General features: G+C 37.4%; 1 protein-coding gene across 1 annotated transcript; it reads right to left on the bottom strand.

The window, feature by feature from the left end:
- Nucleotides 1-25,120: 25,120 nt before the first annotated feature.
- LOC149815662 (loganic acid O-methyltransferase-like) lies at nt 25,121-31,582 on the bottom strand. The gene is made up of 3 exons (XM_089990598.1): nt 31,496-31,582; nt 26,641-27,273; nt 25,121-25,522 (listed from the first exon to the last, which is right to left on the bottom strand). The coding sequence occupies exons 1-3, from the start codon at nt 31,580-31,582 to the stop codon at nt 25,121-25,123; spliced, it is 1,122 nt and encodes a 373-aa protein (XP_089846724.1).
- Between the last annotated feature and the right edge of the window lie 40,507 nt (nt 31,583-72,089).

Raw genomic sequence — 72,089 nt, 5'->3', positions numbered from 1 at the left:
ACCAACCGGTGCTGTGGTTGTCTGGTTGGAGCCGGTAGTGCAGGTCATCATGGGACGTTGCAGGTTCAAAACCCAATGGTATAGTTGTATAACCCCAGCTTGCCTTTCAAAAAACAAACAAAAAAAAGTTACCAAGATCGACAATATTTTTGCAAATATGTCAAGTTTATTATTCCGATGTTTTCAAAGGTCGATAAAGTACCCAAAAATCTAATAATTAAAATAAGAAAATATTCTTGTCAGGTTCCATTTTTGTTAGGCCACACGTTAGGTCCTAGCAAAAAAACGTGGCTGAGGAGATTTTTGCTTCATCTAGACAAATAGATATAATATACTTAGTAGTTGACATGCATTCAATTCAATTTGGTATTTTTCGTACACGTCTTTTTTTATAGGGTTGAAAAATCAACGGCTCATATTATGCTAAAATTTGATGACAGAAGATTATAATTTTTTTTTTTGGTAAATTGAATCACTCCAAAAAACATGTTCCGTGGTAAATAAACAATTGTGAACAAATTTACAGGTGAACACCTACACGTTTTTTGTGAGGACCAAAGTTGGGACCTAACAAAAATTGAAAGCTGACTAGAACATCTCTTTAAAATATTACCTTTATTTAGACTATCACAATTTTCATGGTATTTAATAACCATCGGCTCCCAACTCTTCTTTTTGTTGCATGATAGACTAGTCAGACTGTCGCTAGATGGGGAGAAGCTGGAACGCATCCGATGGAGTATTTTATTTATTTGCTTTTTGACATACAAATTGTTTTTTGTTCAAATAAATAAATAATGTCAACAAATCCTGGGCTCTGAGTGGACTGGTCCAACCGATATGTGGCTCAGAATGGATGGTGACTTGACCTTGTTTTGTGAGACTCAGTTCTACAAATCCCCATTGTCATACCCGTTCTAGGATCTCATTGATGCAAGTTGTTTTGATAAATGTTGCGTATGGGCTTGTATTACGTATTGATTGGCAGAAAATCGATATACCCTTCATCCTTGAATCTGAATAGGTTATTTTTTAATCTTATTTTAATATAATAGTTTTAACAAGTGTCACATTATGATTGATATGTAATATTTTTTAATTATTTTTTGGCCGATTCAAAACGATTCACTTGAGTATCGGTCTCGGTCAAATGATACAGGGCCGATACAGATACTGACAACATTGGTTTTGATGAAATCTAGCTGAGCACAAAGATGGCTTCAACTAGGGGTGTCAACATGCCTAGTTTACCCAGACTGGACCTGAACCAAACCTTATAGGGTTTCAAGTATAGTGATAAATAAGAAGACCCGATTACGACCCGAGTCAGGACCTGAAGGTCCGATTAATACATGGACCTGGTATAGTTTGTGAAATTCTATACCAGACCCAGACCTGACCCGAGTTCTGATTAAGGTCCACAAATTTTCAACAGAAAAATGATAAAAAATATGGTTTTACCAGGTATGGTCCCGGTTTTGTTCATGTATTTCTTATTAGGTTTGGGTATGGTTTTTTCTTATAGTGGGCCCAATTAGACCCGGTCCGGATCTGATACCATACTCGAAAATTTGGTCCAAGTCTGGTTCCACTGGGTCCGAACCAAACCCAAGCCCTTGACACCTTAGCTTCAACATGAGTGCTTTAACTGGAATCAAACTTCGGATTACACTTCTTTTGACAAAAAAATTATATTTTAAATAAAAAAAATATTTTTATAGCTACTAATTTTGGATTGCTAGAAAATCCTAGAATCATGTCAGATTCTGGCTATTCAAATGCTGATATTCCCTAAATAGACCATATCTATTATGATGTCAGATTTGATCGAAACAACATGCATTGATGAGATCTCAAGATGGGCTATCTTGATAGGGATGATGGATGAGTGGAATCAAAATGTGTTTTGTGTTGTATTATGCTTTTATATTTCTATTGTTCATAATGATAACATCGTTTTTTTTCCTTTAATGTGTAAAACGATATGTCACTGGAAGATAAAAATGTCAAATATTAGCCAAAGTTAGTTTTCCCTATTGGTTTTATTTTCTTTTTAAAAACTTTATAAATTAATATTTACCGATATTTTGCCAATGACAAATGAAAATAAATAAGTTGACCCCAATCTAGACAAGGAGGAGAGCTTATTAGGAGGTACTGAGATGAACAACCACTATGTTAGTTGTCAACAATCTATGGCCCTATTTGATTTCATTTGTATTTTTTGTATAAATAAATAAACATAAATAAATTTTATAAATAAGTTTTTTTTTGTTCCAGCTTCACCGAAGTAGGTAGCGTTGAGCAGATCCCCCTGTTGTATGTAGGACATCCCTCTGGGGTCTTACTATCTCTCTGAGAGAGGGGAGAACCACCTAACTAAATAAAAAACGAAAAGTGCTCTTTCAGTGAGTACGCGTGGAGAGATTTTGTGAGAAACTTGTAAGTCGAAGGCTGGCATCGGCCCAACCTTATGAGTATTTGGACTATAACAATTCTTATAGACCACAGACCGTGATCAGAACCATATCAAATCTCAGCTCCAGATCCAAATATGATTCAACTACCAAAAGTGATAAGGTTGATAAGTCTGATCCCCTATCAGTGGCGCCAACTGAAGATAAACGTGAAAGGAAATTTTTCTTACCTCTTAAGGATCCTATCTCTAACCACTCTCTTGATTAGAATCCTGTAACAAATAACAGCAAGAGTATAAATACTAAATATGGAAAATGGGTTTGTCAAAGATCTTTGGGACCTGCTCAATATATATATATATATATATATATATATATAAACTCCTTTATATAGTAATTATCTCATACAACAAATATCGAGAGTGAATTCCTAAAATCGTGGACGTAGGTGTGATTCACCGAACCACGTTAAAACTGTTTGTGTTTTCTTCTGGTTCATTTCTCTTTCTTCCTGTGTGTGCAACATTAATACCATACTTTCATGGTATCAGAGCAACTGCAAGAGCTTCATCTCCAAGCTCAGCAGATCCATGGAAGCGTCAGCATCATCCTCTTTTTTCTCATATAAGTTCTTTTATCCTTCCCTATGTTGCCTGCACCAGAGAGTTTACTACATTTTTTAAATATGAAGTTAACTTCAGATAATTTTTTGCTATGTGAGGCACAATTCACTCCTCTATTGCTGTCTTATAACTTATATGGTTTTATTGATGGGACAAAAAGAAGTCTGGACAAATATATTTTGTCAAGTGATGGGAAATCACAAGTTGTTAACCCTGATTATTTGTCATGGTTCACATAGAATATCTTGCCCTCGTACCCATGAACAAAATGGCACTGCGAAAACATCGATATATTATCGATACAGGGCAAGCAGTCGTTCCCACCAAATACTGGACATATTCTTTCAATACTATTGTATACCTAATTTATGGTCTTTCCTCTACTGTCATCCGAAATAAGTCACCATTAGAGATTCTTTTTCTACAACTGCCTGATTATAATTTTTTTTTTTTTTAATTTTTTGGTAGTACGTGTTACCCATGTCTATGACCATATTAGACAAACAAACTGGACTTCAAATTAGATCTCCATGTCTTTGTTGGGTATAACAACTCTCACCATGGCTATTACTGCCTTGATCCCATCACCGATAAAATTGTTATATCTCGTAATGTCATCTTTGATGAAAATTAGTTTCTTTTTAATCTACTTGTGAAGTCCATCACACCCATTCCACCTAAGGATTCAGTCCCAATCTCTTATCCCTTTTTTCGTTACCAGTCTTCCCGACTACGTACATACCCATCCATTAATCCAACTCTGCTCTAGGAACCGCTTTTTGATTCCTAAACTGATGGATCTCCTCTTTCTTCGATATCCTCTCCTGCCAGTCCCGCACAAACTAGTCCCACACCAACTAACTCTTCCCTTGAAAATACCCCAGTGCCAGCACCTGCTGTTGCACCTCTACATTCTTATTCTACGATCACTCGATCTCAGGAAGGGAAACATATTCCTAAAGTTTATCTTACCACTTCTCACCCTCTACTCATTGCTTTGTTCACCCAATTCACTCAAGATATAAAACCTAAAAATGTTTAGTTAGGCTAATAAAAACCCCCAGTGGCATGCTGCTATGGCTAAGGAGTATGCTGCTTTGTTATTAAATAATACTTTGTCTCTCGTACCTCCTGCCTCATCCCAACATGTTATTGGATGCAAATAGGTATTTAAAATTAAACGTTGGGCTTATTGATCTCTTGAGTTCTACAAAGCTCATCTAGTTGCAAAGGGCTATGATAAGGAATATAACATCGATTATATTGAAACCTTCAGTCCAATTGTAAAACCCACAACTATTCGTACTGTTTTAACTCTTGCTGTGAGTTTTTAATGGCAAATCAAACAACTTGATGTTCAGAATGCATTTCTTCATGGGCAACTACATGAAACTTTGTATATGGAGCATCCACCTGGGTTTCAAGATCCCAGGTTACCTCATCATGTTTGCCACCTTCAACAAGCTCTCCGTGGGCTTAAACAAGCTCCTAGAGCATGGTACCGATGTCTCAGTAATACTTTGATTGATGTGGAATTTGTCAATTCTCATACAGACACTTCGTTATTTATACTATGACAACATACACAAATCATTTTTCTTTTAGTGTATGTTGATGATATTTTAATAACTTCAATTCAGGTTCTTTTATTTAAGATCTTATATAACCAGATTGAGCTCGTCTTTTGCAATAAAGGGCCTTGGAATTCTTTATTTTTTCCTTGGAATAGAAGCTATTCCCACATCACAAGGGATTCTCTTATGTCAATGGAAATACATCGTGGATCTTCTCACAAAAGCGATATAGCTGGAGCCAAACCTAGTCCCACTCCTCTCTGCCTTAGGCACACTCACCATCAGATCCAGGCCTGCCTTCCACAATCCAACTTGTTAGGGCTCTCCAATATCTGACAATGTCCCTACTAGACTTGGCCTTTGCTGTTAATAAAGTTTGTAAGTTAATGGTTCGCCCCACTATAGATCACTGGGCTATGGTGAAATGGATCTTACGATATGTCAAGAACACTGTTCACTTTGGTCTTCTCATTCGGCCTACTTGAGACCTGTCTCTCTCAGCCTTTTCTAATGGAGATTGGGCTGGATAACCAGATGACCAAAAATCTATGAGGGGATATGTTGTCTTCTACTCTTATGAAACTCAAAAAAGCAATCCACAATTGCCAGATCTAGTACCAAAGCTGAATATCGGTGAACTTGGTACTCCATCACCAACCATGATCACCATTTGGTGTGATAATGTCAGTGCAACTTATGTGTCGGCTCATCCTGTTTTTCATCACGAGAGCAAACATGTGGAGATTGATGTTCACTTTGTTCAGGACCGGATCCATAAACAACTTGTAGTTTGACACATCTCTTCTCAAAATCAAGTTGCTTATATCCTCACAAAACCCCTTCCAATTCAACCGTTTAATATGCTCAGATCCAAACCCAATGTTCTCTATGGCCCATTGAGTTTGTGGGAGGAATATATCCAAGAAACGATCTAGGTGCAATTGGATCCACAGACCATGACCAAAACCATATCAGATCTTAGCTCCAAATCCAAATGTGATAAGGTTGACAAGTCTGATCGCCTAGCAATGGCACCAACTGAAGATAAACGTGAAAGAAAAATTTTCTTACCTCATAAGGATCCTATTTGTAACCGCTCTTGATAATAATCCTATAACAAATACCAGCAAGACTAGAGATAGTAAATATGAAAAATGGATTTGTCAAAGCTCTTTGGGATCTGTTGAATATATGTAAAAAGTCCTTTATATTCAACAACAAAGATTGAGAGTGTGAGATCCTAAAATCATGGACGTAGGTGTGATTCACCGAACCACATTAAAATTGTTTGTGTTCTCTTCTGGTTCCTTTCTCGCTTGTTCATGTGTGTGTGCGATGTTAACACCATCTCTTGCTGACGTACATCATAGTCGGGCTGTACTTTCCTCAGGTGTCAAATGTGGAACTAATCACCTCTATGCTTGCGCTTGGATATATAGGCTGACTATTGAGCCCACTCTGGCTTAGCAGCAAGGGATGCAAGTCATTTTAAAAGTACATACAGATAATCTGCTTAGTTTTAAGTAAACTTTATAACAAAAAACCAAAATACTCAAATGCTACTTATGTTATTAAAATTAAATATGAACAAAATGTTTCATGAATGCGAGTAAGATAGATTGCATTGATTTTTAACCAGCAGTTGCATGATTCACTGAGCAATGACAAGAAATAAATGATGATGGTCTTTTTGTCTACAGAAATAAATTTTACTGGGACATGCAGTTGCAAGCCATAACATTGTCTTTTCCTCACTGAGAATCGGGTCACTTAATGCCCCCCCCCCCGCCTGTGTGGGGTAAATCCTGGGTGCGGTCACTGACACCCAAGCACTTATCGAGCCCACCAGTTAAAGGCACCCACACATTCAGTGGTTGTCGAACATGTGATAAAAGGGGTCAGCACCTTCTTCCTAGGCTCACTGCAACTCGGGCGACCAGGGTGTGTGATATCTCTAATTTATCATGTTAGACATCAATATCATTGTAATCAAAGCACGTATTTTGAATTGAGTTTTATGTTAATAAGCATGCTAAACTAGTTTCATATCATATCATATTTAATGTGATACCAATTATTATAAGTTACTCTTTCCAAGTGCAAGTTGCTGATCTCTGATAATATATCACAAAACCAAGACAGGGAGCATAATGGCCTTTTTAGCCTAGGCATTTATTGCTCGTTGGGGGCAGGTAGAACTGACCCTTTGACAAAGGAAATAAATAGTTGGTGTAAAAGGCCCCAGTTTTGTCAACTTTAATTTTTTTTATAATTTTGATCACAAGGGCTTTGCACATCTGACTATATATATAGGAAAACAGAAATATGTAAATTAGAAAAATATGTAAATTGGTATGAACTAAGATTTTCAGATGTTTTTTTGCAAATCTAACCCTACAGATGCATTCAGCGTGATCCATTTGCTTGGAATCGATTATTGGATCATCGTAATCAGATAAAAAATATGATTTTTTATGCTTGCATATTTATGAAAAGTTTGAGCCGTTGATTTTCAAACCTGATAAGATCTTTCTTATGCATCGTAATAAAATGATCCAAGAGTTTGTTTGTAATGCCCGCAATTTTTTGAGAAATTTTCTTGAATAATCCTATTTGTGATAATTTGATAATAATAATATGAATAGGTTAGGTTTTGGAATAAGACTTAGAAAAAAAATAAAATACTTCGAAAATGCCAAGGGTCCTATCGACCCTAGTGAAAATTATCTTCGAAATACATTTTTAAAAAATTAGAATTTTAGAAAATAATATAATTAAGCTAGACAAATTTTGGTTTAGAAGAAGTTCTCATGCATTTGAAAATAATTTGAGTTGCATTTAGATCATTCCATATAAAACGTAAATTGTAGTTTTGAAAGAATCAAAATCAAAATTAGTAAATATAGTTAATTAAGAAAAATAATTAAATAGAATAGAAAATATAATTAAATTAAATTAAATAAGAGGGTAGGAGTCCATAGGTGGTCCATCACATCCTATGTGGCCCCTCTTTGTTGCCTTAAAAAAAGTTAAAGCTTTAAATTAACAAGGGCTTTTAAAAGTTACCAAAAACCAAAACTTGAATTTAATAGTCAAAACATACTTAATTCAATAGGGAAGCCTCCCAAGAAGAGCGGAATCCCATCCTAGAATTTTCTAGGATGGGAAGGCTGGAAAATTGGAAGATAAGAAGATGAATTGAGAAAAGGAAAGAAAGAAAAAATTCAATTAACTTGAAATAGTCACAACCTTCGCAATATGGAAAGGTTGAAACCAATAGAGGTGTTGACCAACCCATATACATCAAAATTATATAGTATAGAATATAGTATATGCTATATATATATATATATATATAAATATATATATATATATAAATATATATATATATAATATACACATATCAATCTAAGTCCATTTGATATATAAAAAAAAAGAAAGAAGAAAGAAAAAAATATGAATTTAGAAGATAAGAAGGACATGATTGAGATTAGATCAAGGTCTGAGATTAGCCCAACCCCATAGGATTATAAATAGATAGGAGCGGCTCATGCCCCCGCTATTTGCTCTTTTCTCTTTGGCCACATGTTTCCTCTTTCTCTTCTCCTTCTTCTCCGTTTTGCTTCCTCTTTCTTCTTCTTCCTTTTCCTCTATTTTTTTATGGTTTTCATCTTGTACAACCAAGAGGCGAACCTACATATATGGGTGGAGTGATTAAATTATCTAGAAGCAGTTAACATACGAAGCTGATGGTCGATTCACTTGTGAAGTTGCTTTTTCTTATCAAAAGAGGTGTTTTCGTGCTAAAGGTGGGGGTTCTATTCTCTACACGTAAATCAAAACTCGTAGGTATGATTTACGTGTTGTGCAACTATGGTAAAAGCATGCTTTACTAACGTGATTCTTCCAGCTAGAGATAACACCTTTGGTTTCCACAACCTTGTTGTGCATTTTATCTTTAACAGAGGACCATAAATTAGCCCTTGTTATCCCCTTGTGAAGAGGAGTTCCCAAGTACTTCATTAGTAAGCTTGCTTGTTCACACTTGAAAATGTTTTTTGTAATTGTGGCAAGACTATTGTCATCATCATTAAATATAACAAATCTACTCTTGTCCATATTTATTTGCAGGCCCGATATTACTGAAAATTTTTAAGAATGGTCCAAAGGCCTTTCATATTTTCTGTGGAAGCCTATCCAAATATCAAAACATCGTCGGTGAAAAAAATGTGTAAAGTTTGCCATACTTGTCACATCAACTCCCTTGAAGATCCCTCTCTTTCCAGCTTGACGTAATATGCAGCTCAACTCTTTCGTAGCTATAATGAATAATAATGGAGATATTAGATCTCCATGACAGAGCCCGTGGTTTGGCTTGAAAAAAGATCCTTTACGTCTACTAATACCCAAAAAAAATTGAAGAGGAATCTAAAATGGATTTTTTCCACCCTATCCATCTCTATCCTGTTCTCATTCTTTAAAAGACATGAAGAAAGATCGAACTCATAGAATCAAAAGCTTTTTGAAGGTCTATTTTGAGCAAACATGTCTTCTACTTTAAACTGTGCATCATGTGTTTGCTGTTTTGGAACAAAAGCACATTGCAAGGGGTTAACGAATCACTTGTGGCCAACACTCTTGTGATCACTTTGAGTAGGGCACATATATATATATATATATATATATATATATATATATATATATGTGCATTTTATTTGGAGAAGTCATTGTTAGAGATGGTAATGTAAATGTGAGTGGGCCCACTTGTTTACAAGAAGGGGCTTGCATAAGGGTGAAAAAAAAATTCTTTCCTTTCATTTTTTTTAAATCATGGAAAATTCATGCATAAATAAAAATAGCATTGCAACTGAAGGAGTAATCCACAAGGGCTCTACGCACCTGGCCAGGTGGTTTGGTTTAAAATGTTCAATCTAAAAATAGCATTGCAACTGAAGGGTTCATTTTTTTTATATGGCCCCGTTAAAATTTGCTAGACAGTATATGGAGAGACCCACTGTCAATTAAACCCCTTAATTTGTTATCACCATCACAATCGCTTGTAGTAAACATGCTCAGATGGGTATAGTCATCATGGTCTCAAGTTACGTATGAATCTGGGTATCTACCACGGGAAGGGTAAGCAGAATGGAGATTGGCTATATAACAGGGAGTGAAAATGGCAAGATGGAGCCACTACCACTGCAACTTCACGATAATGAGGCCACAAAGGAAATGGCTGAAGAGATAAAGGATTTGTCCTTGGGACCCAAACTGGTCAGACTATAGCCATATCTAAATTATGGATAGAAAGAGCAAAATTGTCCATACTTTGAGGTTGACATGACATTAACAGAGGTTCTCTCCAAGTTAAAAAGCAAAATTGTCCACCCAGGGCTGCTCTAAGATTGGTTAAAAGATTGGATTATGTGAGGGGTCGTCTCATTGAATGGTCAAAAAGTGAAGGGACAACACGTTTTCAACAAGTGGCAACTTGGGAAGATGAATTGCAAGCATTACAAATGAACATAGCAATTCATATAGAAGGATTAGAAGAGGTAGAGGAAATACAAAATAGGCAAAACTATCTAAATGTGGATAACAGGTCTAGATCTGCTAGGTCTGATAATAACCTCCTTCAAATTGAGCGATGGTGTGGTCCACAAGTCGAGTTTGGGTATGAGAGAATGGAAGGTGGCATTCGTCAATGGCTTGGTAAATATATAAGCAACTTGGAGATGGGAAAGGATGAAAGTTGTAATGAGCGGACTCTGAGCGACCTTCTCACATACAAAGTGGTAGTCGATCTTGATATGCTTAGAGTGATTGCGAAACATGGAAGACAGAGAGATTATCGCAGAATATTGTAGGAGCTTATGGAATATAAAGGCCAAGATCATGAAGGATAAATATAATCCAAGTGAGCTCAGCAGTGGCAGAGGCTAAAGAGCAATATTCAGCTTCAGTGCTCGAGCAGGCGACCGTTGGTTGCTTCTTTGCGCTCCATAAAATACAATTGTCGTCAAGGTAGGCACAATAGCCAAAAGTAGACCGACAGGTGGTGGGATAGTCGGTCCAGTCAGCATCCAAAAACCCATAGAGAATGAGAGGATTATGAGCAAGAAGGCGGATGCCAAAATGTAAGGTGCCTTTGATATACCGAAGAATATGCTTGACAAGCTAAAAATGGAACTCAGAAGAATTGTGCATATACTGACAAACATAACTAACATTGTAAGAGATGTCCAGTCGGGTGAAAGTGAGGTACTGGAGGCTCCCAACTAAACTCTGTTGGTAGCAAATATCGGCATAGGAAGGCAAAGGAGACGGTGACGAGCGACTGACCATAGGGGTGGAGATGAGGCGACAGTCCTTCATTTAAGCCTTATCGAGAATCTCATAAGCATAACAAGTGTGATCAAGGAAAAGACCTACATCAAACCAATGGACCTGAACTCCCCAAAAATGGTGATGATCTCCAAGATCGATCATGGCAAATTTTGTGCTCAACTGCTTAATAACATTTGTCAGAAAAGTAGAATTATTCACAGTGATAATGATGTCATCGACATACAATAATAAAAAAATATACCCTCGTACATGTTGGCAAATGAAAAGAGATGAATTAGAAGAAACCCATACCCAGCAAAAAAATGCTGAAGCAATCAAACCATGTGCAAGAGGATGGTGCTTCGATTTCGGTTGTCAATATGTACAGCTAGACACTAGTTTACTTGCTCCCAATGATAAAGATCATGACCATGATACAAACTACCTTAGAAAGAGAAGCAACTTTCATAAAAAATCACTTGCTGACTGATGTAAACTCAACCAGTATCAACATGTAGGCAGTGATATCCCTTATAGTTATCGCTATAGCCCAAAAATACACATGGTAGAGACCGCAGAGAAAATTTGTTCTTGGCATAATCACGCAAATGCGGAAAACACCTTGTCCCAAAAATACGGAGGTATCCATATTCAATCCATTTACAAAATAACTTCTTGTATGGGAATGTCATCTCTAATACTAAGATGGGTAAGTGGTTAATTAACTAAACAACTGTGAGAAAAACTTCTACCCAAAATTTTGTAGGCAACATAGCAAAAAACATCATGGCAAGGCTTAGTTCAACAATACTACGATGTTTTCTTTCTACACGTCCATTTTGTTTGGGCGTGTGAGGACAAAAAACATTATGATGAATTCCATTGTCTCTTAAGTATTGCTAAAATTTATGTCCCATGAATTCTCTGCCACCATTAGATTAAAAGATTTTAACGGAGTCATAGAATCTGTTCAAAATCAACTTATGAAACTTATAAAATCGATTATGAAAATCAGATTTCAGTTTTAACAGGTATATCCAAACATATCTAGAGAAGTCATAGACCATAATAACATAATACTTGAAACCTTAATGAGAAACCTCGGGTGCTGGCCCCCAAATGTCTTAATGTATCTTATCAAACGATTTACTAGAAGATACTTCAGAATTAGTAAATGGGAGTCGACTTGACATGGCCATGATGCAAGTTTCATAAATGGTTTTATTGTTATTTTTGTTTGCTGAAAAAGAAATCAATCTTTTATTTTGCAAAAATCAACTATCTTCATACTCGGGTGTTCCACATGGCGATGACATTCTTCCTTGCTCACATTGCGCTGTCTATTCGAAAAGAAAGCCTCTTTCTTTGTAGGTTCCAAGATGTAGAGGTCATTGCTTCTAAGCCTCGAAGCTATCTGTCTCTTGGTCACTTTGTCCTTTATAAGAAACTAATCATTATAGAATTCAAAAAATAAAGGTTGATCATAAGTTAACTGGCTAACACAAATCAATTTTTTTTCACGTCAGGAACAACTAGAACATCATCAAGTCTAAGTTTTTCCTGACCTATTTGAAGGTCAATTGGGCCAACATGGGTTATCGGGAGTTTTTCTCCATTTTCCACCATTATTTTTTCATGACCGAAGTAGAGATTATGATTATGAAGCATACCTTGTTAGTTTTGGCAAGAGAGTTGGCCCCCGTGTCAGAGAACCAAGCATGATCTTGATTATCTGAGACTGTCATAGCCACCAATGCTTGGAGAATGTCGCCAACTTAGTGCATTTGATTAAACTTGTGGTAACACTTTAATGCAGTATGATTTGGTTTTGAATAGATTTGGCACACTATATATTATCTTTTTGTTGATTTCCTTGCGTATTTTGGTAGTTTTGATTATTCTGAAATTGTTGATTCATTTGATGCAATGATTGGTTTTCCATTTGAGAGAAACAATGACCTCGAGATGAAAAACAAATTTGAAAACCTCCTCTCTTGTTGTTTTGATTTTTATCTTGATGTTGGCTTATGAATGCCACATTTTGATTAGAACAAGGATCGTGGTCAAGCGTTTGGAGAGTTTTAAAAGTCTCATGAGACTGGAGCAAAGAAATTAGATTTTTATATGTAGAAACTGACGGCTTCATCATGGATATGATGAATGCTTTATATTCATGTCTAAGACCGTTCAACAACGAGAATACTTTGTTCCTGTCATTGACAGGTTTGCCAATTGCAGCAAGCTCATCACAGGTATTCTTGAAGGAGGCTATGTATTCGAAGAGAGAAAGACTACCTTTCAAAATGGCAGAAGCTTCTGCAGCAAATAACATTCACACTCTTGAGAGTCAAGTGAAAATGCCTCTTCAAGAGTCGACCACACTTATGCAATAGTGTCTAGCCCAACAATAAATCCGAGAACATCCTTGCATAAGGTGTTGGTTATCTACCCATGTAGTAGTCGATCTGATTTCCTCGATGCGATGAAATCTGGATTTTTGGCATGAGCTCTATTATCATCAACCAGAAACTGCTTTGGGACATGGGATTCATGGCTTATGAATCTGTGGAGGTCTTGAATTTTTGTCAACTCAAATAATTGCGTCATCTAGAGTAGATAGTTAGTGTGTGTCAATTTTAATGATACGAAATTAGCAACATTCAAAGTTGCGGGATATGAGAATTTTATTAAGGAAGAAGAAGCAGCCATGAAAATAAACTATATAAATTCAAGATTTTAGCTATGATACCATAAACGAATTCGAAAGCTAACAATAAAAGAAAAAATGATAAGATATATATATAGAGAGAGCGAGGGAGAATAAGAGAGAAACAATATACGTAGTTCAACAATGGCGCCTACGTCCATGTGTTGACAATGTAATCTTCCTTAAGTTTTTTCAATGTTTTTGTATGTTGTTATATACATAACATTTGTATCTTGATGAGCCTTTCTATCAGATAAGATAAACTTCTTATCTTTTCTAACTTCCTCTTTGTTATCAGAAAATTTTCTCTTTTCCAGTTTATCTCTTTGGCAAATGGGATTATCCATATCATTGAGAGATTGATTGGCCTCTAGTTGTTCATGACAAATGTGGTTAGCATTATCTCTATCTTGATCAAACTATTCACGCCAAATGTGGATAATGGGTCTGGATCTGCTAGGTCCGATAATACTATTTGCTTGACAATATCTTTGAATAGAGGATAAGGCAAGAATTAAGATGGAAGCAAAGATCCAAGACACATTGAATGCAACAAGAGGATAAGAACACCAAATTCTTTCATCTATTTGATTCATCAAGAAGGCATGAAATTTTTTATCCCTCTCTACATATAGGGATGCATATCTATGATGGTGAGGATATTATCTCAAATGCCACAATGTACTTCCAAGAAAATTTTTGAACCACATTTGCTCATGATTCATTTGACTTTCAAGATACATGTATGATATCCTTTGATGAGAGATCACGAGCATCTTTAAATCGGCTATTAATGGTAGATGAAATAAAAGAAGCAATTTGTGAGCTATCGAATAATAAAGCACTAGAGATAGATGGGTTCCCAATTGAATTTTTCAAAGTTGGATGGCCAGCTTGTCGAGAGGAGTTTGTAGATGTATTTGCTGAATTTTTCAAAAACTCTTGTATGCCGAGAAGATGTGGAAAGTCACTCTTGGTTCTTGTGCCCAAGGAGCTAGGATCGAGTGATTAAAAAGTTTAGACCAATCTCATTGATATATATATATATATATATATATATATATATATATATATATATATATATGTGTGTGTGTGTGTGTGTGTGTGTGTGTGTGTGTGTGTGATTTATAGAATCATGTCCTCATAGATAATTGAATTATATAATATAGGAAGATCTTTTAGCCATCAAAATTCTATTCCCGAGACCCAACCCAGAATTCCTTCGAATTTCTTATACTTTTTTATAACCTGCCATCCTCATTGTTTATGAAATGATACCATATGAATGAGGTACATACATGACTTATATAGATTTAATATTTAAAAATAAAATCTTACCTTTAGATCATATTTAGCATGTTCTATTTACTATTTTCATACGTTAATGTTGATTTCAAAATATCCTTTACGTCATTTTTAAACAACTCTTAAATTCGTGAATTGTGCACCATTGATTTTTCACTGCATCAGAAAATGAATATTGTAGTGTATAAGCATGATACAACCTCTTACTGTAGTAACTAAACCATGTGAAACACATTAATAATTTTTTTTTAAAAATAATGACATAATATTAATTAGAAAAATTAGCTCATGCAATAAATGAGTTATGAAAAATCACTCATCCGAAACACCAGAGAAGCAAAGGCTTACAATAATCTTAGAACACATTAGAAAACAAAGCAATTGGACACTTGAAGTGAAACCTTGTGATCAATTACCATTGAAACTGGCCTCCCATATGATCCACTGAAAGGGCTTCTGTAACACTTTGATCTGGGACCTCGTGAGTCCGAGTTTGGTTGGTATTACTTTCGAGAGTATAACCCTAAGTCATAAGCTAAGTTTAACACATTGAACCACATTCTCAAAATCTTATTTTACTCATTCTCTCATGAGTGATATCGTGAAATGATCATGATAAATCTTATTCTTTAATCTCAGGATGACATTAGGACTCACACTTAACTCATCATAAAAACACGTCAATATAGGGTCTCCACATCGTTAAATCATCGGTAGCCTACTCTACATGGTGGCTGCACTCCGGCCACGAACAAGGTAGCCCTTACCAAAGGTCGTCACTTTTGGGATTTAAGGGGTTATACATGTTAATCTTAATATATCTATTCACAACATGAATAGAATAAAGGAACTCAAATCTAATCACAATCTCATCATGATGCATATTATTGGTAACTTATTACACAGATATGCTATCACAAAATAATCTCTTTCTAATATACATGTCATGCCACAATTAACATGTGTATGCAATCATCTCATAATATCATGCATGATCATTTATATACATCAAGATCATATTCAAATGCTATTATGCTAATTCACAATATTACAATAACATGCAACGTAAAAAAAATTATTTGCATCTAAATTTTACTTATAATATCCCTTACCTCGAATATGAATATTGTGCTCTAGTCGCAATCGGATCTCAAAATGCTCTAATAGTAGGATATGGTCATTACACAAGCATATTCATATTAATGTATATAACCTCTTATACTTTAATAAAATTATCAAAATACCCCTCTCGAATTGACTCATGAGAGTTCAATTTTTGTATCTCTGATTTGACTATAACCAGTGAACAAATAAATTTTCCTCTATGATACGAGTTCAACGCATCAAATCTCACTCAATTTTGAGTTTAGAGTGCAAAGTTATGCCCATTTTACCAAAATAAATCTTGAGTACATAAAGGGTATTTTAGTTATTTTGATAATTATTTTTAAAATTCAAAAATAACTCACAACTCGATCTAGATCCATTTATGAACTAGGTCCAAAACTATCTGATTGGATCCAAACACAATTTTATTTTGGATCCAAAACTAATTCATTTAGTTAGATCCAGGTCTAGTTCTGATCTTGATCCAATACTGATACTAACTAGATCAAGTTCTGTTCTAGATCCAAAACAATCAGTTCAGATCTAGAACCAGATATCTCTAGATCCAGTTCTAGTTGGATCTATTCAAATCGACTGGATCAGATTGGATCCAGACTCAGTCTAGTCTAGATCAAACCAGTTTGGATCTGATACTCAGTCAGACTTGACTCAGTCTGGGTCAAACCCAAACTGGTTCGATCTGTCTGAGTCAGTCCAAATCGGTTAGGTCTGAACTGACTGAACCAAAACCGGTTTGGTCTGAACTGATTCGACTAACACATTTTTTTTCTTTTGGTTCAGTTCCCCTTTAAAGAGAAAACGAAAGCAGAAGGGGCTTTGCCCCTTTCATCTTCTGAGTTGCAGAAGGGGCCATTCTCTGAATTGGACCTCTCTTCTTCTCTTTGTGACAGAGGGGCTGACCAACCCTCTCTCTCTCTCTCAGTCTCGTTTTTTTTGCTTCTCTGCAACTCGTTGACAGCAATGGATGCCGACCCTCGTATTGCCCAAAAAAACAAGAGGAAGGAGGAAGAAGAATAAGAGGGTAAAGGCCCTTATCTCAGCGGCGACTGGAATCCATTAAGTCTTTCCTTTTTTTTTTCATCTCTCTCTCTCCCTTGCTCGCTGCCACTTTCTCCCTCTTGCTTGACCGAGGAGGAGAGCCGCACCGTGAGGGTTATTTATAGCCCTCATGGTGGGGTGAGGATAACCCTCACCTTCCCGACGATCTTGGGGGGTGAGGTTTATCCTCACCCCCCTGCTCTCCTCTCTTTTTTTTTTTTTACGAAGAATGGGGAAGGTGGTTCCCCAATTTTGGGGAACCGTCTTCTCCTCCTCCCCCCCCCCCCCCCCCCCTTTTTATTTTTACGAATTTATTCCAGAGTTTTACAACTTCCTCCCTAAATATCCAATTATGTCTTTCCATCTTTAAACTTCTCTATGAAGTTAGCAACCAGCATCTTAAGATTAAGCTACATTTTTTACCTTTTCTTTTTATGTTTTTTGCTAAGATTATCTACCTTAAGGATTTCATTTTTTTGAAGTCCCTTGGAGAGATCTTCCACATTCATAGCAACATTTTTTGCATGAAGCTACACTCATCTTGAGTAAAACACATTTATATTACTAGATCTACCACTTGGTGGCTGAATCCATACAAACAAGAATATTTACCACCATATGGTTTTATGGAGCCATACATTTTTCCTCATATATATATATATATATTTGATGTATCTGTATCCATGCTTGCATGAAGTTATTTTCCATTTAATTATTGCATGAGTGCTTTTTCTATGAGAATGTATGCACTTAGTCTATTTTATCTATACATATGCTTTGGTTCCTTGTTAAACTCTCTTGTGTCATCTTTTGAAAATATATATTTTTGTATTACAATTGATAGCGTTGAGATGTTTTCCTCAAAAATCAAAGCTAAAAATATTCTCGATGCTTGAGAATGATCCTAGATTTTTGTGTTCATCTCTAGTTTGAATGCATTTTGATAACTCAATGTTCTTTAAAATGTGTCAAAATAGATTGCATTATGATTGGTATAATTCCATAGCCTCTATATAAATGATCTTTCAAATATTCATGATTGGTAATAATTGTGTTATAAAAGGTTCTTCTAAAAAATTCTTGTGTGGGCTCTATCCCACTTTAATGAGATATATTTTCTCTCTTTTGTATGTGCCCTTTTTTGAGTATTTGTGAGTATGTTGTTTGAACCATTGTGTTCATTAAGAGAAATCTTTTGTGAGCTTGAAATTTCATATGCATTATTTGCTTAATATTTCGTATTGTGTTTGTCGCATAATAAGACTTTTTGATATAAATGTCTTCATTTTCAAGAATTGATCATGTTAAGAATGATTCATATTTATGCAAAATTGTTGTCATAAGGCATATTGTTGTGATTAATTATCTACCCATTATTGAATCTTTGCTTTGATAAGCTCTCTTTATAAAATCACAAATTTGGAAAATGCTTTCCATAAGTGTTTGTTGCCTTCTTATGGCATTTTTATTGTCCATCACAAACCATGAATGGATGACATTTGGAAAATGCTATTTGTTTCATCATAGCATTACTAAGATTATCTTTTAATTGGTGATGATAATATCTGTAATATTATAGGACAAAATGGATGCAAACTGTGAATGAATGTACCGTAGGATAGTTGATAATGAGGTGTCGCATGAATATATTGATGGTGTTGACAGTTTTATTGAATTCGCAATGACAAGTATCGGTATTACAGTGATTGAATGTATTGAAATGTATTGCAATATTTGAATGTATTGCATGAACTTATTTTTCGATTTGATTATGTATGTTCGATAGGTATAGAGTTATGAATTGAATTTATTGTAACGTGATAAAATTATTTGAATGTATTACAATATTTGAATGTCTTGTCATAAAGTTTTTTCCAATTTGATCTGATTGTTTAGAATGATTTGAATGTATTGAAATGTATTGTGTTTTTTCTATTTTTTGTTTGTTAGAATATGGTTTGTGGAGAAAACAGCCGTCGAACACCCAGTGGTAGCCAGTTTGAGCCTTCATCTTCAAAGGCTGCTTCAATAGGTATATCATTTAAATAATTGTATACTTGATTAGTTTAAATATACATTGTGTAAATTTTTAACTCATTGTTCTGTAGGTGCTGTTTCGCCTACACGTGACCCACCTATGCCGGATGCAGGGTCTTCTCAGTATGACACACAACAAGTAATTCAAATAGTGTATATCGATGGTCCACCGTAAGTATTTCATTGTCACTTGTCCAATATTTAACTCATAAAAAGTATATATCGACAGTCGATTATTAATTTATATATTTTCATGTGCAGTGCGAGGTTTGAGTAGCAAGAAGTAATACGAGGAATTACAAAGTCATTACTGCATCATCTTCCAGGATTGGTAGCATAATGGAAAGAGTACCCGAGAGAGGTGTTGGATAAATTAATTTTCTCATTCATGGTATGCAATCATTTAAAATAACAAGCGTTTTATATTTATGTGTGCTAACTTTCTGAAAGTATTTGTAGGCTTCTCATCGCTTTGTGAGTGAAAACGAGGAGAAAGACGTGAGGGTAGTGTGGCAAAAAGTGGCTGCCAATCGATTTGTCGACATGCTGCACAATATGAAAACTGCAGCAAAAAAAATAGCTGCTGGGATAGATGATCCACTGCAGTGGAAGGGCCATGGGCCTTCTACTGTCAGGAGAGATTATTGGGAGAGCATGTGCCACAAGTGGGCGAGCAATGATTTTTGAAACCGCTCAGCAAAGACTGCACAAAACCGAGCAGCGATGCCCGATGCCCAGCTACACACAGGTGGATCTAGGACTTTTGAGAGCCATCAGAAGAAAATGGTAACTCATCAATATATATATATATATATATATATATATATATATATATATATATATATATATATATATATATATTATCAAATTTGTAAGTATTTCTGCATACTTATTAATCAATTTTTTTTTATTATGTAACATTGCAGGAAGCAGAAAAGTGAGACATTGTGCCTTACAAAGATGTGCTTGTTGAAACACATAAACGTAAGAGCACAAAAGATTTTGTATTAGAGAAGGTGAGAGCGACATCGGTATGTATTTATTGTATTAATAAACATTGTAATATACAAGTTACTTTGAATTATGTTATCATAAACATTGTAATTCTTAATTATTAATTTATATTCTAATCATTACTTTGTAGGAGTCATACGAGCAACAAATGGTACAACGATATGGCGATGACTCCACTCAGCATCCGCCTTTTGATCCTGCAGCATGGGTGACTGCTACTGGTGAACCCAAAAAGGGTCGTGTATTCGATTTTGGGAGTAACATGAACACCACAACAGTCGTTGCCTCCTGCAGCCATGGCTCACAGAGTTTTCCTACCAGCATCAACTCCCAACGTCCGATTGACCCTGCTATGTCTTGGGATGGTGTATGTCAACGTCTTGAGGACAAAATACAATACTTTTTAAATGAAGTCATTCTCAACATTGTCCGTAATGAGTTGCATAACATTTTTCAGAATAGAGGAACTTCATCTGCATTCAACATGAGCTCAGGTGACCATCAGGTATGCATGATTGAATTACTATAAATTTTATCTTATAATTCTGTTAATATCCTTCAGTTTATTACTAGTCTATGTGTCATTCAACCATTTACTTTATTGCATTAGATTAGATGGATTGCATATAATTTATTTCATTATATTTTGTTTATAAATAATAACATTTTGGTTCTCTTTTGTAGAATACTGAAGATGATCAACGTAGAGGAGCTGATGGAGGCATGGAAAGAAGGACAGATCGAGAAAATGAAGAGGATGATGCCCAAAATCTTGGTGAGGATTAGATTTGTCTGTTTAATTTGTTTGAGAAACTTGTAACTAATTATAACTTCACAAGGACTGCATTTGGTTGTTAAATTTTGCTTAATTTAGATATTGTGTTTAATTTGTTTCACATGTATACATATTTTTTTGTATGCGTATTTTTTTTAAATAAGCAGGATATGTGAATTGTATAACGAGAATTTTTTTTGAGTTTCTAATTATTTCAATTTTTTTTAAAATTTTTATTAAAAATTAACGATGGAGTAGTGACGGATAATATTCATCGCTACGTCGTCGCTAATTTGAAGGAGTCGTCAGTTTACGATGGATAAGTATCCGTCGCTAAATAGTAGCGACACAATAGCGACAGATTAAATTCCGTCGCATAACCAAATCAGTCTCTATTTAGCGATGCATTTGCGACGCACATGATCTGTCGCTACTTAGTGAGGTATTGGCGACAGATAAATACTGTCGCACTTTAGCAACTAAGGTTATGCGTCAGATGTTATTCGTTGCTAATTCATCACAAAATACGTCACTAACTTATTTAGTGACGGATAGCATCTGTCGCCAATACACATTTTTCTTAGTGTGGAAGAATGGGGAAGGTGGTTCCCCAATTTTGGTGAACCGTCTTCCCCCCCCCCCCCTTTTTTTTTTTACAAATCTTATTCCGGGGTATTACAGCTTCCTCCCTAAATATCCTATTATGTCTTTCCATCTTTAAACTTCTCTATGAGGTTAGCAGCCAACATCTTAAGATGAAGCTGCATTGTTTACCTTTTCCCTTTATGTTTTTTGCTAAGATTAGCTACCTTAAGCATTTCATATTTCTGAAGTCTCTTAGAGAGATCTTCCATATTCATAGCAACACTTCTTGCATGAAGCTACACTCATCTTAAGTAAAACACATTTATATTACTAGATCTAACATTTGGTGGCTGAATCCATACAGATAAGAATATTTACCACCATATGGTTTTATAGGGCCATACATTTTTCCTCATATATATATATATATATATATATATATATATATATATATATATATAGAGAGAGAGAGAGAGAGAGAGAGAGAGAGAGAGAGAGAGAGAGAGAGAGAGAGAGAGAGAGGATTTCGGCATAGCCACACAAGGGGTCTAACAAAGTTGAACCCAAAATGAACAAAAGCAAGAAAAACAAAAACAAAACATAAACAAAGCAAGAGCAAAACAAACGAAAAATAAGCTGCTCATGAGAAAGAGACAGAGAGAGGCTAATGAATTGTTTTTTTTTGCAGAACAAAGAAGATGGCTGGTGGAGGTGAAGGCATGGAAGGAACACTGGTGAAATGCTTGGAAACTTTGCTTGGAAACCTTTGGAATAGCTCCTCAACAATTTCTTCACCAAAGTGGTTGCTCACCATCTTCTCATATACGGCCCTGGATGCAGTGCCAACAGACCTTGCTAGCTGGTTAAGATCAACCTCAGACTCTTGATCTCCACCTCCTTTCATTCCCCACACTTGATCAACCAGCTGCCTGATGTGGATAGTGAAGCACCCGTTCATCTCTACTGCCTGCTTAAACTCGGCAATGCTTGGTGTATAAATTGGCACTTGGAATGAGTCTAGCTCCTCTTCTTTCACTTTACCCTTTAATCATGCAAGCACAATTTAATTTATTATCAATACATAGTCTAACCATTGCACACCAGATTTCTAGATACCCTCATAACTTTAGTACTCTGGGCCCCCTTGTTCTGTATCGAGTGATCTCTCAGTCAATCGAAAACAGTCTCTTGAAGTAATTAATTCTTCTAATTATATATAAATTAAATATTCTTCTTTAAAAAAAAAGAACATAGTCTAACCATTAATACTTGTTGATTTTTTATTTTTTTAATTTATTTTGATAATTAATTCACTTACATGTTCCGCTAAGTCCATGCCACATGGTTGTGTATTCGGGGGGCTGAATACTAATAAGAGGGGGGCTCTCTTATGTCTATAGGGGCAGCCATACGTGGCTCCCCCTAGTTGGGCAGAACACACCCTTAGGTATGCAGCCCCGAACATTGTTGGATCTACTTCGTCTCTACGGTGGATTTGATATTCTAGAATTGGGCATGGAAAAAGTCTTGGGCCAGTTTTTTTCTCTTTAATTTGCACTATATCTTGGCTTTTTAGAGAGAATCAAAAGTTCAAGAGGGAGTTTGAACACCAATTCCCTTCTCCAATCTACTACTAGATTTCTTCCCATAATTCTTAGATTGAGAGATACAAGTTTGCCATTTTGCCAGTAATGAATTTGTTCATGCTTAGCAGACTTGAGATATCTGCTCTTCAAAAAAAGTTTGGTTCCTGTAAACAAAATTTTCTTCCTTTTTTAAGTAATTTAATCTACTTAAGATGGGCAGTGTGGAGGCAAACTTTCCAAATTAGTATGGGGGCACATGTTAGTTGTAGGGAAATTCATTTGTGTCCACTGATGTAATGCAACATACCAAACCAGTAATTTTTTAAAATCATTTTCCTGCTTAGTGATTGTCCGTAGAAAATCAGTGTTATGCTTTAGCAAATTTTGAAACTGCTGCTATGTTCAGGTACGTAAAAAAAATATCGTTAATGACATCTGCGGCTTTACAATCTTTCATGTCACCTTTAACAGCCTCATTCGAAGAGTTTTCAGTAGAACATTTTGAAAAATGGCGTCACATTATTCGGTGGTGTCGTTGTTAAAATAAAACATACCATTATGTGGGAACATACCTCGCAAAAAAATTTATTTGTTTTTCTCTGCAGGGAGCTCTAGTGAGGCGCCACCTATGCGTGGGCCCACTTTCTTTATTTTGTAGAAACAAATAAAATGAAAAGAAAAGGATTTGTAAATTTGTGCCATTTCGGGGTGGGCCCCGCTTGAAAATAAGAGAAATGCCTGAGAATTTGAGTGTGACGCCACTCCAGGGTGGGTCCCTCATCATTTCGTTATTTGAATAAAAAGCAAAATCAACGTAAATAAATTCCTTTTTGGGATTTTTATAATAAGCTAATTGGAAAATACGAAGTAAAATTTGGCTTGATTTCAAAAATTTAGAAGGAAAATGGTCCTACAGGGCAAAATATATAAAAAAATGCAGAGATTTTGTAAAGAAATTCAAAGTCTTTTTGCAAAAGTTTGAAATAAAATCTTCTAAATTTAAAGTTGTGTCCCCTTCTTTCCAACTAACGAAATTTAAAAATCAATATCAAAACTATCCAGATTGTTTTCCTTAGAAAACTTTTGTAATTCGAAGTCCTGGGGGTTAAGATGAGAGAAACTGACAATTTTGAAAAACCCAGGGATTTGAAATCAATTTTGAAAGAGTTAAAATTCGAATCTGAATTGATAATTTTGAAAATCAGGAATTCTGGATCTCGAAATGACATGCTGTACAATGAGATGATATGAAATGCTCATGCGATGATATGCAAAGACATGTCTCATGAAACACCACTCTGAATCAGGAATTGGAAATTCTAGCTTCTTGTCAAGAGTAGGATTTTAAAATTTTGCAGTTTGAGGATATTTCTGAGCCTAAATAGAGAAATTTTGAGAATTGAGAATGAATTACTGCAAGGTCTTATCTCAAAAAATGACCATTTTGCCCTCCTAATGATCTCAGAGGATTGATCATGATGACAGGTAGAAGTGTCGGGGAGGTGAGTGAAAATTTGGGGTGTTTACAGCAGCCAACATCTTAAGATGAAGCTGCATTGTTTACCTTTTCCCTTTATGTTTTTTGCTAAGATTAGCTACCTTAAGCATTTCATATTTCTGAAGTCTCTTGGAGAGATCTTCCACATTCATAGCAACACTTCTTGCATGAAGCTACACTCATTTTAAGTAAAACACATTTATATTACTAGATCCAACACTTGGCGGCTGAATTCATACAGACAAGAATATTTACCACCATATGGTTTTATGGCGCCATACATTTTTCTTCATATATATATATATATATATATATATATATATATATATAGAGAGAGAGAGAGAGAAAGAGAGAGAGAGAGAGAGAGAGAGAGAGAGAGATGAAACAAGGTTTCAACATAGCCACAGAAGGGGTGTAACAGAGTTGAACCCAAAATGAACAAAAGGAGGAAAAACAAAAACAGAACATAAACAAAGCAGGAGCAAAACAAACGAAAAACAAGCGGATCATGAGAGAGAGAGAGAGAGGCTAATGAATTGTTTTTTTTTTTGCAGAACAAAGAAGACGGCTGGTGGAGGTGAAGGCATGGAAGGAAGACTGGTGAAATGGTTGTAAACTTTACTTGGAAACCTTTGGAATAGCTCCTCAACAATTTCTTCACCAAAGTGGTTGCTCACCATCTTCTCATATACGGCCCTGGATGCAGTGCCAACAGACCTTGCTAGCTGGTTAAGATCAGCCTCAGACTCTTGATCTCCACCTCCTTTCATTCCCCACACTTGATCAACCAGCTGCCCGACGTGGATAGTGAAGCACCCGTTCATCTCTACTGCCTCCTTAAACTCGGCAATGCTTGGTGTATATATTGGCACTTGGAATGAGTCTAGCTCCTCTTCTTTCACCTTACCCTTTAATCATGCAAGCACAATTTAATTTATTATCAATACATAGTCTAACCATTGCACACCAGATTTCTTGATACCCTCTTAACTTTAATACTCTGGGCCCCCTTGTTCAACAAGTGATCTCTCAGTCAATCGAAAACAGTCTCTTGAAGTAATTAATTCTTCTAATTATATATAAATTAAATATTCTTCTTTCAAAAAAAAAAACATAGTCTAACCATTAATACTTGTTGATTTTTTATTTTTTTAATTTATTCTGATAATTAATTCACTTACATGTTCCGCTAAGTCCATGCCACATGGTTGTGTGTTCGGGCCGAATGCTAATAAGAGTGTTCACACTTTTAAGTCCCCTCTTTAATAATAGGGGGGCTCCCCTATGTCTATAGGGGCAGCCATACGTGGCTGCCCCTAGTTGGGAAGAACACGCCCTTAGGTATGCAGCCCCGAACATTGTTGGATCTGCTTCGTCTCTACGGTGGATTTGATATTCTAGATTTGGGCATGGAAAAAGTCTTGGGCCAGTTTTTTTCTCTTTAATTTGCACTATAACTTGGTTTTTTAGAGAGAATCAAAAGAACAAGAGGGAGTTTGAACACCAATTCCCTTCTCCAATCTACTACTAGATTTCTTCCCATAATTCTTAGATTGAGAGATACAAGTTTGCCATTTTGCCAATAATGATTTTGTTCATACTTAGCAGACTAAGATATCTGCTCTTCAAAAAAAGTTTGGTTCCTGTAAACAAAAATTTCTTCCTTTTTTTAGTAATTTAATCTACTCAAGATGGGCAGTGTGGAGGCAAACTTTCCAAAATAGTATGGGGGCACATGTTATTTGCCGGGAAATTCATTTATGTCCACTGATGTAATGCAACATACCCAACCAGTGATTTTTGAAAATGATTTTCCTGCTTAGCTATTGTCCAGAGAAAATCAGTGTTATGTTTTAGCAAATTTTGAAACTGCTGCTATGTTCAGGTACATAAAAAAAATATATTGTTAATGACATATGCGGCTTTACAATTCGAAGAGTTTTCAGTAGAACATTTTGAAAAATGGCATCACATTATTCGGTGGTGTTGATGTTAAAATAAAACATACCATTATGTGGGAACATACCTCACAAACAAATTCTCTAAGAATGGGCTCAAGATAAGCGAACCACAAATCATGGCGTGGTGCATCCGGTGCCATACATTCATGGCGACACAAAAACAGTAGAACCAGTAATCCACCAGGCATGAGTTCCTCAGCCCTTGCATTGAGAAATGCTGCCATGTCAGCCCTAAATTGTGCCATATAAGCATTTACGACATCGGGCCCACCACCATAACAATGGACCCTTCCCTTGTTGGCTACACCATCTGGGGCCTTGGAGAGCCAATGGAGGGCCAATGAAGAATTGAAGTATTCAATGGATGCTCGGGGAAATAGCCGCGAGTAAAATGAGCCAGGCACTCCAGCCACCAAGTACTGTCTTTCCGAAGGGAGGGAACTGAAAAGCATGTTGAAATCATTTCCAATATGATCATTGAAGAATACTTGGAATTGTGGTGCCTCTCCTTGATGATATGTTAAGCTCTTGAGCTTGATCAAGACTGTATCAATGACTGTTTGCATAGCATAAAACGTGTTGGGTCCAACTGAGCAGCCTAGATCTACGATTCGGATTATGCCTTTATCAATTGGAACATCAAATTTGTCATGGATTGCATGCTCTATCATCTTCTTTACATTCAGATATATGCTTCTCTGTAAGCAGTAATAGAAATGTTAGGGGTGGCTTTATCATGTTGTAGGAGTAAAATTTCATCATGAAATTATAGAGCCTGTTTAAGTGCAAATAGAGAAAGAGAGAAAGATAATTGGGATATTAAATTGTAAATTAGAATACCTTAATGACTCAACTAATTAATTTATTTTAAACATGGATTAAAACAACCTCGTCGTTATATGATACCTCGCTCACTACAAGAAACCTATGGATTAGCGACGACCTAAATTCGTCGCTAATCCGTCGCTAAACAGTTTAGCGACGGATTAGTGTCAGATTAGCGACAAAAAACTTTCATCGCGATTTTTTCGATGCTAAGTAGTGCCAGAACTTATCCGTCGCTAATTTTGTCGATAATTTGCGATGGATTAGCGACGAATATGATCCATCGCGAGTCCTTCGCTATTTTAAATTAGCGATGGATCATATCCGTCGCTAATCTGTCATTAAATTTAAAAAAAAAAAAATTTAAAAAAATTTGCTCGTTGTCGGCGCGTTCTCCGACAAGAAGCAATTTTTTTGCACAACCGGCGCGTTCCGGCGTCGGGACGCTCTTCCCCTAACAATCGCGATAAACCGGCGCTGCCTTCAGTTGCATCTTCCTCACCCTCTCCCTCTGCCTCTTCCCTTCACTCTACGACTTCTTCATCCTCCTCCTCCACATGACCACCATCGTTGCCACCACATTTGGCTGCGCGTCGGCCACCAGCGCTGCCTCGCACATGCGCTGGTACACCTCCCACATGGTGTCAACCGTGCTGATGGCCATATTCGAGGGGTCGGTGTCGGTGCTCATCTTCACGCGGACGGGAGACTTCCTGCAGTCCCTCAAGTCGTACGTCAGAGAAGACGACGCAGAGGTGATACTCAAGCTCGCGAGGGGTCTCTGCGTGCTCATATTTTGCTTGGAGTGGGTGGTGCTGTGCTTGGCATTCATAATGCGCTACAACGCCTATGTTGTTGAACCGGTGCGTTCCGGCGTCGGTGACTCCGACAGGCTTTAGTGGCTCCCCAACAGCAGCCTCCTCTTCGTCGCCACTCTCTTCGACTCGGGCAAGCTCCAGGTTTAAATCTAAGGGGAGGGAAAAACAAAGGGAGAAAAAAAATTGAACGGAGGGAGGGAAAATTTCGCTTCTCAGGTGGGACGAAAATTAGAGACGGAATTAGCGAGGGAATTTTTCCATCCCTAATCCGTCGCTAATTAGCGACGGATTAGGGACGGAAAAATTCCCTCGCTAATTTCGTCGCTAATTAGCATTTTTTTGTAGTGTTTTGGCGACGAAAAAATGTTGTCGCTAATCCCTTGCTAATTAGCGATAGCTTTAGCGATGAAGATATTTCTGTCGCTAATTTTGCAAATATTTCAAACGTTAGCGACAAAAAGTTTTCGCTCGCTAATCCATCGCAAATTGGCGATGAAAAAAATTCATCGCAAATTTCCGTCGCTAAGTAGCATTTTTCTTGTGGTGGTTGTTATTAGTGTTTTCGGTTCCAGCGAGATTCTTTGGGTATTGGTTCACCCTTTAACGGTGACTTATAAATGTTGCCATTGGTCAACCAATGCCATTTTGTTTCGTCGACTTAGTCTCGCCGTTATAGGCCAATGGCAGCGACAAAATCGAGAAATAATGGCAAAAACAATCGCCATTATTAACCATCATCCTTGTAGTGGCCAGAAAAATGCACCGGAATTTTTTCGTGGCATCGCACATTAAGAGTACAATAGTAATTCAGCATTTAAAAAAGAAATCCATTTATTCTTTGGTGGGCTCTCTCATGCTAAAAATCTCTTCTTTGATATATATATATATATATATATATATATATATATAGAGAGAGAGAGAGAGAGAGAGAGAGAGAGAGAGAGAGAGAGATTCATAGCTGAGCAACCCTTAGGTGTGCAGTTACTATTTGAACACTGCTGAGGGCGATGGACTGTTCAGCATCAAAATCGTGCAAAAAGACCTTTAACGGTCATTTTCGACTAAATCCTCTATTTTCTTGTTGGGACCTTTAGTGGTGGTTGAAACTGCCGCTAAAGCATCTTTTTAAAAATGATGCATGCATCTCCAGGGCGTTAGCAGCGGTTTTGTCTGCGCTAAAGGTCCAAGCAAAAAAACAAACCTTTAGCAGCTGTCAAAAACCTCCACTAAAGGTCTTTTTTGCATGATTTTGACACTGAACAGTGTTTTTTGCACGAGAAAGACACTAAGCGTCCATCTCTTGTGCGATGGACGCTCAACAACATTTCACTCATAGCTACGCACCTAAGGATTGCACAGCTATCACTTTTTCTGTCTATCTATATATAGTGATGTATAGGTGTGGAATCAATAGGAGCGCTACCTCGAGCGCAATGCTTCTGAGCATCCATAGTGAAAGTGACGGACACTCAGTGAATTCTGTGCAAAAATGCTGTTCAGCGTCAAAATCATGAAAAAAAGACCTTTAATGGCGGGTTTGGACCGCCACTAAAGGTACATTTTTTGTTGGGAATTTTAGCGGCGGTTGAAACCACTGCTAAAGTGACTTTTTAAAAATGACGTGTGCATCTCTGCGGCCATTAGTGGCGGTTTCGACCGTCGCTAAGGTCCCAGCAAAAAAATAGACCTTTTGCAGCGGTTGAAATCCACCACTAAGATTTTCACGCTGAACAGTGTTTTTCCGGGGAAAAGATTCTAAGTGTCCACTTCCACTGGCAGCTGCGCACCTAACGGTTGCAGCTACCACTTTTTATATATATATATATATATATATATATATATATATATATATATATATATATATATATAGAGAGAGAGAGAGAGAGAGAGAGAGAGAGGCAAACCACCTGTTATACTAGTTATAGAGATATAATATTAGAAAGATACAAAATTAAGACTATTGTATGAGATAATCCAGGTAAATCACGAATCAGTTACCTCTCGTACGGTAATTTCATTTAATAAGTTTCATAATAAACTAAACACTAGTCATATTCATTAAAATCAGGTAAAACATGTTATTTTGGATAAATTTCACTAAGTTGAGTATTTTTTGTTATCATAGGTTTCATAAATTGATTTTGTTGCCTTTAATTGCACATTTCTGAATTTCGATGTTGAATTTAAACAAAAAGAAACTTTAATTGTTCTTAGACAATTTATATTTTAACAAAATAATAACTTTACATGAAAAACTCATACCAATAAAATATTAATGATTTTAGGTGAGTAATCACGATTTACTGAATTGCCAATTACTTGCAATTATTCGATCAGCTCTTGTGACTGATACGCCTCTCGGCAAGCATTAATTGGCTGCAAAAATGACAAGAAAAAGACTAAAAATAGATCAATGTTTTGGCTGAACAAAATGTAAATGACGATGGGATCATTAAGCCAATCAAGCCTTGTTAAGGTGCATCAGAGCCATCCAGCCTGCTCAGTTATAGAGCTCGATGTGGATTGGAAAGTGTTACTAAAACCACAAGCAAGAAACAATCGAAGAAAACAAACCACAACAAGAACACAGAGATTTACGTGAAAACAGATACAAGAGAGAAAAAAAAAAATTAGACAAGGCAAAGGATGCAACCCTAAACTTGAACAAATCGGGTCTGATCCATAAGAAACTGAGTCTCAAACTTAAGCTCAAAAAAAAATTCTTTTGGGGGGCACTGCCCTCCTAAGACCCCGCCAGGGGTGGCGTCCCCCTGACCCCCACCTGTCAAGATGAGCGGTCTATGCTCAGGGTTTCTCATGACAATTAGGGATGGTAATGGACCAGAGGAAAACGAGACCTTACCCCGCCTTGCCCAATTTGGACGCGTGATGAAGGACATGTTAAAATCAAAACCCATGCAGGGATGGAGGTGAGGTTGAACTTACGTTTTCCCCCTCCCTGCCCGGTCTGCAATTCCCGTTAGTAAAATGCTAAAAAACTCTTTAGGGATGACAGTAGATCGAAAAAAAATGGAGCCCCGCGCCGCCCCCTCCCCCACCTTGCCCCCTATTTGGACCAAATATGAAGGACATGAAACTAAGATGGAAGCTCAAAATTCGTGCAGGCATGAAGGCGGTGATGGAGGGCAGAATTTTGAGATGGGGCTGGGCTTGTCCAGTCTACTGCCATCCTTAGTGCCAGTTGATTGATACATGTAACAAGAGTATTAATATATATATAATATATACTTTTTGATTATCCATTAGTAATACATACTTGACAGCTTGAATTGTGCATATAGCTGTAATTGCCTTGGCCACCAAGCATGGGAACATTGGGAAGTGCTCCTCCTCCTGTGGCCATCTTCAATAGCGATCTCTAAGCTATTGATGACTTGAATGAATCTTGTGATGCTGTATTTATAGGCCCCTCATGTCTTTACTACCACCAACTCGGAAGCCGATCAGGTCATGCTGAACATGAACATGAGCGTTTTTACTCATGCCAACATCGTGGCCGTCTGTTTGCATTTTGGATGAATGCCACGTGGTTTTGTCGACTTGTGAGCTATTTGAAATGCAAATCGGATGGCCACTGTGTTGGCATGAGCAAAACCGCTCATGTTCAGCATGACCTGATCTGCTTCCCTGTAACTCATGTCACAACAACGCATCATATTGGCTCTTTTTTCTAGGTGACATAACTTGTGGACATGCAGTTGCGTGTTGGGGGAATTTTACTTTATTTTAATAATATTTGTATTGAAATATATTATTAGAATGGGAAAAATGATGCAATTTAAATTCCCTTGAGAAATTTACATTTTTGGTTGTTCTCAGGCTTTTATCGACAAAATATTGATAAAAAATCTAATAAAAATTTAAGAATAAAATATCTTAAATAGCACGCAGAATAGAAAAATATAATATTATCATTTTCCAGAAAGTAGCTGATAAAGATGTAGATATTGTTATAATACTGCGATATTTTAATTCAAATTATAAGATCACAATATTTTCATTACAATAACATTGTCTCAGTATTTTGAATATATTGTATAGACGTGAATTGAGTGGTCCAATCAAGCGTAGTAGTATTTTGGCTTCAGAGGAATGCTAGATTATTTGATGTCAGATTTGTTGATCTCAACATCAGATAAAGCTTTGAATTTTGGAGATAGGAATTTCTATCAAGGTTTGGACTTCTCGTGCCAGTTTTTCTTTTAACCTGTCGGTAGTTCTTTACAAGAGGTCATTTAGTAATATTGAGAAGCCTGATTTGCTGAGATATTCTGCTTTCTCTGTCTTGCAATGTTAAAAGGAGATTTTTTTTTTGCAAAAAACGACTATATTTCTCAAATACCCACCCACCTAATTTTCTCTGAATTTGACGTCATTTCTAATCATTTTAGCCTTCCGCTAAAACATGATCTAGTAAAACTTGACTTTGGTCCATGAAACTGAGATTTGCTTATATTTCGAAATAGCAAAACTCAGTTTTACCACAGAACTAACCAATCTTAAATGTGAGATTTTTTTTTTTTTTTTGTAACTGTTCTTCCACTCCACTCCACCCCCATCACCACCATGACTTCTCCACCACCACCACCACCACTTTCTTACCCACCCTATCATCACCGCTACCATCTAGTGATGATGGTGGAGAAGGGGTGGTGGTAGTGATGGGGCTGAAGGGGGTAGAGCGGAAGAAAGGAGGTAGTTGTAAAGGAAAAAAATAGGTCTGACAATTGAGATTTGTTAATTCTGTGGCAAAACTGAGTTTTGCTATTTTGATACATGGGCTGATCTTACTTTCACAAGCGAAAGTCGAGTTTTGCTGAAACCGTAAGTTTCACTATATCCTGTTTTAGCAGAAGCTTTAATTCACCAAAAATGCTCGAGCTCAACAGAAATCGAGTGAGAAGATATGCAAGAAATATTGTGATATCTTTTGGCTATTTTGTAAGAAAATTATTATTCTCAAGGGTAGTAGGTACGGTTATTTATTATTTCTTATTAGATAAAGGGAAAACCTCCTAATCATTGATTGTACATTGCCCGGCCTCTTGTTGGCAAAACCCTGTAGGTACCCCTGTCCAATCAAGCGTAGTAGTATTTTGGCTTCAGAGGAATTCTAGATTATTTGATGTCAGATTTGTTGATCTCAACATCAGATAAAAGCTTTGAATTTTGGAGCTATGAATTTCTATCAAGGTTTGGACTTCTCATGGATAGACATTGCTTACATAGGGTTCCTTTTTTTTTGTTCTTACCGGCCGTACAAATTGGCATTGCGATGTACTCGTGCCAGTTTTTTTTTGAACCTTCTTTACAAGAGGTCATTTAGTAATATTGAGAAGCCTGATTTGCTGAGATATTCTGCTTTCTGCCATGCTTTCTCTGTCTTGCAATGTTAAAGGAGATTTTTTTTTGCAAAAAACGACTGTATTACCTTTGAAAATAATGGTATTTCACAAAATAGCCAAAAGACATTACTATATTTCTCGCATACCCACCCACCCAATTTTCTCTGAATTTGACGTCATTTCTGATCATTTTAGCCTTCCGCTAAAACATGATCCAGTAAAACTTGACTTTGGCCCATGAAACTGAGATTTGCCTATATATGGAAATAGCAAAACTCAGTTTTACCACAGAACTAACGAATCTTAAATGTGAGATTTTTTTTTTTACAACTGTGCTTCCACTCCACCCCCATCATCCCCATCACCACCACGACTTCTTCACCACCACCACCACCACTTTCTTACCCACCCTATCATCACGGCTACCATCTAGTGATGATGGTGGAGAAGGGGTGGTGGTAGTGATGCGGCTGATGGGGTAGAGTGGAAGGAGGTAGCTGTCAAGGAAAAAAATAGGTCTGACATTAATTGAGATATGTTAACTCTGTGGCAAATCTGAGTTTGGCTATTTCAATATATGGGGCTGATCTTACTTTCACAAGTGAAAGTCGAGTTTTGCTGAAACTGTGAGTTTCACTATATCCTGTTTTAGCAGAAGCTTTAATTCACCAAAAAATGCTGCGAGCTTAACAGAAATCGAGTGAGAAGATATGCAAGAAATATTGTGATATCTTTTGGCTATTTTGTAAGAAAACTATTATTCTCAAGGGTAGTAGGTGTCACGGGCGGGGAAGCGAAGGCCCCCGTGACGTAGATTCGGGCAATCACACACACCGAAGGCAGGCCTTTTAAGCGCACAAGCAACGCACAATACACGCGCACGAGCGGAAGCAACAGTACGCGTATGCACAAGCACAAAGAGAGAGAGAGATGCAAAAAGCTTCTTTATAGATACTTGAAAGCAAAATACATCAAGAGGGGAAGAGAGGGTCCGAATACACGGGGTTCTTAGGCTGTAAGGCCTTGTGGGGCACTCTAGAGTGCCAAAGAGGTATATACATCAGAGCAAAAAGGTGAAAAACATGGCGGTCCGGAACACGCTCCCCCGCCTAAGTTGGCACCATCTTCGACGCCAATTGTTTATGGTAGCCTTCTACAAGCTGTCGATGCTGAAACATGCTGCTGGCTTTCTCCCAGGTGGCTTCACATCCTGGCAATCCTTTCCACTGCACTAAGTACTTTTTGACTTCCCCTAGATAGTTGTTGGAATGGTTGAGGATGATATCTGGATCTCTGCCTGGTACACTAACTGTTGAAGGAGCTCGCTGCATAATCGGAGCACGTTGAGGCATGCTCCGTTGAGGATCTCCTTCATCTTCGTGGAATGGCTTCAGGTTACATATATGAAATACTGGGTGCACTTGAAAGTTTGCTGGCAAGTCCAGCCGGTACGCCAAGTTTCTCACACTTTTGATAATGGTGAAGGGGCCATCATACTTGCGAATAAGGCCTCAGTGGTGGCCCCGAAAGATAGTTGTGCGGTCAGGAAAGAGCTTGGCCAACACTTTGTCTTCAACTCAAAATTCTGCTGGGCGACGCTTCTCATCTGCCCATTTCTTCATGCGCTTGGTTGCCTTGTTTAGATATGCCTTCTCCAACTCTGTTTGATCTTGCCAGTTCCTGACAAACTGGTATGCATAAGGTGCTTTTCCACGTCCTCGTGCAGCAAGGAAGTGCAGAGTCTGCGGCTGTTGTCCAGTTGCGACTTCAAATGGACTATGGCCGGATGACTCGCTCTTTTGAAGGTTGTAGCAGAATTGAGCCGCATCAAGTAAATCAACCCAATCCCTTTGGTTGGCACTGACAAAGTGTCGCAGGTATTCCTCCAGCATGCCGTTTATTCTCTCTGTCTGTCCATCGGTTTGGGGGTGGAAACTTGTGCTGAAATGCAAGTTCGTCCTCATTAAGCGAAACACTTCTCGCCAAAACTTGCCAGTGAAGCGTGCATCACGATCACTGACGATGCTCTCTGGAATTCCCCAATGCTTAATTACGTTTCGCACGAATAATTTTACAGTATCAGCGGCTGAGCAGGTGGCAGGAGCAGGCACGAAGATAGTATACTTCAAGAACCTATCCACAACCACATAAATCGAACTGCAACCTTGTGCTTTCGGCAAGCTTACAATGAAGTCCATGGTTATGCACTCCCACAGGCGACTAGGCGCAGGTAGGGGCTCCAGTAGTCCACCGGGTCTCTGATTGATGAGCTTGTCTTGTTGGCAAATCAAGCAACTCCGCACATAGGCATCTACGTCATCGCGCATCTGCGGCCAGTGGAATGCACATTCCAATAATGCCAAGGTCCTCTGTTGTCCTGGGTGACCCGCTTAAGTAGTATCATGGCACTCGTGTATCAAGCGCCTCCTCAAGGTATCTTGTCGCAAACCATCTTCTAGCCAGAATCTCCGCGTCTTTCCTTCTTTCACCAATGCAATCAATTGTTGAGACATTGGGTCACTTTTTGAAGCTTCTCACACTTGTTCAAGAAGATCGCTCGTCGGTTGGCTCACACTGCCCTCCCAAGCGAGCAAAGCTGCAAGTTCCGCCTTTCAACTCAAGGCGCCGGCCACAACATTGGTCCTGCCTGGCTTATACTCGAGGACCATATCGAATTCTGCCAAGAAATCCTGCCAACCTGCTTGCCTTGGACTCAGCTTCTTCTGAGTTTGGAAGTAGCTTGTCGCAACATTGTCAGTGCGCACAACGAATTGTGATCCCAAGAGATAGTGTCTCCATGTGTGGAGACAATGCACGACCGCCAACATCTCGCGCTCGTGCACCGTGTATCGACGTTTAGCGTCGTTCAACTTTCTGCTTTCAAATGCGATGGGATGTCTTTCTTGGAGCAACACCCCACCAATAGCAAAGTCAGACGCATCGGTCTGTACTTCAAAGGGTTGCCGACAGTCAGGCAACTTCAGCACTGACTCCTCTGTCAAGGCATGTTTTAACCCATCAAAAGCCTCCTGGTAGGCATCAAACCATAGCCATGGTCCGTCTTTCTTCAACAGATCTGTGAGCGCAGCCGTAATCTGCGAGTATCCCTTGATGAAGCGTCGATAATAATTTGCAAGCCCCAAGAAAGAGCGCAACTCAGGAACCTTAGAGGGCGGCTCCCATGCTTGAATAGCTTCAATCTTCTTGTGGTCCATTTTGAGAGTGCCTCCTCCAACAATATGCCCCAGAAAATGGACTTCCTTTTGGCCGAATAGGCACTTCTCTCGCTTGACATACAATTCGTGGTCCTTCAAAGTCTGAAACACAATCTGAAGGTGCTGAACATGCTGCTCCATCGAGTCACTATACACCACTATGTCATCCAAATACACAACGACAAACTTGTCGAGGTGCGGGTAGAAGATCTTATTCATTAGGGTCGAAAAGGTAGCAGGCGTGTTCGTCAAGACAAAGGGCATGACAAGGAATTCGAACGCCCCATATCGCGTTACACAAGTAGTCTTTGCCTTATCCCCTTCTGCAACTCTCACTTGCCAGTAGCCTGATCTCAAATCCAACTTAGAGAAGACTTTTGCCTTTCCAAGTTGATCGAACAAGTCTATGATCAAAGGAAGCAGGTACTTGTTCTTCACCGTCATTTTGTTCAGTGCCCTATAGTCAATGCACAACCGCTTCGACCCATCGTGCTTTGCTTGAAAGAGCACGGGCGCTCCAAAGGGAGCTTTGGATGGCTGGATGATTCCTGCTTCGAGCATACCGTCCAATTGTCTGCGTAATTCCTGCAGCTTAGGAATTGCCATGCGATAAGGAGTCATTGCGGGTGGCCGTGCACCCGGTATTAACTCAATCTAATGATCTACCTCACGCCTTGGAGGTAGCTTCTTCGGCATCTCGGCGGGCATAACATCACCGAACTCCTTCAATACTGGCGCTAAGGCCTCTGGGACATCCGCGACTTTTTCTACCTCATCTGTAGCACGGATTGTGACAAGAAAAGTCTCGTCACCACTTTTCATGCCTCTCTTCAACTAGAGCGCAGACACCAAACACTCACAAGGCTTCCCTGTCATCGCAGTAACCATGCAGGGCTGACTCTCACTCTCAAAGCTGACAACGTTGAGGTGGGGCATCGGCACTGCCTTGTTGCTTCTCAAGAATTTCATCCCAAGGATGACTTTAAAATCATCCATGGGTGCGACTGATAACGCGATCCTTCCTGACCAGATGTGGATCTGCACTGGTATATCCCGAGCGACACCGTAGATGGCTTTAGCCTATGAATTAACCGCTTTCATGCGACTCTCTTTTTTCTCCCACTGTAATCCCAACTGTTCAGCTTCTTCATGTGAGATGAAGTTGTGCGTGGCACCTGTGTCTACCAATGCCTTGGTGAGTCTTTCGTTGAGCAAAAGTTCCAAATACATCAATTCTTTGCATACTGTCGGTTCCACACTGGTTGTGACCTTTACTGCATTCATCATCTGCATTGCACCAACTGTTGGCGCTACTGCAGGTTGATCCTCTTCCTCACCCTGAACAACATTCGCAACTCGGGGTGCACGGTTATCTCCATTCCCTTGACCGCGGTTTCTATTGGGACATGTATCCTGCCAATGATCCCCATGGAAGATGCGACAGTCACGATGATGATAATTACCACCTTGAAAGTTATTCCAATTCTGATTATTATTTTGACCATCTTGCCGGCCATGATTCTGCTGGTTTCCCCGACCAGCATTTTGTCCTTGGTCGTTCCTTCGATTCTCCCTTCAATTGTTGCGATCATATCTCTGTTGTCTACCTTGAAATACAGGGTCATTCCTATCTAGCTCGACAAGTTTCTCTGCAACCGCAAGCACCCTAGCCAGTGTTGCAGGGTCATGCCGAATGAGTTCTTGGTTTGCCCATACTTGCAACCCGTTGCCAAAGTAAAACAACCGATCCTCATCATCCATTCTCTCTACTTCCAACATTATCGAAGAGAATGCCTTGACATAGTCATGTACTGACCCTGTCTGTTTCAATGCCAATAACCTTTTGCAGGTCATTTTCTCTTGATTTTTAGGTAGAAAGTAGTCTCGCATTTCCTTCTAGAGGTCTTCCCATGAGACTATAGCAACCAATCCCCGTCGAACATCACCTAAGCGACATCTCCACAAAAGGGTCGCTTTATCCAAAAAGTACATTGTTGCGGTGCGCAACCTATCTGCGTCCTCCTCTATCCTCGCAGCTTCTAGAAATTGGTCCATCTCGTAGATAAAATTCTCGAGATCCTTTGAGTCCCGCATGCCTTAATACTTTGCGGGCTCAGGTAGCCTGTAACGTGGTCTATCCACATATGTCGCAACACTGCCAGCCGGGGCAGTTCTCAACTGCCGCTCTAACTGTTCATTCTTTCGTCGAACAACATCCAATTCGGCAACCATGATGTTGAACTGACCCAACAAATCATCAAATCTGGTGGAAAAGTCCTCCACCGAGTAGTTAAGTTTAGTGGCAAGACTTTCCACCGTGTCTTCCACTCCCTCTACTGCTGTCTTGATCTCTGCATTGAGATCTCTAAAAGCGACACAAGTTCCATTAACCAACTTCTCCATGTTGGTCACTGACCCAGTCAGCTCTGCCACATCGCGGGAGATGGCTGACACCCGATCATCAGCCATGAAGTCCTCTTCAGCAGAAACCACACTGCTTGAAGGAGTCATGGCAATCTTCTTCGGCGCCATTGTCACTCCCAATGTCGACAAGGCTCTGGTACCAACTTGTCAGGGGCTGGGAAGCGAAGGCCTCCATGACGTAGCTTCGGGCAATCACACACACCAAAGGCAGGCCTTTTAATCGCACAAGCAACGCACAACACACGCGCACGAGCGGAAGCAAGAGTACGCATATGCACAAGCACAAAGAGAGAGAGAAAGAGAGATGCAAAAAGCTTCTTTATAGATACTTGAAAGCAAAGTACATCAAGAGGGGAAGAGAGGGTCTGAATACACGGGCGGGGTTCTTAGGTCGTAAGGCCTTGTGGGGCACTCTAGAGTGCCAAAGAGGTATATACATCAGAGCAAAAAGGTGAAAAACATGGCGGTCCGGAACAGTAGGTACGGTTATTTATTATTTCTTATTAGGTAAAGGGAAAACCGCCTAATCACTGATTGTACATTGCCCGACCTCTTGTTGGCAAAACCCTTTAGGTACCCCTGCCCTCTATGGTGGTCGGTTTTGTAATGATTGAAAGTTGAAAAGTTTTTCTTGTTTCCCGTTGCCTTCTTTTTGTGCGTTGGTTTTGTTTAGATGGGGATCCGTTCGCCTGTTTGCTTGCTAATACAGATATGTCTATGTCTGCAGTAGATTCTCGGGGTGACTTCCTCTCATCCCTTCTGTCACATGTTGCTCATATATGATTATCCCAATTAAACAAAGGAAAAATGAAAAAAAGAAAAAGAAAAAGTTTGAACCATATGCATTTTCTCTTCAAGTAAATATATGGGCCCATAAATCTTTCATTTATATTGCATCTTATTTAACAATTTCTTCCCCAGATAAACACATACGCATAGACACATATACTTGGCTTCTCCAAGTAAACACCCACACAAATAAACCCTCAAAAGCCCTGTTTGCATATTTCATAATTCAGTTTCTCTCTCTCGAGAGAGAGAGAGGTTTCTAAGAAGTATGTGGTTTCCATATCAAAACAAAGAAGACAGTTGGAAAGATAAAGGCATGGAAGGAAGAGTGGTGAATGTTGGTAAACTTTGCTTGAAAACCTTTGAAATAACAACTCAACGATCCCATCACCAAAATTGTCACTCACCATCTTATCAAATATGGCCCTGGCGCCAATGCCAGCGCACCTTGCTAGCTGCTCATGATTAGGCTCAGACCCTTGATCTCCACCTCCTTTCAATCCCCACCCTTGGTCGACATATTGTGCCACGTGGATGTTGAAACACCCGTTCATCTCTACCACCTCTTTAAACTCGTGTCAATACTTGGTGCATATAATGGAACTTGGAATGAGTCTAACTCCTCTTATTTCACCTTACCCTTTTATCATAGAAGCACAAATTGATTTAATATCAGTACATAGTTTTGTGGGCAAGCAAACATGCAAACTAGGGATTTGGGCCCTGTCCCACATGCAAGCTCTCTTTTCCTAAGAATTCTTCCCTTTCCCTTTTCAAGATTCTTTATTTTAAGAATTGTCATTACTACCTAAGTGGTAATGACATCTTGTGGAAGGGACTATAATCACATTCTCTTTTTGAAAATCTCTGAACTTGATAAGACGATAACCAGCCACTTTACCCGAATAAGTGAATTTTATGGGCAGAGAATTTTCTTAAGAAGAAAAAGGTAATAATTCTCATCAGCAGTATGAGAATTTCTAAAAAACAACGAGTTCTTGCATGAATTTTTTTTTTCGATAAGCCCAATTATGAGTGCATCATTAGCAATTCCTCATTTTTTTATGTGGTTTTAGTTATGTTGATGCTGGCATCTTCCATAGCATCTTCCATCACTTTACTAAGCAAGGCATTTATTTCAAGTGCTTTCACTTCTAATTTTTTTCTAAGTAATGTCCATTGTTCTTTTATGGTCAATACTTGTTTTGTTTTCGGCATCGTAACAGACACTACCATCAGACTATTTGGAAGTGAGATTGAATCTTCTTCAAAATAGTGGGTTTAAATATTTAGATCTAGGAGTATTTTTTTTAAAAAAAAATTTACATGGTATTTTGAGTTGTATAGGCGTTGAGAGACTTTGGCTCGTCACCATTCTCTAGCCAAGAGTTACTTGGCTTTGGCTAGTAGATGACATCATATTTTTAACTGATGATGTCATCTATATTGACTCAAGTGCTGATGAAGTTTGGCTGGTTGGTGATGTCACTTTTGCTGCTTGTGACATCACCTTTGTTGGCAAATGTAAGTTCTGGCTAGTTGATGATGTCATCTTTTCAGCCGATGACATTACCTTTTTTTATATATAGGATTATAAACTTTGGCTGCTTGCTGATGTCATCTTTGCTTTGTGTGATATTACTTTTATTAGAATATGGAGTATGGATTGGATATGGATCCGATAAATGATCCATATCCAATCACGTGTTTTGTTTCCTTTGTAATCTAATGTAACATGTGTTACTAATGAGGAGCATTTTTATCCTTGTAAGGTTATTCTAACCCTATTAAGCGTAATGTAGCATTACTGCAGCTGCTAAGGAAAAACAGTGGCTGCCGATTCCCAAATATCGAGTTCTCTCTCCCCTCTCTCTCTCTCACACCAATTCCTTGATTATTTTAAGAGTTCTTTCATGGTATCAGAGCAGCCGATCTGGCCCTACTGAAAAAGGGTACTGTGATTATCGCAAAATTTTTCCTATTCTCTTGTGGTTTCTCTCTCTTCCTTCTCTTTTCCTTTTCTATCCTCTATTTTCCTCCTTTTTGAAGGGAGAAGAATAAAAGATAGAAAAGAGAGAGAGAAGAGGAACTCTTTTGCGCGGTCTCACTTGACCTTGATTTGAAAAATATTTAGAAATTTAACTCACCTCCGTTTTGAAAATTTGTAGGAAAAATGGAGAGACGGGATTCGCTCGTCGGTACGAGGTTCGACTATTCCTGGCGCCTTTACCAGGGGTAATCGAACCAAGGATCGAATCTATGCCTTTTGCTTTGCCTAAATATAATCTAATAATTTATCCTAAATCTAAATGCACAAAGAATCATGCTTGTGCAATGCAAGGATGTATGCTCTTTTCGAAAATTTGATTTGGAAATTTCCAAGTATTCTGAGCTGAACTTGATAAGGGAGTGAAGAAATGATTGAATCTAACTTTAGAACTTGAGATAGATCAGAGAAGTTCTAAGTCTTTGGAAGAATAAATCTTCACTTTGGAAAGAGAATAATATAAAGCCGAGATAAAGGGGAAGGAAAGGAAATTTTTCAAGGTTTTTGAACTTGGATTTAGGAAAAGAGATAAGATAAAAAGTGGAATTGAATTTAAGATTTGAAATTTGGAAAGGATCGGAGAAATTCAAATGGTATAGAAATGAATTTAAGAAATCTAGACATGATTTGTAAAGGGATCTGGAAATGAACTGAAATTGGATTTTAAAGTTGGATTTGAGAACAAAATTTGATTTGAAATCTGGAATTCAAATCCGAAGTTTGGATCTTAAGATGGATTTAGATCTGAAATATAAGATCCAACGTAGAATTGGTTTGTGGATCCTGAAAAATGGATTTGGATCTGAAGTCTAAGATCCGAAGTAGAATTGGGTTCTGGATCCTAAGATGGATTTGGATCTGAAGTCTGAGATCCAATATAGAGTTGGATTCTGAATCCTAAGATGGATTTGGATCTGAAGTCTGAGATCCAATGTAGAGTTGGACTCTGGATCCTAAGATGGATTTGGATCTGAAGTCTGAGATCCAAATGTAGAATTGGGTTCTGGATCCTAAGATGGATTTGGATCTGAAGTCTGAGATCCAAGGTGAAATTGGTTCTGGATCCTAAAATAGAAAATTGGATCTGAAGTCTAAGATCCAAAGTGGAATTGGAGTCTGGATCCTAAGGAGGAATTGGATCTGAAGTCTGAGATCCAAATGTAAAATTGGGTTCTGGATCCTAGAATGGATTTGGATCTGAAGTCTAAGATCCAAAGTAGAATTGGATTCTGGATCCTAAAATGAATTTGGATCTGAAGTCTGAGATCCAAAGTGGAATTGGATTATGGATCCTAAGATGGATTTTGGATCTGAAGTCTGAGATCTGATATAAATGTTGAATCCTCGATCCTAAAATGTATTTGGAGTTTGTTAAATTCAGAAGACGAATCAAGAATTTCCAAATTTGAATTGACCTTGAAATTTATAATTTGAATCTTGAATATACAAATGAATTTCAAAGTCAATTTAGACTTTGAATTTTAAGATAGAATTTGGAATTTGAAATACAGGATGATTCTGAAGTTTCAAAGTCAAATGGGACCTTGAAATTGAATTCTTGAATCCTTTTAAGAAATTTGAATTTATGAATAGGTTTTGATCTGAGAAATAAAGGAAAGAATCACTTAAATTTATGAAAAAGAAATTTAAAAAATATGATGCAATTTTATCCTAAATGATGAATGAATTCAAATTTTTAAAATTGGATTTTGAAAAGCTATTCCTTTCTTTAGATGAATTAAAATAAGATTGAAAATATAATACATCCTTGACTATGGTCATTGAATGTATTATATAATAATCTATATTTAAATTCAGGTGAAGAATGAAACACATTTGGTGCTTTTATAGAATTTAGAATGAAATTAACTCTCAATATACCCTGACTATGGCCATTGGTATATATTTTGAGTTAATTTTAAATTAAATTCTGATAAAAGGAGAAAATATTAAAGGAAAATATGATGAATTTTGAAAATGGATCCAGTGTTATTTCTTAAAAGATAAAATGCTAAGTTTTGTCCACACCCTGACTATGGCCATTGATGTGGATCATCAACTTAGTATCAATTACCTCTTACAAAATGGTGCACGTGCCATTCGTGTTTCACCATTGTGAGAATTTGAGAAATAAAGGAAAAGAATGCATGAAAATGAGCAATTCATGATGTTTACAAATGCTCATTCATTCTACCTAAAGCAGGAAACGTAAATTCTTATTAAGATCTAGCTATTTACAACATTGGAAGAATATCAAAAATTTCCTAATCTAAGAAAGAGAGACAAGCTTTTCACATATTCCTGAAAAACTGAGTTAGCATGAAGCAAGAGGTAAGATGTAGCAAGGATTCAAGATGTAATATTGAAACTGAAGTGCATATACTAATGAGAAAATGCGTATGCTGAATGTTTATGAGACAAATGTATAATGCATTGAGCTGATAAATAAATGGATGCTAAAATGACATATGGAACTAGTGAGAGAATGTATATAGGATGATAATGAACAAAAAATATACATTATGCCACTGGATATGAACAAAATGCATAAATGATAGAAGTAAAATGGATGGTTAAAGTGAAACTATAACAGTAGTATAAACAACAGTTGGTGCCTAGGTATTGCTGGAGTGTAGTGGGTGGAGCTGGACATGAAGATGTCGAGTGTTTGACAGGCTGAGGGCTGTTGTGTACATGTATTGGAACAACAACATACATAATGAAGAGCATTCATATGTTGTACCAATGTGAATAAATGCCATGGTACTGCCATGGCACTGCCTCGGTGAAGCATTACAACATTAATTTGCCATTTCTACAAGTTCTGTGAGATGGTCACATATATAAAGAATGGACTGAAGTGAATGTACCAAGATAAGTATGACTTGAATCTGAGGGATTTCTGTTTCTCTTGAATCTTCTGATTCTTGGTGGTGGAAATAATGCAGCCTGTATTGCGGGAGATGACAGCCTATGGTTCTGGTCAGCTTCCCACTTGAAACAACCGTTAACCAGGTAGCCTCCCTAATGGGATGGGACCCGTCCACAAAAAAAATTGTCTTCCTTTTAGGGAGAGAAAGATGAAGTGTGGTCCGTAGAGCACAGGTAACGGACAATTGGTTGGGTTGCTCATGCTTAGGACAGACATCAAGGGGACCATCAAATAAACAGTTTGCAAGGAACATATGGGATATCAGAATATATCACTATGACAGTTTATCACAATTAACAAATTAATCAACGAACCAGGGTGATCATGCACAATGAATCGAGCCTTTGTAAAGTCGAGTCAATGACTGTCTTTTCCTGATAGTAATGTTTTAATGAATCCTTTTTCTTGATGGTGTCAACTTGATTGCAGCAAAACAACTTTCATCCAAAGGGTCACTGCGGTAAATCATAACAATGAATGTTAAATACCAATATGCAGTGATGACAAATTGTTTCATACCAACTGCCAAAATTTTGTAAATGTCATTCAGATGATGACTTGTAAATGACTGATTCATTACAGCTCTGTCGGATCATTTTGATGTTTCGGCTAATCCATCACTTTATACCTCAACAAATGCTTTACGATGAACTAAAACCTTATGAGTCAAAACCAAGGCATTTGGTATAAAGCAACAGGGCTGCGATGGGGTCTAATATTATTCTTGTAATGACCCAGCATTGTACCTTCCTTGCATAAACAAAATAAACAAAAAAAAAATGTTAGTCAAACAAATGACATTTAGCATCACAAGGTCAAAATATCTAAAGTTTATATTTGCTAGTAATAAAAAAAAAATGACAATATACAAGAATACTTCTTAAAGACTATGCATCTGAATAGTATATGTTAAAATCTCCAGGCATAGCACTGATATCTCAACATGACGAGACTACCTGTCATTCTAACGTTTGAAAGCAATAAGAAGATGGAACAAGAGGGCAAACAATTTTGAACATTCTGCTAATGTAACATGTTGTCAAAGATCACAGCAGATGCCACATAAAGTCAAGAGGCAGTTTACTGTGGGAACAAAGACTTAGAAAAGGAAATACAGTACAACAAAACAATTCTACAACGAGTTCCGAAATTAAAGCAAGACCAGAATATAAAAATCAAATCCAATGAACCTCTCCAGTAGGACTCGACAGGGCCAAGGTGTCGAATTATCGCCTCCTGCTTTTCGAATGAGTCCGAGAATAGTAGCTGGACTGCTACAATCTACTGTATACTGCTTAAGAATCCCCATCTTCATTGTCGTCTTCAGCTTATCAGCAAATTTCCAGAGAGAAAAAAAAAGAAAAGAAAAGAAAAAACAAACTATACTGAAACATAAATTAAAACTAATGAAAATGCTGTCTTACTTCTGGCTACAGAGTGGGCTTCTGCTAAAATTGAATCCAGCAAGGCTGTTCAGGAACCCATTCAGGCGAGATAATCACACAATGGATTGAAATTCTCCAATAACCCTTGAAAATGCAGGTAAAGTAAATGATCTTGGACCATTCATCAGGGTAATCTCACCCATCATATTCCATGGGTATTAGTTAAAATATCCTCTCAATGAACCCCACAAGTAGCCCTTATCGAGATACCTCTGCAGCCCAAGCACTTCTGATTCCTCGATTATGCTCAAAACATCATATGATACTAAACGAATGGGAAAAATACAATCACACGACCAAAAAGAATGTGTGATACCAGTAGATGGATCTTCAATGAACAACATGTTCAGATAATGGGTTGCAGAAACACTTTCTCAGAAGATGCAAATCACAGGAATCATTGGGAACCAAGGCATATATACCCTCTCAGAAGATATGAATTGCAGAAATGAACCAGATATTTCAGATAGAAATAACAAAGCACGTTAATAGGACATCCGAAAACCAGAAGAGATTTGTAATTAAAACAAGATAAGATGTTGTAATCGGCGGATTCCCTTTGATATTGCACATTCCTAATTCGATTTTGTTATATACAAATCGAAGCTACGGTGGGTGCGTTATATAAAAAAAAAAATGAGAAGAAAGGGGAATTCAAAGGAAAAAAAAAGAAAGGAAAAGAAGAAAATAAAAAATAAAAAAAAGGAAGGGATGCACTTACTGTAACTTTGCCAAAAAGAACTGGAATGAGAGTGGTCCCTTCGCTGCTATAGCAAATCGTGGGACCGATCGATTCCTTCCAGCCGGTGTATTCTTGCTGCACGGAGATATGGCTTCAGGAGTACACGATGGAGCTTTTACAATGGGATCGACATCCTTTGGTCGATGGGGAAGAGAAATCGGGGGAGAAGGGAAAGAGAAAGGAAAGGGAAGAAAAAAAAATCTGATGATAGCAGGATGGAGGGGCAGAAGATGATCGATTGAGAGGAGAAGGTGACGTGGTAGGGTGAAAACGGGTGGATTGAGTTTTGCCTCTGCCGATTCTTAAAGAAGAGGAAGAAGCATCTCGAAGGGGGGGTTTGTTGTTGGAGATGAAGGGTGAATGGAGGATTCGGTTGGTGATGGGTGGCTGGATGGAGGTTGTTGCGGATGGGTGGCTGACGGGAGGCTTCGAGAGAGGCGGGGAAGGAGAATGAGGCGGCTGAGGAAAAAAAAACTTGCGAGAAGGAGAAGGTCCTCCTCTTGCAAAGGGTTTTACCGAAACCCTAAAGAAAAAGAATTAAAAAAGGAACCCATTTTATTTTCAAATTTTTGCAAAGAGGGGGCTCCCTAATAAATTTTTGCAAAAAGAAGTTTTCTCAAAAACCTGATTTTTCAAAAGGGTGTTTTCAAAAAGATTATTTTGCAAAAATGATGGTTTTCAAAAGAGGTTTTTCAAAAACTAATTTTTTGTTTCTTTTCTATTTGCATTTTCTATTTTTTTGTATTTTTTGAAATAAAATCTTAAAGTTTTAAGAGAAAACTAATTTTTTTTGTGTTTTTCCTGAGAGATATTTAAAAAGTATTTTTCTGAGAATTTCAGACCATTTCGGGAAAATTTCTTCAGAAAAAGGGGTTTGGACCCAGGTTTTGAGAAAATGTTCGAGTTTTGACACTCGAATTGAGAAATACAACGTGATGGATCCAAACGGATGTCGGATGGACTGTCCGAGCTATTTTAAAACTATTTTTGGTATTTTCTGTAATTTTAATTTAAAAATTTGGCAATGAGACTCAGATTTGGATCTGGACAATGGACCCTAGATCCGAAATCAAATTAAACATATAAAATGAATTTAATTTCAGTAAAATTTGAGAAATGAACTGGAATTTAGATTTAAAAATGACTTATTTACTCAAAAATGAATTTAGGGGCAAGAAGGGAATATTTAAAAGATTTTGAAAAAATTGGGGTGTTCACAGATGCCCCTCTTTGCTACTAAGCCGGTTGAAAGCCGAGCTTACTGGCAAAGAAAACACTCCAAATTTTGAAAAATGCCCCAGTCAGCAGGTCTGAACTGGGTGTGGTAGAATTTATTCAAAAGACATGGTTTTTTAGGTTTAAAATTTTATCCTTGAATGGCTTGGGGGAGACGAAATCCTCGGAAATGATATGACTGAGCAAGGGATGAGGAAATCGTGATGGGATTTTGGGTGAAGATCCCAGAATGATGAAATATAAGAATTTGGATCAAGCCTCCTGGGTGAGACAAGATCAACTTTTGAAATGACTCAGGTTCTATCCCTTAACCTGGATGGGACGAAGATATATCAAGACGACCTGAATGGGGAAAAGAATATATGAGGACCTTGATGGGACAATTTTTTGGAAAATGCCTCGTGAGATGAAGCTCAAGCATGATCCTTTCCTGAATGGATGTACAGAGCATGGATTCTTCGGTGGGAAGAAACATGATGGGACTGGAGGAAAACATCTCGTCAACACGAAGAATCTCATCAGAATGAGACTGAGAATTAACCCAAATCTGAAAAAAAAAAAAATACCTCGAGGCACGAGGTTCAGGCTTAACCCTTAACCTGAAGGGGACAACCATATGGAATCTTCGAGTGAAGAGACCATGATGGGACATGAGAGATACTTCAACTGAATGAGGCAACTCTTCTGGAAAATGTAAACAACTCTAGGTTGCGTCAAAATGGATATTGAATATTTAGTTCATTCTTGGAATAGCTAGAAAATTTTGCCAATAAGATAAATTTATAGTTGACTTCAACGCTTGAAAATGTGCACTTTTGTGCAAAGATATTCCCTCTTTTACCTAAAGTATTTCCTCCAACGAGGTTAACTTCTTGGGTTTAAGAGTCAAATTCAAAGTTTTTAGCGCTGATGATTTTCTTCAAGGAAGTTATCCATTTCACTGATATGAGAAGAGAAGAAATATTCTCAATTTCATAAAAGCAAGTAGTGAAAAGATATTTGATAAAAGAATTTTGCATGAGAAAAGATGACTTCTGGCAATTTCGGCAGTTTTGATATCTGGGTGTTTTCCCATGATGATCTTTTTGCACTCTTTTGAGTCATTGAACTTTTTCGGGCTTTTACATCATCCATCTTTTTAGATGATGTCCTGACTTTTCTCTCCTTTTCAGGGAAGGGTACGTCACAAACTCCTTCATCTTGGAGATGTTCCGATCCTTCATTTATCTCAGGGATTATATTGAGGATATTGGCTCAAAAAAGGTCTTTAGAGGATAGCAGAAATCAAATATCATTTAGGGTTTGTCGGTAGGTTCATCACACTCGCCTTCATCTCGACGGTGATCTGAACTTTCCCTGGAAAGATTCTTCACAAACTCCTTCATCTCGGAGATGATTCAAATCTTCTTTGGCCCCGGGGTCTGCTCGCCTATTCGTCTTAATCTTGATGACAATTGAGAGATCCCTTTTGCCGATATTTGATTGCAGCTTTAGAAATGAGAAGATATGAATTAAGTGGATTCTTTTTGTAGCTCAGGATATTTCCACTGTCTGATTGCCAGAAAATTATCTTTAAACATGCGTCATAGCCATGATCAATATGAATTCGCTTTCGGCTTTTCAACATCATCGAATATTTCTTTCGCCAATTATACCGAGGATATTTCTCTCATCCTTTTGGTTGATCAACAGGGAAAAGATTTGAATTTTACCTCTTTTTAGCAAAAGTTTCACCCTTTTGGAAAGAAATACTAGAGGTAAACAGAGGTGATTCTTTTGTGTAATAAGAATATTGGAATCAACAAATATTTTTAGCAAATTGGCAAAGTTTTTAAGGATCCTTTGTGAAATAATCACTTAATATAAATTTTGACGAAACCTTGAGTTGAAACTTGGGAAGGAATATTTAGATTTTTGTTTTGACCGACCAACTTCAAAGCAGGATTTTTTGGAAGTACCAACTTCAAAGCAGGATTTGATTGCCCGACCAGCTCGAAAGCAGGATTTGATTGACCGACCAGCTTCAAAGCAGGATTTTGATGGAAGTACCAGCTCGAAAGTAGGATTTGTTTGACCGACCAGCTCGAAAGCAGGATTTGATGGAAGCACCAGTTTGAAAGCAGGATTTGATTGCCCGACCAGCTCGAAAGCAGGATTTTGATGGAAATACCAGCTCGAAAGCATGATTTGTTTGACCGACCAACTCGAAAGCAGGATTTTGATGGAGTACCAGCTCGAAAGCAGGATTTGATTGCCCGACCAGATCGAAAGCAGGATTTGATTGCCCAACCAGCTCGAAAGCAGGATTTTGATGGAAGTACCAGCTCGAAAGCAGGATTTGTTTGACCGACCAGCTCGAAAGCAGGATTTTGATTGCCCGACCAGCTCGAAAGCAGGACTTTTCAGAAGAATGACTAACATTGATAGAGTTGTGACCCGAAGGTTTGAGTATGATGGATATTTGATGAAATTGTAACCCGAAGGCTTGAACTTTGATATACTTTGATGAATTTGCAATCCGAAGGCTTGAAAAGGATATACGTGGATGAATTTGTAACCCGAAGGTTTGACAGTGATAGACATTGATAAAATGGTAACCCGAGGGCTTGATAATGAAAGACGTTTGATGAATTGATAGACATTTGGTGAGAATTTAGGATATAATAGACAATGATTTAGGTTTATCCCTTAACCTGAAAGGGAGGAGGGAGATTTTTGAGGATATACTTGAGCTAGGATTTAGATGGACCGCACAGTTAGCTGTTTGTGGTCCAGTTTTCAGGATTTTAACCTCTTATCCTGAACGGGGAAAAGAAGGAATAAAATTTAAGAAGATAGAAGGAAAATAGAATGAAGAAATTTTTGAGGGAATTTATTTACTTTGCAAACGAATTCTCACAAGTAGCATTTGTTGCTCCTATGAGTGATCTCAGGATTATCCCTTATCCTGAGAAAAGAATTCCTCAAATGTCGAGGTTCAGGTTTGATCCCTTGACCTGAAAGGGGAAAGAATAGAATTTAAGGAGAATTTAATGAAGAAAAATTGATATAAATTTAGAAAAATCAGAAGATTGATAAAACGCGTGTTGCTAAAAGAATTCTCATAGGTAGCATTATTGCTCCTACGAAAAGGTCTCAGGATTATCCCTTATCCTGAATGGGAAAAAGAATAGAATTTAAGAAAATTTAATGAAGGGAAATTGATATAAATCTAGAAAATTAATAAAGATTGATAAAACTTGCATTTGCAAAAGAATTCTCATAGGTAGCATTATTGCTCCTAAGAGGGGTTTCAAGATTATCCCTTATCCTGAATGGGAAAGCACCTCGGACAACGAGGGTCAGGTTTATCCCTTAACCTGAAAGGGGCAAGAGAATAAAGGAAATACCTCATGGGAAAGAGGCATCATGTTTATCCCTTAACCTGAAAGGGTAAAAGTTTTGATAAAATTTTGAGGAGAAATTGATGAAACTTGATAAAATTGATATAAACTTGATAAAAACATGAATAAAATGAATGAAACTGATATAAATATCAAATTTAACTGAAAATTTATAAGATTTAAGAGAAAGAGGATTTTTTTCTGATCCTGCCTGCATATGGGATCTTGAAAGGAAAAAAATGTTTATTTAAAAGATAAGTGAGAAATCATTTTTGGGCAGAAAATCCACTGCAAGAAGAATGATCAGCGTGAGATCTGATCCTTTTAAAAGGAATCATCATGAGAGATCATCATGAGGGTTAATTTTAAAGATAATGGTTTAAAAACCCATTTTAAGAAAAATCAACGTGATAGTTTATTTTGAAGAAGATTTGATCAAAATATTGAATTTTTGGTGATCATGAAGAAGTTTTTGCAGAAATTCTCAAGATTTTTAGGATTTCGAAAATCCTCATAGGTAATATCATTTCTCTCATGATGATGTTTTTAGGATTGTCCCTTATTTTAAAAAGAATAGGAAAAATACAAATTTCTTAAAATAAATGCCCCATCGTGGCGAAGAATAGGTATGAAGAAAATTTAACATTTTTCATTGATAGGAAAATATTGATAACAACGACTGAAATATTTACAAGCTTGTTGACCAAAAGATCACAAAAGACTGGGACTGAGTTGTACCTATTAGGTGACTGAAAAAGAGAGAAAGCTGAAAAATATTGACATGGTTTGAGAAGCTAGGCCAGGACGGGTAGCTACTCTTTTTCTTGATCTTCCACCAGCAGCTTTTTGTCAATGCAGTCTTGGATGATGTTTTTGAAAACAAAGCAGTGCTCGATGTCATGCCCCATCGCCCGATGGAATTTGCAGAATTGATCCTTGAACCTCCCCATAGTTACAGGTGGATCTGCTACCTTGGGAAGTTTAACCATTTCTTTTGTTGTCATATACTCAAGAACTTCTTCAAGTGTTTGCTCTAAGGGTGTAAACTCACGGTCATATCCCAACCATCGTGCTTTGGTTTCTCTTGAGGATTTGATTCTAACTGGGTGCTCAAGGGAGTGATGTTATTCTGCCTGTTGATCTCATCCTTTTGGCCGGAGCAATCATCTCTGTATGACCCGCCAGTGTGGTTCTTTCTGCCACCTCTTTTGTTTTTGCCACTATTGTTGGAGGAACTGGTAGAGAAGGTGAAGTTGGTTTTCTTTTTCACGTCCTGAATGCCTCCTGCCAAGGTGAGGCCATGATAGGTTCCATTCTCTAATCCCATTTCGAGCCATTCGACATGCTCTATTAACTTGATGAAAGATTTAGACGGAGAAGTAGAGATCAGACCCTTCAGAGGTTGAGAGAAATTATTCAAAATTATTGAGAGTGCATGCCCCCTCTGATATTGGATCCTTCATCCTGTTGCAAGTAGATCTCCATCTATGGATGAAATCTTTTGCCTTCTCATTGTCATTTTGCTTTAGATTGAATAGGTGATTGAGGGTAGGCGGAGCCTCAGTATTGAAGAGAAACCTTTCAATGAACAAGTTGATGACTTTGTCAAAGTCTCGCAGTTCAATTAGGTTGATGTGGTCAGCATACCATCTTGCTGCAACTCCCTCCAGACTGCGTGAAAAGCATAAGAATAAAGCCCTATTGTTCTTTCTGAATCGGTTGCACTCAGCGAAAAATGTGTCCAGATGAGCCTTGGGGTTGCCGGTCCCATCAAATTTTATGAATTTACGAAGAAGATCTTCCCAGTTGTCATCTCCTTCTAGGCCGTCATAAAAATCTACACCAGTGTAGACCTTTTTGCCTTTGTCCTGGGTTTGTAAGTCTTTGATTGCACGAGTCATTTCTCGAATTTGCTTATGCATCAGATCTTCTGCTGGGATCTGAAACTTGGTTTTGCTTGCTGACTCATGTCCCTCATTGATTTTCTTGGGCCGATACAAGGGATTGTGAAAATATGACGGATGCTCTTTCTCTGAATCCTCCTTCGCTGACTCTAAAGTGCTGTCATACTGAACTTGCTTCTTGCTGACTTTTCCCTTGGCTTTGCTTTTAGAAGATATTTTCTCAGGGTTTTCCTCAGCCTGTTCAGACATCATTTTGGCCATCACTTTCTGAAACAACTTGTATGTAGCTGAGTCAACATTGCTATCTGCTTCTTGGCCTTGCTGCTTGGATGACCTGATGGAGTTCATTTCTTCTCCTTCACTGTCACTTTGCTGGGGCACTGTTTCCTTTCCAGCCCTCGTCCGAACCATGATGAAATGTCAATGTCTTCTCTGAAGGTAAGAATGGGATATTTAGAAATTTTTTGGAGTAAATAATGATAAAGAAGAAAATCAAAGTCTGATAATGAAAATATCTCATTACAAGGGATTGGGTTGTCACCGAAAATTTCTGACAACCGCGTTTGTTTTTCTGAAATAGGATAAACAAATACTTAATTTTGAAAGGGACATATCCTGAAAAAAATTTATTTTATCACAAAAGAATTTGAAAGAGTATATTTAAAGAAAAATTTGAAGAATTGCAGGCAGGATCAAAGAATTTGAAGAAATCAGAAGAATAAAGGGAAGATACACCTGGGTTTAAAAAGACAAAATTTTGAATAATATATACCCAGGGTTTTGAAGAATATAGGGAAGATATAAAATATCATACAATCACAGATATACAAACAAGGATGTACAAGCAGCATTCCGTAAAGCTGACTCTACATGCAATATTTTAAAAATGGTTGATAGGACCTTAATCCTAACTCTAAGATTTATATCATCTGATTCCAATCAAGGTACGCCGATATACTCAAGCCGAAGCTCGAAGTACGTGGCATATAAGATATTTCTCCGGTTCTAAGGTAAAGGCTTCCCAACATCCTTGAGCACCTACCGATATACCTCAGACTATGGACCTTAGGTATGTGGTAGGGGGGCGCGAACCCAAATAAGTGGTCCAATTGTGAGGCTCTCTCCCGAACTATGGTTCAGTGAGACAGCCCAGCAACGTGAAGACCGGGACAATATAGGTAGGGATGTTTTCAAAATATGATCAACATGCAATAAAATCAGAAGGCTCTAATGCAAGTCCTAAAGAGATAGAATTTAAATGAACTGAAGCATACACTTGCATACATTGTTTTGCATTCAATCCCTAAAATTGAGGAGAGTTGTATTTAAAATCTAAATCTAATGTGAACATGGATATAATCTCCTCAATATGGTCCTATCAAACCATACTTAGATCCTATATGCAATAATGTCAGCTTAGGACAGAGTCTGGGCTCCTAAGGTTTGCATGAAAATGAAGCTGACATAGAAGAATAAAGACTTTAGAAAATATTTAAAGCAAAGCAAAGGGCACAAATTCAATCAGACGAAGACAAGTCCCATCACGGTCGCCAAAACTGTGATCATCGCAAAATTTTTCCTATTCTCTTGTGGTTTCTCTCTCTTCTCTTTTCCTTTTCTATCCTCTATTTTTCTCCTTTTTGAAGGGAGAAGAATAAAAGATAGAAAAGAGAGAGAGAAGAGGAACTCTTTTGCGCGGTCTCACTTGACCTTTATTTGAAAAATAATTAGAAATTTAACTCGCCTCCGTTTTGAAAATTTGCGGGAAAAATGGAGAGACGGGATTCGCTCGTCGGTACGAGGTTCGACTATTCCTGGCGCCTTTACCAATTGTAATCGAACCAAGGATCGAATCTATGCCTTTTGCTTTGCCTAAATATAATCTAAGAATTTATCCTAAATCTAAATGCACAAAGAATCATGCTTGTGCAATGCAAGGATGTATGCTCTTTTCAAAAACTTGATTTGGAAATTTCCAAGTATTCTGAGATGAACTTGATAAGGGAGTGAAGAAATGATTGAATCTAACTTTAGAACTTGAGATAGATCAGAGAAGTTCTAAGTCTTTGGAAGAATAAATCTTGACTTTGGAAAGAGAATAATTTAAAGCCGAGATAAAGGGGAAGGAAAGGAATTTTTTCAAGGTTTTTGAACTTGGATTTAGGAAAAGAGATAAGATAAAAAGTGGAATTGAATTTAAGATTTGAAATTTGGAATGGATCGGAGAAATCCAAATGGTATAGAAATGAATTTAAGAAATCTAGACATGATTTGTAAAGGGATCTGGAAATGAACTGAAATTGGATTTGAAAGTTGGATTTGAGAATAAAATTTGATTTGAAATCTGGAATTCAAATCCAAAGTTTGGATCTTAAGATGAATTTAGATCTGAAATCTAAGATCCAAAGTAGAATTGGTTTGTGGATCCTGAAAAATGAATTTGGATCTGAAGTCTAAGATCCGAAGTAGAATTGGGTTCTGGATCCTAAGATGGATTTTGATCTGAAGTCTGAGATCCAATGTAGAGTTGGATTCTGGATCATAAGATGGATTTGGATCTGAAGTCTGAGATCCAATATAGAGTTGGACTCTGGATCCTAAGATGGATTTGGATCTGAAGTCTGAGATCCAAATGTAGAATTGGGTTCTGGATCCTTAGATGGATTTGTATCTGAAGTCTGAGATCCAAGGTGAAATTGGTTCTGGATCCTAAAATGGAAAATTGGATCTGAAGTCTAAGATCCAAAGTGGAATTGGAGTCTGGATCCTAAGGAGGAATTGGATCTGAAGTGTGAGATCCAAATGTAGAATTATGTTCTGGATCCTAGAATGGATTTGGATCTGAAGTCTAAGATCCAAAGTAGAATTAGATTCCTGATCCTAAAAGGAATTTGGATCTGAAGTCTGAGATCCAAAGTGGAATTGGATTATGGATCCTAAGATGGATTTTGGATCTGAAGTCTGAAATCCGATATGAATGTTGAATCCTGGATCCTAAAATGTATTTGGAGTTTGTTAAATTCAGAAGACGAATCAAGAATTTCCAAATTTGAATTGACCTTGAAATTTATAATTTGAATCTTGAATATACAAATGAATTTCAAAGTCAATTTGGACTTTGAATTTTAAGATAGAATTTGGAATTTGAAATACAGGATGATTCTGAAGTTTCAAAGTCAAATGGGACCTTGAAATTGAATTCTTGAATCCTTTTGAGAAATTTGAATTTATGAATAGGTTTTGATCTGAGAAATAAAGGAAAGAATCACTTGGATTTATGAAAAAAAAAATTTAAAAATATGATGCAATTCTATCCTAAATGATGAATGAATTCAAATTTTTAAAATTGGATTTTGAAAAGTTATTCCTTTCTTTAGATGAATTAAAATAAGATTGAAAATATAATACATCCTTGACTATGGTCATTGAATGTATTATATAATAATCTATATTTAAATTCAGGTGAAGAATGAAACACATTTGGTGCTTTTATAGAATTTAGAATGAAATTAACTCTCAATATACCCTGACTATGGCCATTGGTATATATTTTGAGTTAATTTTAAATTAAATTCTGATAAAAGGAGAAAATATTAAAGGAAAATATGATGAATTTTGAAAATGGATCCAATGTGGATCCAGTGTTATTTCTTAAAAGATAAAATGCTAAGTTTTGTCCACACCCTGACTATGGCCATTGATGTGGATCATCAACTTAGTATCAATTACCTCTTACGAAATGGTGCACGTGCCATTCGTGTTTCACCATTGTGAGAATTTGAGAAATAAAGGAAAAGAATGCATGAAAATGAGCAATTCATGATGTTTACAAATGCTCATTCATTCTACCTAAAGCAGGAAACGTAAATTCTTATTAAGATCTAGCTATTTACAACATTGGAAGAATATCAAAAATTTCCTAATCTAAGAAAGAGAGACAAGCTTTTCACATATTCCTGAAAAACTGAGTTAGCATGAAGCAAGAGGTAAGATGTAGCAAGGATTCAAGATGTAATATTGAAACTGAAGTGCATATACTAATGAGAAAATGCGTATGCTGAATGTTTATGAGACAAATGTATAATGCATTGAGCTGATAAATAAATGGATGCTAAAATGACATATGGAGCTAGTGAGAGAATGTATATAGGATGATAATGAACCAAAAATATACATTATGCCACTGGATATGAACAAAATGCATAAATGATAGAAGTAAAATGGATGGTTAAAGTGAAACTATAACAGTAGTATAAACAACAGTTGGTGCCTAGGTATTGCTGGAGTGTAGTGGGTGGAGCTGGACATGAAGATGTCGAGTGTTTGACAGGCTGAGGGCTGTTGTGTACATGTATTGGAACAACAACATACATAATGAAGAGCATTCATATGTTGTACCAATGTGAATAAATGCCATGGTACTGCCATGGCACTGCCTCGGTGAAGCATTACAGCATTAATTTGCCATTTCTACAAGTTCTGTGAGATGGTCACATATATAAAGAATGGACTGAAATGAATGTACCAAGATAAGTATGACTTGAATCTGAGGGATTTCTGTTTCTCTTGAATCTTCTGATTCTTGGTGGCGGAAATAATGCAGCCTGTATTGCGGGAGATGACAGCCTATGGTTCTGGTCAGCTTCCCACTTGAAACAACCGTTAACCAGGTAGCCTCCCTAATGGGATGGGACCCGTCCACAGAAAAAATTGTCTTCCTTTTAGGGAGAGAAAGATGAAGTGTGGTCTGTAGAGCACAGGTAACGGACAATTGGTTGGGTTGCTCATGCTTAGGACAGACATCAAGGGGACCATCAAATAAACAGTTTGCAAGGAACATATGGGATATCAGAATATATCACTATGACAGTTTATCACAGTTAACAAATTAATCAATGAACCAGGGTGATCATGCACAATGAATCGAGCCTTTGTAAAGTCGAGTCAATGACTGTCTTTTCCTGACAGTAATGTTTTAATGAATCCTTTTTCTTGATGGTGTCAACTTGATTGCAGCAAAACAACTTTCATCCAAAGGGTCACTGCGGTAAATCATAACAATGAATGTTAAATACCAATATGCAGTGATGACAAATTGTTTCATACCAACTGCCAAAATTTTGTAAATGCCATTCAGATGATGACTTGTAAATGACTGATTCATTACAGCTCTGTCGGATCATTTTGATGTTTCGGCTAATCCATCACTTTATACCTCAGCAAATGCTTTACGATGAACTAAAACCTTATGAGTCAAAACCAAGGCATTTGGTATAAAGCAACAGGGCTGTGATGGGGTCTAATATTATTCTTGTAATGACCCAGCATTGTACCTTCCTTGCATAAACAAAATAAACAAAAAAAAAATGTTAGTCAAACAAATGACATTTAGCATCACAAGATCAAAATATCTAAAGTTTATATTTGCTAGTAATAAAAAAAAATGACAATATACAAGAATACTTCTTAAAGACTATGCATCTGAATAGTATATGTTAAAATCTCCAGGCATAGCACTGATATCTCAACATGACGAGACTACCTGTCATTCTAACGTTTGAAAGCAATAAGAAGATGGAACAAGAGGGCAAACAATTTTGAACATTCTGCTAATGTAACATGTTGTCAAAGATCACAGCAGATGCCACATAAAGTCAGGAGGCAGTTTACTGTGGGAACAAAGACTTAGAAAAGGAAATACAGTACAACAAAACAATTCTACAACGAGTTCCGAAATTAAAGCAAGACCAGAATATAAAAATCAAATCCAATGAACCTCTCCAGTAGGACTCGACAGGGCCAAGGTGTCGAATTATCGCCTCCTGCTTTTCGAATGAGTCCGAGAATAGTAGCTGGACTGCTACAATCTACTGTATACTGCTTAAGAATCCCCATCTTCATTGTCGTCTTCAGCTTATCAGCAAATTTCCAGAGAGAAAAAAAAAGAAAAGAAAAGAAAAAACAAACTATACTGAAACATAAATTAAAACTAATGAAAATGCTGTCTTACTTCTGGCTACAGAGTGGGCTTCTGCTAAAATTGAATCCAGCAAGGCTGTTCAGGAACCCATTCAGGCGAGATAATCACACAATGGATTGAAATTCTCCAATAACCCTTGAAAATGCAGGTAAAGTAAATGATCTTGGACCATTCATCAGGGTAATCTCACCCATCATATTCCATGGGTATTAGTTAAAATATCCTCTCAATGAACCCCACAAGTAGCCCTCATCGAGATACCTCTGCAGCCCAAGCACTTCTGATTCCTCGATTATGCTCAAAACATCATATGATACTAAACGAATGGGAAAAATACAATCACACGACCAAAAAGAATGTGTGATACCAGTAGATGGATCTTCAATGAACAACATGTTCAGATAATGGGTTGCAGAAACACTTTCTCAGAAGATGCAAATCACAGGAATCATTGGGAACCAAGGCATATATACCCTCTCAGAAGATATGAATTGCAGAAATGAACCAGATATTTCAGATAGAAATAACAAAGCACGTTAATAGGACATCCGAAAACCAGAAGAGATTTGTAATTAAAACAAGATAAGATGTTGTAATCGGCGGATTCCCTTTGATATTGCACATTCCTAATTCGATTTTGTTATATACAAATCGAAGCTACGGTGGGTGCGTTATATAAAAAAAAAATGAGAAGAAAGGGGAATTCAAAGAAAAAAAAAAAAGAAAGGAAAAGAAGAAAATAAAAAATAAAAAAAAGGAAGGGATGCACTTACTGTAACTTTGCCAAAAAGAACTGGAATGAGAGTGGTCCCTTCGTTGCTATAGCAAATCGTGGGACCGATCGATTCCTTCCAGCCGGTGTATTCTTGCTGCAGGGAGATCTGACTTCAGGAGTACACGATGGAGCTTTTACAATGGGATCGACATCCTTTGGTCGATGGGGAAGAGAAATCGGGGGAGAAGGGAAAGAGAAAGGAAAGGGAAGAAAAAAAAAATCCGATGATACCAGGATGGAGGGGCAGAAGACGATCGATTGAGAGGAGAAGGTGACGTGGTAGGGTGAAAACGGGTGGATTGAGTTTTGCCTCTGCCGATTCTTAAAGAAGAGGAAGAAGCATCTCGAAGGGGGGGTTTGTTGTTGGAGATGAAGGGTGAATGGAGGTTTCGGTTGGTGATGGGTGGCTGGATGGAGGTTGTTGCGGATGGGTGGCTGGCGGGAGGCTTCGAGAGAGGCGGGGAAGGAGAATGAGGCGGCTGAGGAAAAAAAAAACTTGCGAGAAGGAGAAGGTCCTCCTCTTGCAAAGGGTTTTACCGAAACCCTAAAGAAAAAGAATTAAAAAAGGAACCCATTTTATTTTCAAATTTTTGCAAAGAGGGGGCTCCCTAATAAATTTTTGCAAAAAGAAGTTTTCTCAAAAACCTGATTTTTCAAAAGGGTGTTTTCAAAAAGATTATTTTGCAAAAATGATGGTTTTCAAAAGAGGTTTTTCAAAAACTAATTTTTTGTTTTTTTTTCTATTTGCATTTTCTATTTTTTTGTATTTTTTGAAATAAAATCTTAAAGTTTTAAGAGAAAACTAATTTTTTTTTGTGTTTTTCCTGAGAGATATTTAAAAAGTATTTTTCTGAGAATTTCAGACCATTTCGGGAAAATTTCTTCAGAAAAAGGGGTTTGGACCCAGGTTTTGAGAAAATGTTCGAGTTTTGACACTCGAATTGAGAAACACAACGTGATGGATCCAAACGGATGTCGGATGGACTGTCCGAGCTATTTTAAAACTATTTTTGGTATTTTCTGTAATTTTAATTTAAAAATTTGGCAATGAGACTCAGATTTGGATCTGGACAATGGACCCTAGATCCGAAATCAAATTAAACATATAAAATGAATTTAATTTTAGTAAAATTTGAGAAATGAACTGGAATTTAGATTTAAAAATGACTTATTTGCTCAAAAATGAATTTAGGGGCAAGAAGGGAATATTTAAAAGATTTTGAAAAAATTGGGGTGTTCACAGATGCCCCTCTTTGCTACTAAGCCGGTTGAAAGCCGAGCTTACTGGCAAAGAAAACACTCCAAATTTTGAAAAATGCCCCAGTCAGCAGATCTGAACTGGGTGTGGAAGAATTTATTCAAAAGACATGGTTTTTTAGGTTTAAAATTTTATCTTTGAATGGCTTGGGGGAGACGAAATCCTCGGAAATGATATGACTGAGCAAGGGATGAGGAAATCGTGATGGAATTTTGGGTGAAGATCCCAGAATGATGAAATATAAGAATTTGGATCAAGCCTCCTGGGTGAGACAAGATCAACTTTTGAAATGACTCAGGTTCTATCCCTTAACCTGGATGGGACGAAGATATATCGAGACGACCTGAATGGGGAAAAGAATATATGAGGACCTTGATGGGACAATTTTTTGGAAAATGCCTCGTGAGATGAAGCTCAAGCATGATCCTTTCCTGAATGGATGTACAGAGCATGGATTCTTCGGTGGGAAGAAACATGATGGGACTGGAGGAAAACATCTCGTCAACACAAAGAATCTCATCAGAATGAGACTCAGGATTAACCCAAATCTGAAAAAAAAAAAAAATACCTCGAGGCACGAGGTTCAGGCTTAACCCTTAACCTGAAGGGGACAACCATATGGAATCTTCGAGTGAAGAGACCATGATGGGACATGAGAGATACTTCAACTGAATGAGGCAACTCTTCTGGAAAATGTAAACAACTCTAGGTTGCGTCAAAATGGATATTGAATATTTACTTCATTCTTGGAATAGCTAGAAAATTTTGCCAATAAGATAAATTTATAGTTGACTTCAACGCTTGAAAATGTGCACTTTTGTGCAAAGATATTCCCTCTTTTACCTAAAGTATTTCCTCCAACGAGGTTAACTTCTTGGGTTTAAGAGTCAAATTCAAAGTTTTTAGCGCTGATGATTTTCTTCAAGGAAGTTATCCATTTCACTGATATGAGAAGAGAAGAAATATTCTCAATTTCATAAAAGCAAGTAGTGAAAAGATATTTGATAAAAGAATTTTGCATGAGAAAAGATGACTTCTGGCAATTTCGGCAGTTTTGATATCTGGGTGTTTTCCCATGATGATCTTTTTGCACTCTTTTGAGTCATTGAACTTTTTCAGGATTTTACATCATCCTTCTTTTTGGATGATGTCCTGACTTTTCTCTCCTTTTCAGGGAAGGGTACGTCACAAACTCCTTCATCTTGGAGATGTTCCGATCCTTCATTTATCTCAGGGATTATATTGAGGATATTGGCTCAAAAAATGTCTTTAGAGGATAGCAGAAATCAAATATCATTTAGGGTTTGTCGGTAGGTTCATCACACTCGCCTTCATCTCGACGGTGATCTGAACTTTCCCTGGAAAGATTCTTCACAAACTCCTTCATCTCGGAGATGATTCAAATCTTCTTTGGCCCCGGGGTCTGCTCGCCTATTCGTCTTCATCTTGACGACAATTGAGAGATCCCTTTTGCCGATATTTGATTGCAGCTTTAGAAATGAGAAGATATGAATTAAGTGGATTCTTTTTGTAGCTCAGGATATTTCCACTGTCTGATTGCCAGAAAATTATCTTTAAACATGCGTCATAGCCATGATCAATATGAATTCGCTTCCGGCTTTTCAACATCATCGAATATTTCTTTCGCCAATCATACCGAGGATATTTCTCTCATCCTTTTGGTTGATCAACAGGGAAAAAATTTTAATTTTACCTCTTTTTAGCAAAAGTTTCACCCTTTTGGAAAGAAATACTAGAGGTAAACAGAGGTGATTCTTTTGTGTAATAAGAATATTGGAATCAACAAATATTTTTAGCAAATTGGCAAAGTTTTTAAGGATCCTTTGTGAAATAATCACTCAATATAAATTTTGGCGAAACCTTGAGTTGAAACTTGGGAAGGAATATTTAGATTTTTGTTTTGACCGACCAACTTGAAAGCAGGATTTTTTGGAAGTACCAGCTTCAAAGCAGGATTTGATTGCCCGACCAGCTCGAAAGCAGGATTTGATTGACCGACCAGCTTCAAAGCAGGATTTTGATGGAAGTACCAGCTCGAAAGTGGGATTTGTTTAACCGACCAGCTCGAAAGCAGGATTTGATGGAAGTACCAGTTTGAAAGCAGGATTTGATTGCCCGACCAGCTCGGAAGCAGGATTTGATTGCCCGACCAGCTCGAAAGCAGGATTTTGATGGAAATACCAGCTCGAAAGCATGATTTGTTTGACCGACCAACTCGAAAGCACGATTTTGATGGAAGTACCAGCTCGAAAGCAGGATTTGATTGCCCGACCAGATCGAAAGCAGGATTTGATTGCCCAACCAGCTCCAAAGCAGGATTTTGATGGAAGTATCAGCTCGAAAGCAGGATTTGTTTGACCGACCAGCTCGAAAGCAGGATTTTGATTGCCCGACCAGCTCGAAAGCAGGACTTTTCAGAAGAATGACTAACATTGATAGAGTTGTGACCCGAAGGTTTGAGTATGATGGATATTTGATGAAATTGTAACCCGAAGGCTTGAACTTTGATATACTTTGATGAATTTGCAATCCGAAGGCTTGAAAAGGATATACGTGGATGAATTTGTAACCCGAAGGTTTGACAGTGATAGACATTGATAAAATGGTAACCCGAGGGCTTGATAATGAAAGACGTTTGATGAATTGATAGACATTTGGTGAGAATTTAGGATATACTAGACAATGATTCAGGTTTATCCCTTAACCTGAAAGGGAGGAGGGAGATTTTTGAGGATATACTTGAGCTAGGATTTAGATGGACCGCACAGTTAGCTGTTTGTGGTCCAGTTTTCAGGATTTTAACCTCTTATCCTGAACGGGGAAAAGAAGGAATAAAATTTAAGAAGATAGAAGGAAAATAGAATAAAGAAAATTTTGAGGGAATTTATTTACTTTGCAAACGAATTCTCACAAGTAGCATTTGTTGCTCCTATGAGTGATCTCAGGATTATCCCTTATCCTGAGAAAAGAATTCCTCAAATGTCGAGGTTCAGGTTTGATCCCTTGACCTGAAAGGGGAAAGAATAGAATTTAAGGAGAATTTAATGAAGAAAAATTGATATAAATTTAGAAAAATCAGAAGATTGATAAAACGCGTGTTGCTAAAAGAATTCTCATAGGTAGCATTATTGCTCCTACGAAAAGGTCTCAGGATTATCCCTTATCCTGAATGGGAAAAAGAATAGAATTTAAGAAAATTTAATGAAGGGAAATTGATATAAATCTAGAAAATTAATAAAGATTGATAAAACTTGCATTTGCAAAAGAATTCTCATAGGTAGCATTATTGCTCCTAAGAGGGGTTTCAAGATTATCCCTTATCCTGAATGGGAAAGCACCTCGAACAACGAGGGTCAGGTTTATCCCTTAACCTGAAAGGGGCAAGAGAATAAAGGAAATACCTCATGGGAAAGAGGCATCATGTTTATCCCTTAACCTGAAAGGGTAAAAGTTTTGATAAAATTTTGAGGAGAAATTGATGAAACTTGATAAAATTGATATAAACTTGATAAAAACATGAATAAAATGAATGAAACTGATATAAATATCAAATTTAACTGAAAATTTATAAGATTTAAGAGAAAGAGGATTTTTTTCTGATCCTGCCTGCATATGGGATCTTGAAAGGAAAAAAATGTTTATTTAAAAGATAAGTGAGAAATCATTTTTGGGCAGAAAATCCACTGCAAGAAGAATGATCAGCGTGAGATCTGATCCTTTTAAAAGGAATCATCATGAGAGATCATCATGAGGGTTAATTTTAAAGATAATGGTTTAAAAACCCATTTTAAGAAAAATCAACGTGATAGTTTATTTTGAAGAAGATTTGATCAAAATATTGAATTTTTGGTGATCATGAAGAAGTTTTTGCAGAAATTCTCAAGATTTTTAGGATTTCAAAAATTCTCATAGGTAATATCATTTCTCTCATGATGATGTTTTTAGGATTGTCCCTTATTTTAAAAAGAATAGGAAAAATACAAATTTCTCAAAATAAATGCCCCATCGTGGCGAAGAATAGGTATGAAGAAAATTTAACATTTTTCATTGATAGGAAAATATTGATAACAACGACTGAAATATTTACAAGCTTGTTGACCAAAAGATCACAAAAGACTGGGACTGAGTTGTACCTATTAGGTGACTGAAAAAGAGAGAAAGCAGAAAAATATTGACATGGTTCGAGAAGCTAGGCCAGGACGGGTAGCTACTCTTTTTCTTGATCTTCCACCAGCAGCTTTTTGTCAATGCAGTCTTGGACGATGTTTTTGAAAACAAAGCAGTGCTCGATGTCATGCCCCATCGCCCGATGGAATTTGCAGAATTGATCCTTGAACCTCCCCATAGTTACAGGTGGATCTGCTACCTTGGGAAGTTTAACCATCTCTTTTGTTGTCATATACTCAAGAACTTCTTCAAGTGTTTGCTCTAAGGGTGTAAACTCACGGTCATATCCCAACCATCGTGCTTTGGTTTCTCTTGAGGATTTGATTCTAACTGGGTGCTCAAGGGAGTGATGTTATTCTGCCTGTTGATCTCATCCTTTTGGCCGGAGCAATCATCTCTGTATGACCCGCCAGTGTGGTTCTTTCTGCCACCTCTTTTGTTTTTGCCACTATTGTTGGAGGAACTGGTAGAGAAGGTGAAGTTGGTTTTCTTTTTCACGTCCTGAATGCCTCCTGCCAAGGTGAGGCCATGATAGGTTCCATTCTCTAATCCCATTTCGAGCCATTCGACTTGCTCTATTAACTTGATGAAAGATTTAGACGGAGAAGTAGAGATCAGACCCTTCAGAGGTTGAGAGAAATTATTCAAAATTATTGAGAGTGCATGCCCCTCTGATATTGGATCCTTCATCCTGTTGCAAGTAGATCTCCATCTATGGATGAAATCTTTTGCCTTCTCATTGTCATTTTGCTTTAGATTGAATAGGTGATTGAGGGTAGGCGGAGCCTCAGTATTGAAGAGAAACCTTTCAATGAACAAGTTGATGACTTTGTCAAAGTCTCGCAGTTCAATTAGGTTGATGTGGTCAGCATACCATCTTGCTGCAACTCCCTCCAGACTGCGTGAAAAGCATAAGAATAAAGCCCTATTGTTCTTTCTGAATCGGTTGCACTCGGCGAAAAATGTGTCCAGATGAGCCTTGGGGTTGCCGGTCCCATCAAATTTTATGAATTTACGAGGAAGATCTTCCCAGTTGTCATCTCCTTCTAGGCCGTCATAAAAATCTGCACCGGTGTAGACCTTTTTGCCTTTGTCCTGGGTTTGTAAGTCTTTGATTGCACGAGTCATTTCTCTCATTTGCTTATGCATCGGATCTTCTGCTGGGATCTGAAACTTGGTTTTGCTTGCTGACTCATGTCCCTCATTGATTTTCTTGGGCCGATACAAGGGATTGTGAAAATATGACGGATGCTCTTTCTCTGAATCCTCCTCCGCTGACTCTGAAGTGCTGTCATACTGAACTTGCTTCTTGCTGACTTTTCCCTTGGCTTTGCTTTTAGAAGATATTTTCTCAGGGTTTTCCTCAGCCTGTTCAGACATCATTTTGGCCATCACTTTCTGAAACAACTTGTATGTAGCTGAGTCAACATTGCTATCTGCTTCTTGGCTTTGCTGCTTGGATGACCTGATGGAGTTCATTTCTTCTCCTTCACTGTCACTTTGCTGGGGCACTGTTTCCTTTCCAGTCCTCGTTCGAACCATGATGAAATGTCAATGTCTTCTCTGAAGGTAAGAATGGGATATTTAGAAATTTTTTGGAGTAAATTATGATAAAGAAGGAAATCAAAGTCTGATAATGAAAATATCTCATTACAAGGGATTGGGTTGTCACCGAAAATTTCTGACAACCGCGTTTGTTTTTCTGAAACAGGATAAACAAATACTTAATTTTGAAAGGGACATATCCTGAAAAAAATTTATTTTATCACAAAAGAATTTGAAAGAGGATATTTAAAGAAAAATTTGAAGAATTGCAGGCAGGATCAAAGAATTTGAAGAAATCAGAAGAATAAAGGGAAGATACACCTGGGTTTAAAAAGAGAAAATTTTGAATAATATATACCCAGGGTTTTGAAGAATATAGGGAAGATATAAAATATCATACAATCACAGATATACAAACAAGGATGTACAAGCAGCATTTCGTAAAGCTGACTCTACATGCAATATTTTAAAAATGGTTGATAGGACCTTAATCCTAACTCTAAGATTTATATCATCTGATTCCAATCAAGGTACGCCGATATACTCAAGCCGAAGCTCGAAGTACGTGGCATATAAGATATTTCTCCGGTTCTAAGGTAAAGGCTTCCCAACATCCTTGAGCACCTACCGATATACCTCAGACTATGGACCTTAGGTATGTGGTAGGGGGGCGCGAACCCAAATAAGTGGTCCAGTTGTGAGGCTCTCTCCCGAATTATGGTTCAGTGAGACAGCCCAGCAACGTGAAGACCGGGACAATATAGGTAGGGATGTTTTCAAAATATGATCAACATGCAATAAAATCAGAAGGCTCTAATGCAAGTCAAAAAGCGATAGAATTTAAATGAACAGAAGCATACACTTGCATACATTGTTTTGCATTCAATCCCTAAAATTGAGGAGAGTTGTATTTAAAATCTAAATCTAATGTGAACATGGATATAATCTCCTCAATATGGTCCTATCAAACCATACTTAGATCCTATATGCAATAATGTCAGCTTAGGACAGAGTCTGGGCTCCTAAGGTTTGCATGAAAATGAAGCTGACATAGAAGAATAAAGACTTTAGAAAATATTTAAAGCAAAGCAAAGGGCACAAATTCAATCAGACGAAGACGAGTCCCATCACAGTCGCCAAAACTGTGATCATCGCAAATTTTTTCCTATTCTCTTGTGGTTTCTCTCTCTTCTCTTTTCCTTTTCTATCCTCTATTTTTCTCCTTTTTGAAGGGAGAAGAATAAAAGATAGAAAAGAGAGAGAGAAGAGGAACTCTTTTGCGCGGTCTCACTTGACCTTTATTTGAAAAATAATTAGAAATTTAACTCGCCTCCGTTTTGAAAATTTGCGGGAAAAATGGAGAGACAGGATTCGCTCGTCGGTACGAGGTTCGACTGTTCCTAGCGCCTTTACCAAGGGTAATCGAACCAAGGATCGAATCTATGCCTTTTGCTTTGCCTAAATATAATCTAAGAATTTATCCTAAATCTAAATGCACAAAGAATCATGCTTGTGCAATGCAAGGATGTATGCTCTTTTCAAAAACTTGATTTGGAAATTTCCAAGTATTCTGAGATGAACTTGATAAGGGAGTGAAGAAATGATTGAATCTAACTTTAGAACTTGAGATAGATCAGAGAAGTTCTAAGTCTTTGGAAGAATAAATCTTGACTTTGGAAAGAGAATAATTTAAAGCCGAGATAAAGGGGAAGGAAAGGAATTTTTTCAAGGTTTTTGAACTTGGATTTAGGAAAAGAGATAAGATAAAAAGTGGAATTGAATTTAAGATTTGAAATTTGGAATGGATCGAAGAAATCCAAATGGTATAGAAATGAATTTAAGAAATCTAGACATGATTTGTAAAGGGATCTGGAAATGAACTGAAATTGGATTTGAAAGTTGGATTTGAGAATAAAATTTGATTTGAAATCTGGAATTCAAATCCAAAGTTTGGATCTTAAGATGAATTTAGATCTGAAATCTAAGATCCAAAGTAGAATTGGTTTGTGGATCCTGAAAAATGAATTTGGATCTGAAGTCTAAGATCCGAAGTAGAATTGGGTTGTGGATCCTAAGATGGATTTCGATCTGAAGTCTGAGATCCAATGTAGAGTTGGATTCTGGATCATAAGATGGATTTGGATCTGAAGTCTGAGATCCAATATAGAGTTGGACTCTGGATCCTAAGATGGATTTGGATCTGAAGTCTGAGATCCAAATGTAGAATTGGGTTCTGGATCCTTAGATGGATTTGGATCTGAAGTCTGAGATCCAAAGTGAAATTGGTTCTGGATCCTAAAATGGAAAATTGGATCTGAAGTCTAAGATCCAAAGTGGAATTGGAGTCTGGATCCTAAGGAGGAATTGGATCAGAAGTGTGAGATCCAAATGTAGAATTGGGTTCTGGATCCTAGAATGGATTTGGATCTGAAGTCTAAGATCCAAAGTAGAATTAGATTCCTGATCCTAAAAGGAATTTGGATCTGAAGTCTGAGATCCAAAGTGGAATTGGATTATGGATCCTAAGATGGATTTTGGATCTGAAGTCTGAAATCCGATATGAATGTTGAATCCTGGATCCTAAAATGTATTTGGAGTTTGTTAAATTCAGAAGACGAATCAAGAATTTCCAAATTTGAATTGACCTTGAAATTTATAATTTGAATCTTGAATATACAAATGAATTTCAAAGTCAATTTGGACTTTGAATTTTAAGATAGAATTTGGAATTTGAAATACAGGATGATTCTGAAGTTTCAAAGTCAAATGGGACCTTGAAATTGAATTCTTGAATCCTTTTGAGAAATTTGAATTTATGAATAGGTTTTGATCTGAGAAATAAAGGAAAGAATCACTTGGATTTATGAAAAAAAAAAATTTAAAAATATGATGCAATTCTATCCTAAATGATGAATGAATTCAAATTTTTAAAATTGGATTTTGAAAAGTTATTCCTTTCTTTAGATGAATTAAAATAAGATTGAAAATATAATACATCCTTGACTATGGTCATTGAATGTATTATATAATAATCTATATTTAAATTCAGGTGAAGAATGAAACACATTTGGTGCTTTTATAGAATTTAGAATGAAATTAACTCTCAATATACCATGACTATGGCCATTGGTATATATTTTGAGTTAATTTTAAATTAAATTCTGATAAAAGGAGAAAATATTAAAGGAAAATATGATGAATTTTGAAAATGGATCCAATGTGGATCCAGTGTTATTTCTTAAAAGATAAAATGCTAAGTTTTGTCCACACCCTGACTATGGCCATTGATGTGGATCATCAACTTAGTATCAATTACCTCTTACGAAATGGTGCACGTGCCATTCGTGTTTCACCATTGTGAGAATTTGAGAAATAAAGGAAAAGAATGCATGAAAATGAGCAATTCATGATGTTTACAAATGCTCATTCATTCTACCTAAAGCAGGAAATGTAAATTCTTATTAAGATCTAGCTATTTACAACATTGGAAGAATATCAAAAATTTCCTAATCTAAGAAAGAGAGACAAGCTTTTCACATATTCCTGAAAAACTGAGTTAGCATGAAGCAAGAGGTAAGATGTAGCAAGGATTCAAGATGTAATATTGAAACTGAAGTGCATATACTAATGAGAAAATGCGTATGCTGAATGTTTATGAGACAAATGTATAATGCATTGAGCTGATAAATAAATGGATGCTAAAATGACATATGGAGCTAGTGAGAGAATGTATATAGGATGATAATGAACCAAAAATATACATTATGCCACTGGATATGAACAAAATGCATAAATGATAGAAGTAAAATGGATGGTTAAAGTGAAACTATAACAGTAGTATAAACAACAGTTGGTGCCTAGGTATTGCTGGAGTGTAGTGGGTGGAGCTGGACATGAAGATGTCGAGTGTTTGACAGGCTGAGGGTTGTTGTGTACATGTATTGGAACAACAACATACATAATGAAGAGCATTCATATGTTGTACCAATGTGAATAAATGCCATGGTACTGCCATGGCACTGCCTCGGTGAAGCATTACAGCATTAATTTGCCATTTCTACAAGTTCTGTGAGATGGTCACATATATAAAGAATGGACTGAAGTGAATGTACCAAGATAAGTATGACTTGAATCTGAGGGATTTCTGTTTCTCTTGAATCTTCTGATTCTTGGTGGCGGAAATAATGCAGCCTGTATTGCGGGAGATGACAGCCTATGGTTCTGGTCAGCTTCCCACTTGAAACAACCGTTAACCAGGTAGCCTCCCTAATGGGATGGGACCCGTCCACAGAAAAAATTGTCTTCCTTTTAGGGAGAGAAAGATGAAGTGTGGTCTGTAGAGCACAGGTAACGGACAATTGGTTGGGTTGCTCATGCTTAGGACAGACATCAAGGGGACCATCAAATAAACAGTTTGCAAGGAACATATGGGATATCAGAATATATCACTATGACAGTTTATCACAGTTAACAAATTAATCAACGAACCAGGGTGATCATGCACAATGAATCGAGCCTTTGTAAAGTCGAGTCAATGACTGTCTTTTCCTGACAGTAATGTTTTAATGAATCCTTTTTCTTGATGGTGTCAACTTGATTGCAGCAAAACAACTTTCATCCAAAGGGTCACTGCGGTAAATCA

Source organism: Nuphar pumila, chromosome 15 (genome assembly GCF_984573655.1).
Source record: "Nuphar pumila chromosome 15, dmNupPumi1.hap1.1, whole genome shotgun sequence".
Lineage (NCBI taxonomy): Eukaryota > Viridiplantae > Streptophyta > Magnoliopsida > Nymphaeales > Nymphaeaceae > Nuphar > Nuphar pumila.
The sequence above is the reverse complement of the archived record's forward strand: the minus strand, read 5'-3'. Positions and strand labels throughout refer to the sequence as shown.

Excerpts from the sequence above, each read along its gene's own strand:
- LOC149815662 (XM_089990598.1), bottom strand. The coding sequence starts at position 31,582 with ATGGCCACAGGAGGAGGAGCACTTCCCAATGTTCCCATGCTTGGTGGC. Across the intron at positions 27,274-31,495 it reads TGCACAATTCAAGCTGTCAA|AGAAGCATATATCTGAATGT; the intron begins GTATGTATTACT and ends TACTGCTTACAG. Across the intron at positions 25,523-26,640 it reads TTAGAGAATTTGTTTGTGAG|GGTAAGGTGAAAGAAGAGGA; the intron begins GTATGTTCCCAC and ends GCATGATTAAAG.